The 60,948-nt window shown below is 35.0% G+C and overlaps 3 protein-coding genes across 3 annotated transcripts in view; 2 read left to right on the top strand and 1 right to left on the bottom strand.

Moving 5' to 3' along the window:
* The window catches only part of arl10 (ARF like GTPase 10), a 6,800-nt gene extending 581 nt beyond the window's left edge, over positions 1 to 6,219 (top strand). Inside the window, exons 2-4 of the mRNA XM_039676772.2 lie at positions 891 to 1,071; positions 1,542 to 1,717; positions 5,070 to 6,219. Of these exons, the coding sequence (XP_039532706.2) occupies positions 891 to 1,071; positions 1,542 to 1,717; positions 5,070 to 5,219 (507 nt within the window). The 3' untranslated portion in view covers positions 5,220 to 6,219. The remainder of the gene's footprint in view (positions 1 to 890; positions 1,072 to 1,541; positions 1,718 to 5,069) is intronic.
* Positions 6,220 to 10,015: 3,796 nt separating this feature from the next.
* nop16 (NOP16 nucleolar protein homolog (yeast)) lies at positions 10,016 to 12,155 on the bottom strand. Its single transcript, XM_039675637.2, has 5 exons — positions 11,948 to 12,155; positions 10,718 to 10,826; positions 10,578 to 10,632; positions 10,382 to 10,488; positions 10,016 to 10,295 (listed from the first exon to the last, which is right to left on the bottom strand). Exons 1-5 carry the CDS (start codon positions 12,052 to 12,054, stop codon positions 10,158 to 10,160), a joined length of 516 nt encoding a protein of 171 aa, XP_039531571.2. The 5' UTR covers positions 12,055 to 12,155; the 3' UTR covers positions 10,016 to 10,157.
* A 1,649-nt stretch (positions 12,156 to 13,804) lies between these two features.
* On the top strand, positions 13,805 to 60,736 carry grk6 (G protein-coupled receptor kinase 6). Its single transcript, XM_039676330.2, has 16 exons — positions 13,805 to 14,010; positions 19,305 to 19,400; positions 37,047 to 37,159; positions 41,612 to 41,689; positions 41,877 to 41,977; positions 42,944 to 43,036; positions 43,507 to 43,570; positions 46,280 to 46,420; positions 48,295 to 48,485; positions 48,567 to 48,604; positions 49,952 to 50,041; positions 50,127 to 50,335; positions 52,679 to 52,816; positions 53,206 to 53,343; positions 54,974 to 55,108; positions 57,329 to 60,736. Exons 1-16 carry the CDS (start codon positions 13,959 to 13,961, stop codon positions 57,377 to 57,379), a joined length of 1,728 nt encoding a protein of 575 aa, XP_039532264.1. The 5' UTR covers positions 13,805 to 13,958; the 3' UTR covers positions 57,380 to 60,736.
* Positions 60,737 to 60,948: the final 212 nt, after the last annotated feature.

Consider the following 60,948-nt stretch of genomic DNA (forward strand, 5'->3'; position numbering starts at 1 on the left):
TTTGAGTCAAACCTAAACAGTTAAGTATATGGATTATTCATCATGAATAGACAGTGCCACTAAAACATTATGACAATGTTTAATGTAAAGTGCTGCTTGGACATGAAAGGGAAAATTATATTATTATTATTGTTAAAAACGTTTTTTCCAGTGTTGTAGTCGAGACCACCTCACTCGAGTCCGAGTCGACACCGAGACCAGAGAGAGTCGAGTCCGAGTCAAGACCGAGTCCATAGAGAGTCGAGTCCGAGTCGAGTCCGAGATCAGAGACGGTCGAGTCCGAGTCGAGACCGAGACCAGTGAGGGTTGATTACCTAATTTACTTTTATTTACTTAGAGAAATCCTTTTTTTTTTTTTTACTGAATATGATCAGTTTAGGGTAAAAAGGCCACATAGTAGGTGGTGTTAAAAGTAATTTTATTACAATTTGTCATGCGCAGTTGCGCACTAGAAAATCACCAATCACTGGGCGTGTCAATCAATTTAAAGAAATATTTTATTAACATACATTAATAATCATGAAAAATATTTTTAATTGAACTCGAGTGGACTCGGGAATAATTCCGAGTCCTAAAAAAAAAATGTTCGAGTACGAGTCAATTCCGAGTCCAAATGGACACGAGTCCATGACAAGACCAAGACCATTAAAATATGGTCTCGAGACCGAGTCCGAGTCTCCAGTACTACAACACTGGTTTTTTCCTCTCTGCAACAGCAACAGAATAGCCAAAGTAGCAGAAACGTTGTCGGTCTGCCTGTTATTACACAACTAATACCCTAATTAATGATGGCAAAGGCTTTGACTATTTGCAGAAATTGCAAAATTAATCCCTGCTTTAAATCCAGCTCATTTCCCTGCCTGCTCTTCCATGATTGTGTGTATGTTTAGGAGGAAGAGGAGGAGCGCAGTGAGAAGCAGGTGCTTGTTCTCGGGTTGGACGGCGCCGGTAAGAGCAGTGTTCTGCAGGGTCTGAGTGGAGCGGGCCACAGGACGGGCCGCCGAAAGCCCACTCGCGGCTTCAACTTCATCAGCGTACACACACCTGCGTGCCAGCTGGACTTCCTGGAAAGTACGAATTGGTGCCGGATCACCCTTTCCTCCGGCGCACCTTTGTGAAAGATAGCATATTTTAGAGAGTACTTAAAGGGATAGTTCACTTTGAAATTAATTTTTGATATGTTTTATCTTCGCTCAAGGGCGTCCAAGATGTAGGTGTCTTTGTTTCCGCAGTAGTTTCAATTTTGATATTTATTTGTCGGTCATATAATGGAGGTCTATGGTCACCACCTCAAAGAGCAGCACAGAGAAGTCCAGATTAAACATGATTTAATGACTCGTGAATGTAAGTACACATTGATGGCCTGAGTAATAAATACTGTTGATTTTCTCACACAATGTGTACTTACATTCACGAGTCATTAAATCATGTTTAATTTGGACTTCTCTGTGCATGCTCTTTAATGCGTAAAGCCTGTTCTTCTGTGTTTATGGCAGTAATAAAACATTACCGTTTATCCCTCGATCACCTTGTCTCATCAGTTGGAGGTGGTAAAGACTTGCGGATGTACTGGGTGGATTACCTGAGGAAAACACACATCTTGGTGTACGTGGTGGACTCCTCCGATCGAGGCCGGCTCCCTGAGGCCAAAGACGAGCTCCATCGCTTACTGAAAGCAGACACTGATCTTCCAGTGGTGGTCTTGGGAAACAAGCAGGTGACCAAAATCCTCAGTTCATAGTTGAACTTTAACCCTGTTTAGTGTCGGAAAGGCTTCATATTGATTTCCACTGTGTTTTTCTGTTTTTTTGCCCCTCTAGTTAAAGGGATAGTTCACCCTATTTTGAAGAAATATGTTTTGCCCGTACAATAAAACAGCTCCAAAGCTGCACTGTCAAGTCAAGTATATTTATATAGCGCTGCGCTTTTCACAATCAAAGCAGCTTCACAGTATCAATCTAAACATGATAACAATGTTCGTTTCTTAGTGGAAAAACATCCACGTTTGGTAGAGCTGATCAAGGGGATTAATGATTGGTTAATTCATTTGAATATCCCCAACTGAGCAAGCCAAAGGCAACAGTGGCAAGGAACCGAAAAAACTCCATCAGGTGACCTAATGGTGTCCTAAAAACTCCATCAGGTGACCTAAAACTCCATCAGGTGACCCAATGGTGTCCTAAAAACTCCATCAGGTGACCCAATGGTGTCCTAAAACTCCATCAAGTGACCCAATGGTGTCCTAAAAACTCCATCAGGTGACCCAATGGTATCCTAAAACTTCATCAGGTGACCTAATGGTATCCTAAAACTCCATCAGGTGACCCAATGGTGTCCTAAAAACTCCATCAGGTGACCCAATGGTATCCTAAAACTTCATCAGGTGACCTAATGGTATCCTAAAACTCCATCAGGTGACCCAATGGTGTCCTAAAACTCCATCAGGTGACCTAATGGTGTCCTAAAAACTCCATCAGGTGACCCAATGGTATCCTAAAACTCCATCAAGTGACCCAATGGTATCCTAAAACTCCATCAGGTGACCCAATGGTATCCTAAAACTCCATCAGGTGACCCAATGGTGTCCTAAAACTCCATCAGGTGACCCAATGGTGTCCTAAAACTCCATCAGGTGTCCTAAAACTCCATCAGGTGACCCAATGGTGTCCTAAAAACTCCATCAGGTGACCCAATGGTGTCCTAAAACTCCATCAGGTGACCTAATGGTGTCCTAAAAACTCCATCAGGTGACCCAATGGTATCCTAAAACTCCATCAAGTGACCCAATGGTATCCTAAAACTCCATCAGGTGACCCAATGGTGTCCTAAAACTCCATCAGGTGACCCAATGGTGTCCTAAAACTCCATCAGGTGACCCAATGGTGTCCTAAAACTCCATCAGGTGACCCAATGGTGTCCTAAAACTCCATCAAGTGACCCTAAAACTCAATCAAGTGACCTAAATGTGTCATAAAACTCCATCAGGTGACCCAATGATATCCTAAAACTCCATCAGGTGACCCAATGGTGTCCTAAAACTCCATCAAGTGACCCAATGGTGTCCTAAAACTCCATCAAGTGACCCAATGGTGTCCTAAAACTCCATCAAGTGACCCTAAAACTCCATCAAGTGACCTAAATGTGTCATAAAACTCCATCAGGTGACCCAATGGTGTCCTAAAACTCCATCAGGTGACCCAATGGTGTCCTAAAACTCCATCAAGTGTCCCAATGGTGTCCTAAAACTCCATCAAGTGACCTAATGGTGTCCTAAAACTCCATCAAGTGACCTAAATGTGTCATAAAACTCCATCAGGTGACCCAATGGTGTCCTAAAACTCCATCAGGTGACCCAATGGTGTCCTAAAACTCCATCAAGTGACCCAATGGTGTCCTAAAACTCCATCAAGTGACCCAATGGTGTCCTAAAACTCCATCAGGTGACCCAATAATATCCTAAAACTCCATCAGGTGACCCAATGGTGTCCTAAACCCCATCAGGTGACCCAATGATATCCTAAAACTCCATCAGGTGACCCAATGGTGTCCTAAAACTCCATCAAGTGACCCAACGGTGTCCTAAAACTCCATCAAGTGACCTAATGGTGTCCTAAAACTCCATCAAGTGACCCAATGGTGTCCTAAAACTCCATCAGGTGTCCTAAAACTCCATCAGGTGACCCAATGGTGTCCTAAAAACTCCATCAGGTGACCCAATGGTGTCCTAAAACTCCATCAGGTGACCCAATGGTGTCCTAAAAACTCCATCAGGTGTCCTAAAACTCCATCAGGTGACCCAATGGTGTCCTAAAAACTCCATCAGGTGACCCAATGGTGTCCTAAAACTTCATCAGGTGACCTAATGGTGTCCTAAAAACTCCATCAGGTGACCCAATGGTATCCTAAAACTCCATCAAGTGACCCAATGGTATCCTAAAACTCCATCAGGTGACCCAATGGTGTCCTAAAACTCCATCAGGTGACCCAATGGTGTCCTAAAACTCCATCAGGTGACCCAATGGTGTCCTAAAACTCCATCAGGTGACCCAATGGTGTCCTAAAACTCCATCAAGTGACCCTAAAACTCAATCAAGTGACCTAAATGTGTCATAAAACTCCATCAGGTGACCCAATGATATCCTAAAACTCCATCAGGTGACCCAATGGTGTCCTAAAACTCCATCAAGTGACCCAATGGTGTCCTAAAACTCCATCAAGTGACCCTAAAACTCCATCAAGTGACCTAAATGTGTCATAAAACTCCATCAGGTGACCCAATGGTGTCCTAAAACTCCATCAGGTGACCCAATGGTGTCCTAAAACTCCATCAGGTGACCCAATGGTGTCCTAAAACTCCATCAAGTGACCCTAAAACTCCATCAAGTGACCCAATGGTGTCCTAAAACTCCATCAAGTGACCCTAAAACTCCATCAAGTGACCTAAATGTGTCATAAAACTCCATCAGGTGACCCAATGGTGTCCTAAAACTCCATCAGGTGACCCAATGGTGTCCTAAAACTCCATCAGTTGACCCAATGGTGTCCTAAAACTCCATCAAGTGACCCTAAAACTCCATCAAGTGACCTAAATGTGTCATAAAACTCCATCAGGTGACCCAATGGTGTCCTAAAACTCCATCAGGTGACCCAATGGTGTCCTAAAACTCCATCAAGTGACCCAATGGTGTCCTAAAACTCCATCAGGTGACCCAATGGTGTCCTAAAACTCCATCAGGTGACCCAATGGAGGGAAAAAAAAACCCTTGGGAGAACCCAGGTTCAGTCGGGGGCCAGTTCTCCTCTGGCGTTTATGAACTAGAGGCCGGATTTACAGGAACTGTACGGTAAAAATGTATATCAAATGTCTCTAAACAGACTTTAAACTGAACCTGTGATCAACACTGATGGCGTTCACATGCGATTCTATAGGACCAAAGTGTTTGTTTTGTTTTCCGCTTAAGTAAGGCATATTCACTTTTGGGTGAACTATACCTTTAATAGAGTAGTAAGCTCCCTGGTTTTTGTTTCACTGTGAATCTTGACTAAAATGCTTTTTATACCCTCGCTAGGATAAGCCTGATGCTGTTAGCGTGCCGGAGCTGCGCGACGCTCTTTCCCTGAGCTCTGTGGCGGATCAGAGGAAGCTCTTCCTGCTGGAAGCACAGTCGGGATCTGACGGCCTCCAACACTTCCAGGACCTGCTTCTGACACTGGTGTGACCGCTTGTGCGATTAAAGACTAGCAAAGGGATCTTTCATAACGAGGGAGCTTTCCATGTATGGCTTTCTTCCTCGAATCGTGCGAGACGTAAGGAACGTTTCCGTCAGGATAAAGCTACTTAAGGAGTTGAACAAACACTATTTTTTCGAAATGAGTCTAATGTGGGTATTATTGCTGCTAGTTACAGTGCACAATATGAGTATATTCAGTGTCACAAAGAGTGTTTTATCTTTGCATGTGGAGTCATATTTCCAATAACAATCTTATGTATTGCTGACAAGTTCTCCTGCTTGCAACAGGAAGTATTTAGCTGGGAAACGCTATATATATATACAGTACCGGTCAAAAATAAGTTTTGGAAACATTACTATTTTTAATGTTTTTTTAAAAAAGTCTCTTATGCTCATCAAGCCTGCATTTATCTGATCATAAATAACTAGATAAAAACTAGAATTTATCCTAATTTTAATATACTTTTAATTCCTGTGAATTTTCAGCATCATCACTCCAGTCTTCAGTGTCACATGATCCTACAGAAATCACTCTAATATGATGATTTGATGCTTAGTTATTAAGTTATGTTGTAAATTATTGGAAATCACTGCAATAATTATCCAATCATTGACTCTTAAGTATTAGCCTATGGAAATCCAAACACTGTTTTTTTGTTTTTGTTTGGCCATGATGTGTATATATGAATGAATGTGTATATATAAATATCTGTCTGCATATATGTATATATGTGTATATAATGAATTGTCTGATTTAAATACAAATTAATTTAAAAATAAGTTTATACTTCAGGACAAATTATTATTTATTTATTTTATTGATATGAGAATTTAGGGCATGTCTGTAATTACAGATAATTACGTCTGTAATTATCATGGCAATAATGCCACAATGGAAAAAAACATTGTTTAAAGAGAAATCTTTTTTTTTTTTTTTTGCTGAAATAGGGACATTCCAGTAGTGATTAAAACTAATCCTTGAACGCTTTTTTGCCCCCAGCGTTTCAGATTGTGCTGTTGATGGTGGATACCTCAGATAATTCTCTTTTCATAACTGTGATTCGAGATGTTGTGTTGAGTTTGCACAGCTGTTCAAAAGCAAGGCCTCTTCACTGTGAAATCAATACAGTCAGGTTATGCAAGTGGTTTGAATTAGCATCAACAAGAGCTAGTGGTATGAAAGAACAACTATATGAAAAGTCTCTTGAAATACAGCTCATTTACCCCATATTAATTGCAAATTACTTACGGAAACTCCTACCCTGAAGATACATGGACAAATAAAATGCCCCATGAATGTAATAAAAGTCAGTTTTGTAATGAAAATGCAGTGCAATTATAGTCCTGTGAGGATTTTGAGTCAAGATTTTTTATTTTAACTCATTCACAACCATGCTATGCAGCACGTGACATAAAATAAAGCGACAAGTGTCTCTCGGAGAAAACATGTACAAAATGTAACATTCAACGTCATTTTGGCAATGTACTGCATTAAATAATTGACATTATTTATCCTAATGTTGGTGTAATCAATTTTGCGGTCACATTCGCCATTTTTCAGTGAAATATTACAGGCAAAATCCTGTAATTTCAATAGAAATCTGTGTGATTGATTAAAGGACGAAACATTTCCCCATGCACATTTGACATTTCCAGGTTTCTCAGAAGCGGAAGTCGTCATAATAGTTGGGTAAACTTCTATAGCGGTGAATATGTATGGAGGCGTATTGCATTCACTTGAAGAAAAAAAAATCTACTCTGTTTTTCTGAATTAACGAGTTAATTTTTCATGAGAAAAAAATATTTTGCTCTGTTTTTCTGAATTAATGAGTTAATTTTTCATGGATTTTTTTTTTTGCTCTGTTTTTATGAATTAACTAATTAATTCAAAAAAACAGAGCAAAAAAATTTCTCATGAAAAATTAACTCATTAATTCAGAAAAACAGCAAAAACTTTTTTTCTCATGAAAAATGAACTCATTAATTCAGAAAAACAGAGCAAAAAAATTCTCATGAAAAATTAACTCGTTAATTCAGAAAAACAGAGCAATTTTTTTTCTCATGAAAAATCAACTCATTAATTCAGAAAAACAGCAAAAAAAAAATTTCTCATGAAAAATTAACTCGTTAATTCAGAAAAACAGAGTAGATTTTTCTTCAAGTGAATGCAATATGCCTCCGTAAATATGAGACTACATTAAATATATTTTCCACAATAGGGGAACTTTTAAAACGGGGGAAAATATATAGAGATTGGCAGTCAGACGAGAACGGCGTCAAAAAGCATTACAAACTAGTGGTATTTAGATTTTTTTGTAATTTGATGCAAAAGTAATATAATAGAAAGTATAGTGTTTCAAATGTACATACAGCAATGTACTTATATATTTAATGAAAATATTAAAAATACACTTTGCAGGATTTACAATGCTGGTGACAAGTTAAAACGCCGGCTTGTGAGCCAATTTCTGTGATAAAGTTTGTTCTCTTGAACATATGGAAACTACTTTATTGCCAAATGTTACAACTGTTTACACAAGATAAATCCATACCTTTGGATGGAAACATAGTTACTGAAGACTGGCGTAATAATGCTGAAAATTCAGCTTTGATCAAAGGAATAAGTGACATTTTACAATATATTAATTTAGGAAACAGTTATTTTAAAATGTAAAAATATTCCATAATATTGCTATTTTTTTACTGTATTTTCAATTGAATAAATGCAGCCTTGGTGAGCAGAAGACTTTTAACTCTTTCCCCGCCAAACACGGAATTTTCCGTGTTTAATGAAAAAACGCATCTGCGCCAAACACGGAATTTTCCGGGTATCCGTGTTTTAGGTGGTATACGGTAAGGAAGACCCGCGCGCATGTCCTGAATGATTGCGCAACTCTTTAATCAGAGAAACAGATCGCAATCGTCTCAAACAGTGGAGTAGTGAGAATGTATCAGACAGACAATGCAGAGGTATATGGCTGAAGTACTGGAGGTTAATGGACTCGGAGTCCGATCACTCTTTATTTGATAATTCTGAATCTGATCGGGACGAAGTAGTCAGTGAGAGAGATGCACATGTTCATGCTAGCCATGGACGTGCCGCAGATAGATCGTATAATATTATGACACTATAATATGTATGTGTGTGTGCAGGCATTTATGTGTGGCTGTCTAAATATGAAGGTGTAATTGTCAAATTATTTCTCTCTTTGTGCACATTTACCACATTGTAATATGTATTTGTGTGTGTGTGTGTGTGTGTGTGTGTGTGTGTGTGTGTGTGTGTGTGTGTGTGTGTGTGTGTGTGTGTGTAGGCCTGTTTATTGTAATTCCAATTATTCATTATTCACAGGTAGAACACAGAGAGGCAGAAGTTTTATTGCAAAAGTTACATTTCCCTTACATCCTGGGAAATTTGATATATTTTACATTTATTTTATGTTTTTAATTTATTTTGGAAAGTTTTATATATGAAGGAAACAACATCTGAATGTATTCTGCTTTTAAATGCACTTGTTTGATAAAAATACCTTTTTCTCAGTTTTTTGTCCAAAATGTTGTGTTTTTGACAAAACCTACCTCTGTTCAAGAGGCAATAAAAAAAGGACAGATGAAGATAAAATAAAAACGTTTTTTTTGCCTAAAAGCAGAGGCTCAGATCTTTATTTTTATATATATCATCTTCATATATTCATGGAAGAAAATATTCAGCGGGGGCATTCAAATTTAGCGAAAATCGTCAAAAACCCTGGCGGTGGCTGGCAACTTTTTTTTAAAACGCTGGCGGGGAAAGAGTTAAAAGACATTAAAAATACTATCCCGAAACTTTTTAATGGTAGTGTATGAACACAACAAAGCTCTTTAAAAAACCCTCTAAATTATTTCAATATGGCTGAACATACCCCAGATTTTTCCTTCATGTCGCACTGTCCCAGATTGTTGTTTTCAATCCTATGCATTTGCCAAAACACACAAGACATACCCATTAAAAAAGTCAGAATGAATTGTAATTTATGAGTTTATACATGTCTGCATTTCACTCCACAACATACAATTACAAATGCAAAGCTTATATACATCTACAAATACAAACAATTAAAGGTTTACATGTTCTTGAAGATGCCATAGTAGACAGTAACTGTTCCTTAGAGGTCTTCAACACCGCTTCCACAGTCCTGCAGAGTTTAGCTCTTTAAACAAGCACACCGAAACCAGCCAATCACACTCTTCAGGATCCCTTAAAGGGATAGTTCACTTTGAAATTAATTTTTGGTATGTTTCATCTTACCTCAAGGGCATCCAAAATGTAGGTGTCTTTGTTTCCGCAGTAGTTTCAATTTTGATATTTTTAGGTCAGTCATATAATGGAGGTCTATGGTCACCACCTCAAAGAGCAGCACAGAGAAGTCCAAATTAAACATGATTTAATGACTCGTAAATGTAAGTACACATTGATGGCCTAAGACACGAAACGAGCGGTTTGTGTGAGAAAACCAACAGTATTTATATCGTTTTTACCCACAAAGCACCTGCACCCTCAGATCACTTGTGAATACAAGAGGTAAAAACATTATAAATACTGTTGGTTTTCTCACACAAACCGCTCGTTTCGTGTCTTAGGCCATCAATGTGTACTTACATTAACGAGTCATTAAATTATGTTTAATCTGGACTTCTCTGTTCATGCTCTTTGAGGTGGTGACCATAGACCTCCATTATATGACTGACACACAAGAACGCTTTAACCTAAAAATATCAAAATTGAAACTACTGCGAAAAACAAAGACACCTACATCTTGGATGCCCTTGAGGTAAAATAAAACATACCAAAAATTAATTTCAAAGTGAACTATCCCTTTAAAAAAATAATAAAAATCACAAGCAGGTTGGATATAAACTTTGCAGGACAGTGTCTCCACACTGACATCACGTAGACTTCTGAGATTGCAGAGACGCAATGAACGCGGCATACTCGTCAGGATGACACCGTTTGAATAATTCCACTTTCCGCTTGATCTGCTTCGGCGTGTCCTGGTAGTAATTCTTCTCGTCCCGTGCCATCGCCTGAAACGTCAATAAAGCATAATCAGTAAAGAGTGTTACTTGTGCACAAAAAGGATCATGGATATATATATACGGCTCTCTTTGACCTTGTAATCCTCATTGTGTTCCTTCACCATGTGTTGAACATATTCAATCATGTCGGTGGAGCACGTGGTTCTGTCTTTCCCACGGAGACTGGCCTCGGCCTCCATTTCTGCAGGCGAGATTCAGAAACCAAATCATATCGGCAGTGCATGAACATATTACAACATCTCATTCTTAAGCGCTGGTTTCGAAACGTACCTTTAATGACATAGGGTTTCAACACAACTGCCTCCATTGGGTCACTTTTCATGTCCTGAAACATCAGATTAAAGCGATTGGTCGTCGCGATCAGGCGGTATTTGTAGAAACACACTGTAACCGTGATTCAAGCTACTTGCCTTTTTAGGTTTGATAGGAAGCATGCCCTTGGTCCCAGCTGACAGCCCCATGTCTTGAAGATTTTGCTTCACTGTTTTGTGTTCATCCCAAGCTTTGCGTATCTGAGGACTTGTTAGATAACCCGTTTCATTTTTATAACATTGTAGAGTAAAAGTCAACGACAGATGTTTCAAATGACAGCACCCTTGTGAAAAGACTAACCCTTGAGCATCCTGAAGGACATTTATGTCTTTTTCCTGTTTTTTTTTAATTGGAATTTTAATTTCGTCCTCCTTTAATAAATCTATTTTACACTAGGTACACAATAGTTGCATTCAGAACCTTAAATGAGTAGTTAACTTAAAAAACAAAAAAAAAAAACACTTTTGCTGATAATTTACTCACCCCCATATAGATATCAACTTTTGTTTCGATGTATGGCTTTGATTTTTAAACAGCTATAAAGAGTTCAGATGCAAAAGTGCCATTTGAAATTTCCTTGTATGATCATTTTTATCAAGCCTGTATTTTTAAGTTCAGTAATTTCACTCAAATGACAATTAATAGGTCATCTTCATTGTCATTTAAGTGAAATTACTGAACTTTAATATACAAGCTTGATAAAAATGATCATTCTAGAAGAAAATTTCTCTTCATATCTTCATATATTTGTTATTAAATATATATTTCATATAAAATTCAACAATAATATGCCACAGGTTCTCTTTAAAATGAAGTCTGTGCTCAAAAAAATGACCATTTTTTGAGGACCTCGGAGTAACTGTTTTAAATTGACCCACAAAGGATTAAAAAATAAAATTCTTAAAGAATTCAGCTAAATGACTGCAATGTTTTCGGACAATTAATCTCAAGTTAACTGTAATTAAATTAAAATGTGTTAACTCAATTAAATGCAACAAAACATGCAAAAATACATCTTTATGTAATAATTACTTGTACTGAACTATGGCTAAAGTGTACCATACAGCTAAATGTACTGACATGCATCAATGGTTAACTACTGTTTTAGTTTAATGTCACTTCTATTGAAACTTTTGTGTCATGTATTTAATGTCAGTGCCATTGTTTTGTCTCGTTTTTTTTATTTCTAAGGCATGTTTATAAAAGCTACCTACATGTCCTAAATATAACTAAAGCCTAATATAAGCCCTTTATGTGAAACCAGGCCAATAACTTAAAAAACAACAACATTTTAACAAGATAGCCATTTAGCATGTCCCTGAACATACCATTCAATTAGCGGTTTATCCTTTCTTCTTAGCTTCCTTTTCAGGTTCTTCTTGTTTTTATTGTAATCGAACGTGTTACGTTTACTATTTTTCTTGAGTTTACCCATAATTGTAAATTAAAACACCAGTCAACAACTGTCTTTACACTGCAACACGCGTGTTTGAGGAACGCGGAAGTAACCACTTCTTCTCCAAAGGGGAAACGCATCGAGATGGTTCCATAGCGCCACCTGCCGTCAAAGATGGAGACACGAGCTTTGCTTCATATAGAGTGATTGTGTTATCAAATTTTTCATTCTGTTATCGCGAATAGAGAAGAGTGAGGATATGGAAGACTCTATTACTATTATTATATTGTTATTATAATAATTATTATTATATTAGAAAAAAATCGCTTTTAAATAATTAGGTATAGCCTAACCGATTACCTCTAGATGGAGATATAAACTAAGCTTTGCAAAACGCACAAGTACGAGTGCATTTCGTCTGCAGTTTATGTAAATACAAGTTTAGAGCTGCATATATTCTGTTGTTGTGGCACCCCGCATGTCTGAAAAAAAAAGTGATGTCATCAAAGAAAAGACAACGATCAGCTTATATATTCAGCAATATGGTTATAATAAGAATAATAATAAAAAGCATCGAATAATAATAAGCAGATATATATGGGGATACGGAAACATATTATAGTATCTGACAAAAGACAAGTACGAACATGCAAAAGTCTGATTTAAAAAGAACGAAACGTACTATGGCGAAGATTTGGTCATGAATATTAAGCAGATCACGTGGTTTTTATAGACCTTTTACTACATAAAGCAAACGTACAAACATTATTAGGACAACAATAATGAGTATTAAAACAAATACAAATACACACATATATATATATATATATATATATATATATATATATATATATATATATATATATATATCAAATTAAAAATTGTACACAACTGTTCAATCATCATTTAAAAATGATTTCTTAAGGACCACGTGACACTAAAAACTGAAAATTCAGTAATGATGCTGAAAATTCAGCTTTGATCACAGGAATAAATTACATTTTAAAACAATATTACGGTTTTTGCTGTATTTTGGAATTAAATAAATGAAGCCTTGGCGAGCAGAAGCGACATTATTATAAATAATAATAATAATAATAATAATATATATATATATATATATTATTATTATTATTATTATTATTATTATGAATAATAATATATATATATATATATATATATATATATATATATATATATATATATATATATATATATATATATATTACACACAGTGGTGGCCAAAAAGTATTATTTATAATAATTCTAAAAAAGTATGTCAGCATAATCTTATAAATATTCAAGAGTTAAGCTTGGACTATTATTTATCTAAGCCTTCAAATATCGTCTAGTCTATCTATCATTTGTTATTACACTAGTCTGTACATCTGACTGAAAATATGTCAGTTCTTCTTATATGTTAAATCAATCACATACCGCGGTAAAGTAATGCTCTTCTTATAAGATCTTCTTCTTTTGTTTTCCACAGGACCGTTCAAGCAGGACGCTCCGGGATTGTTAATTTATTCGTAAACCAATGCTCATGTACCCTCTCATCTTTTTATTTGTAATTTTTTTTTAATTTTCTTGTTGAGGAATGTGATTTATTTGTTTATTATATGAGATGTGACACTAATAAATAAATATAAAAATGTAAAATAAAAAAGACGCTCCGGGTCGGTTACTAAGCAACGTCAGCATGTCTCATTAATATTCATGAGCTCAGCCTTTGCCGTAGTAGGCTCAACGATCGACGCCAGTCCGAAGCTTCTGGGCGGGGAATCAGAGGAGCGAAACGGCAGAGCTGAGAGTCACTCAGGGTTAATAATATTCCGCCGTGGGGGGGAGCGGGGGAGGACACACATACACATACACACACATACACACATAGCCAACCCGGCGACGAGGTTGGGCCTGCGGTGCCTGCCTGCAACCCAGGAAACATGGAGCTCGAGAATATCGTGGCCAACACTGTTCTGTTGAAGGCGAGAGAAGGTAAGACATGACAGCCCGTCTGATCATTGTCACTTTTGACAGCTCAGTTCCTCAAACGCCGTGCTATCTGGCTCAAAAAGATGGGGGATTCCCCCAAAGGAAGTTAGGCCAAAAAAGACAAGAGCAATGCAAAGAATGCATGCGTTATGATGCTTATTTATATACGAGTTACACATTGATTATGGTGTATTGCTCGCCGCCTGCTATACAGTATGTGTTGTGTTCCTAACCTTGAGCAGAAAAAGATGTAACGTTACCTGTCAATCAAAAAAAAACAAAAAAAAAACATCTCCGTTTCTGTCAAATATTTTACGACATTTCTAGTGAACAATCGGTTTCCGAATAAAGGAGAAGCGATAAATACTGTTGTGTTATAACAACAGTCATTAGACAGTCATTGTGTGTGTGCGCTCGAGATAAGCGCCTGAATTAACTGAACCTCTGAATTAAACGACCCTCAATATAGTTTTACAATATAGTGATCCGTCTACCTACTTGATAGTGGAAAATGGTGTCTAGTAGGCACTTTCACTAGTTTATCATTTCGTTCTGCAGGTGTATTTCTCAAACATGAGGGAATCCTGCTGTGTTTTGTGTTGAACACTTGCACCACGAAAACGAACAATGGGATATTGAAAATATCGTTGTGATTGTAGATAATTTCATTCTGTAAACTGATGCATACAATCAGTGTACATTTTTCTAGGTTTACATTCATTACAAAATAGAAAAATAAGTTTTTAGTGTGGCCCCCTTGCTAAACATACCAGGCAATGTATTACAAATTACAGGACATTTTAAAATGTTGAAAGCCGTCTTATTACAATCCATAGATGGTTTCAGAGTTGTCACTGCTGTATGATTGCTTAATAAGGAATTGTTTCCTTATTTTTTTTAAGATTATATTTAGCACTAGTTTATCTAAGTAAGTTAGGCAGAGCTCTATATTTATGTTGTACTACATACATTTTTATTTTCATTTTGGGGCTCAAAATTGGCTTTGCAGTAGTGTAATATGGGTCGTATTTAATATTAATGATTTATCTGTGCACATCATTGATTAAAAAAAAATAATAGTGTGCCCGTAATCCTTAATCAAATTAACTTTCCCTCCCTCTTCTCTGATGACACATTTACCGAGCGTGGGACAACCCGTCACTCACATGAGATCAACCAATAACAAACCAAAACATTTCAATCAATTCTTGTTTCACTTGGATATACATCACAATTGGGAAGAAAGGAATATCGCAAATTCTGTTTCATGGCAATTTTAAAGTTTAAAGGGTTCGGCAGCCTAATATTAATAAAACTACAAAATACAGCTTTAACAAAGATTAAAGTTTAAACTATATTTCATTTCTACAGTGAACAAAGTGTTATTTTACATTGATTTTTTAGGCTAAACTATTAATTTCTATACCTGTGTTGTTCATATCTGTTTGTAATGAGCTTTAAGGAATAAATGAAAAGCGAAGGGCCGATCCGCACCCTAAACATATATTTAACTTCTTGTTTACTCCCTTATAGTCTCTTCAGTCTGGTGGTCATGTGCTGGTTTGATTCTTAAAGTTAAGCATTTCTTTTTTACAATGGAGGTGTTTCATTTCAAAGCAGGGAACCCACAGGCTCGTTCCACTTTTTCTCAGAGGATCCGTCACACTGAAAGCACAAGGAAGATGTTTTATATGCTATGTTCTATACTTTGATTTATATCGTGAATAGTGTGATTAAAGCAGGGTTCGTGCTGGAGGCAAGTTTTGCACACAGTGAATGAAACCTCTTCACCTCTGCACTGCTGCTGCATAAACTGTGGATTTCACAAGCCATTTGCATCTTGGCAACTTCCCACAATGATAATGACAGAGGTTTGCTTCTGTGTCCGTGCCATCGTAATCTCACCACTGAAAGCCATTTGTTTGAAATGCAAATTGCACACTTTGACGTTAAAGCAAAATGCTGTTCTACTGAACTTTCTATTCATTAAAGAATCCTGGGAAAAATGTTTCACTGTTTCCACAAAGATATTAAGCAGCACGATGTTGTTTCCATTGATTATAATATGAAATGTTTTTTGAGCAACAAATCATATTAGCATATTAGAATGATTTCTGCAGCTTTGCCATTACATTTTAAAATGTATTAAAATTAGGGCCGTCAAACGATTAATCGCGATTAATCGCATCCAAAATAAAAGTTTGTGTTTACATAATATATGTGGGTGCACTGTGTATAATTTTTTTATATATATAAATGCACACACATGCTTGTATATATTTAAGAAATATTTTCATGTATATACTGTAAAATATCAATATTTTATATATAAATAATATTTTGTTTCTTAAATATACATGCATGTGTGTGTATTTATATATATATATATATATATACAAAATTATTATACACAGTGCACCCACATATATTATGTAAGCACAAACTTTTATTTTGGATGCGATTAATCATGATTAATCCTTTGACAGCCTAATTAAAATTGTTTTAAATTATAACATATTTCACAATATTGCTATTTTCCTGTATTTCTGATCAAATAAATGCAGCTGTGGTGAGAATAAGAGACTTCTTTCAAAAACATTAAAAAAGAAAATCTTTCCGGCCACAAACTTTTGAACATTGTATAATTTTTTGCTAACGTTTTACAATAAGGTTTATTTGTTAACATTAGTTAACATGAACAACACTTCTTCAGCATTTATTAATGTTAGTTGATATTAATTTCAACATTATTAATACAAATAAAATCAAAGGTTGCAGTTGTTAGCATTAGTTAATGCACCATGAACTAACATGAACAGCTGCATTTTTACTAACATTAACAAAGATGAATAAATTCTGTAACACATGTATTGTACATTGTTAGTTAATACATTAGAAAATTATTTTTTTACATTAATGTCTGTGTAATAAAGAATGACTGTCCGCAAACCTGCGGTCATCATCATCACCGCAATCATTTTAGCAAAAAGTTTAAATTTGTTATCATGCACTCTTGGAAGAAATGGTTCTATATAGAACCCAGAGGAACCCTTTTTTTTAAAAGTGTATAGAACCTTTTAGGGGTTCCAAATACGTAGCGCTGATAGAACCTTTTAAGGTTCTGTATAGAACCTTTTCTTCTAAGAGTGTGGGACATCTCTACCGGCACAGAGGCAGTTTAATGGTCAAAAATCATGTAATTTGATGATTTTTACATCATGAATATTTGTTTGAACTGCATTCTGCCTGACTTTGCACCTCAGCTTATAATTAATACGTAAAGTCTGGTCTTTCACAGCAGGTTTTGATGATGTAAGATAATGAGGTTTCTCAGAGTCTCTTATGTGAGAAAGGCTTTGTTGTAACATACAGTCGTGTTTTGAACTCTTATCAGATCGCAGTCACAAGCTTCTCCCGTACATTTGTAATCATTTTATCTTCTGCCCTCCCATCCCATCCATCCCATTAGCGTCGAATCTATTCTTCAAATTCTCCCATAACCTAGCAACAATGCAAACACCTGGCCGTAGCTTTCACGAGAGTCCTCTCCACTCCCGTCGAGCGTGTGCCGCGCGCAGCATCGCTTCCTGACCTTTCTCCGCGCTGTCTGTTGACAAGCTCGCCGGGCCGGCACCTGGGCCAGTCATTCCAACCGGGGAGCCCGAGCTGCCCCGATGACGTCAGCGAGGACGAGTGCGGGCCAGCGGGACATTCTCGCGGCATCGGCGTGATTCTTTTCCTGAAATCAATCCAGGGACGTGTTAGATGCGAGCTGAACGGGACGCCTGTTCATGATAGGCCGGAATACTTCAAATTGAGTTTGATACTAATTTAAAGGGGGTCCTATTTTTCTTTGTTTACATGTTCAACTTTCTTTAGTGTGTAATGTTGCTGTTAAGGTTACAAAGCACAAAGTCACTCCAAAGCAAGTTATTCTCTAGGCTATAGACCTTATTCAGAGCAGCGCCATGACAGGTATGAAAGTGAGGCTGTGAGGGATAGATTTACCGTGTTTCCAATGGCATCCGCTGTAAAAAGCTGAATAAAGCGGCTAGATTACTTACAATTTCTCACAGCTTACATTGTCGGGAGTTTTTTGATATATATTTTTCCAGTGTTTCATGAGCAGAACAATCCGAAAACACATTAAATAACAGTACAGCCCATTGAAGAGATGCAAGTATATCCCTCACAGCCTCGCTTTCATTCTCATTAAAAATCAAAGATGGCGCTGCCGTGAATAAGGCGTATATCTCTCATTAAGCACTGTTTCTGAACTCTCTTAAATATTGTAGTCTTAAAGGGATAGTTCACTTTGAAATACATTTTTGGTATGTTTTATCTTCCCTCAAGGGCATCCAAGATGTAGGTGTCTTTGTTTCCGAAGTAGTTTCAATTTTGATATTTTTAGGTCAAAGCGTTCTTGTCTGTCAGTCATATAATGGAGGTCTATGGTCACCACCTCAAAGAGCAGCACAGAGAAGTCCAGATTAAACATGATTTAATGACTCGTAAATGTAAGTACACATTGATGGCCTAAGACACGAAACGAGCGGTTTGTGTGAGAAAACGAACAGTATTTATATCGTTTTTACCTTGTGTAACCACAGGGCGCGGACGCTTCGGTCTGATCTCTCAAGCGGTTGTGAAAAAAAAAGTTGTCTGTTGATATATCGGAATCGTCTTCCACTGTATAATTAAATATGTTTAGATCTTCACAGTGAAAGGTAACAGTGAGTGACGTACACGGTATTATATCCGGACCGGAATTGAGATTTGATTTGTTTGGTTTAGATTTGATCATGTATATTACTGTACATAATTATTCTATAAATATTAGGGGTGTAACGATATTTGAACCGAACGGAAAAACCGCGATACTGAACTCGCGGTTCTCTCATTGCGAACCGAACGCGCCCCCTGCTATCCCGGTGTAAACTCGTAATTGTGAGATAAAAAGTCAGAATTGTGTGATTAAAAGACTTTATTTTTAATCTCAGAATTACGAATTTATATCTCGCACTTGTGAGATGAAAAGTCGCAATTATTATTTTTTTTTTTTTTATTTAGTGGCGGAAACAAGCTTCCATAGAACATCCATGAAACAGTTTGAAGAAGTCTTATTTTTCAAGCTTTCAAAAGTGCCCTAATTGAAGAACTATTATTCACATAATAGGATAACATATACGTATTCTGTCTTCTAAGGCCCACCTGTGTTAAGATAGTAATCTAATAGCATTTTAGAGCCTGAATGCAGTTCCTGCCTCTAATTTGATCTTTGCTTGATTCCTTTGCAGGAGGGGGTGGGAACAGAAAAGGCAAGAGCAAGAAATGGAAACAGATGCTTCAGTTCCCTCATATAAGCCTGTGTGAGGAGTTACGTCAGACTATAGGTACACACAACTCACGTTTATATCAAATATGTCCAGTCACATTCATGTCATATAAACTGTTCACTCGTATAGAGAAAGTTCTCTGTCATTTTATTGTGGCGTCTTAAAACTATATGAAATGTGATTTCAGATAGAAATATGGGAATATGCAAGGAAAATACCAATCTTAAATTGTTGTGGTTCGCCTGGTGAACTATACAATGAGTGAAAAAATGACATGGATTTATATTGATGGAATGTCTTAAATAGACTAAAGTCTTAATTATCACTCTTAAATTTGGGGACAGAAAAACAGGAATCACCAAATGGCCTGATGTGATGATTAACCTTAATTAATTAGATACAAATGCGCGTTTGACAGGCTTGCGGTTTCAGAGCATTTCCCAATTATTGAGAACCTCACATTTATGCCAAGTGATGGCTTATGAATGTTGATGAATTATGACAGTGCTGTATATACTGTAACATAACTTTATGCTGTCTATACTGTAAAATATTGTGAATGGTTATGAGTGCACATTTTATCTCCCTCCTCTTTTTGAATAAGCAGCTAAAATTAAAAGCATAGACATTTCCAAATAAAAATCCCAGGTGTATTTCGGGCTTGTTTATAATGAAAAGTTCCTCATTATGCCATAATAAATAAATAATCTTTTGGTTATTATTTGTATTTTGGTCACAAAATTATTGGCATTAAAATTCTGTATTATTTGGTCTGAAATAAAATTATTAAAAATAAATATTTTTTAAATGCTGCAATTTAGATTTAAACTGTACTTAAATACTTAAATTGTAGCATTTAAAATGATTTAAAAATAATAATTTTTTTGGATGTGCAGTATGAAAAAAGGGAACCAGTGTTATTATTAAAATGGTTTAGTGAACATGCACCCTCATAATGCGATTAAACTATCTCATGTAAACGCAATATTTCGATCAAACTAATGCGATTTAAGGTCACAATCGTAGTAACCAGATTCACATTAAACTATGTGGCGTACACCCATTTTAATCGCAATAAACCGGCATGTAAACACCTTAGGCCTCGTCCACACTAGCACTTTTTTGTTTGAAAACGTATATTTTTCTCTCTTCTGTCCACAATGAGACGGCGTTTTTATTAATGAAAACGAAGCTATTTGAAAACGCGTTGTGGAATACGTTTACACGACAGCAATATGTATTAAAAGGAGAAGCTTTTCCTTTGAGTTTTCCGCGTGCAGACGATACCATTGTCAAAGCAATCCCCATTCACACGGGTCTGTGAAAATAACTAAATGCACTGTATTCTGCTGCCAGGCCATTAGATGGCGATGAAACACTATAGACTCAACGTGTAATACGCATGAGCATGAGATTCGCGTTTTTGTTGTTTACACAGACCCGGACCGTTTTCAAAAACTTGCACGTTGAATCCCGTTTTCTAAAGTTTGTGTTTTCAGCCACCCGAAAACGCTGTTGTCGTGTATAAAAAGTTTTACGTTTTTAGTTGAAAACGGTTTTGTTTTAAACAGCCACCTAAAACAGTGGCGTTTTTTTAACGTTTGAAAGCAAAGCTTTTTGAAAACGCTTTCCAAAGTGGATAAATTTGAAAACTGGACTAGGCTTATAATCCATTCAGTATTTAAATTAGGGATGCATTGGCCACATTATCGGTATCGGCCGATATATGATCATTTTCAATGTTATCGATATCGGCCCGACAAGAACATAAAGCCGATATCTAAAAGCCGATAAATAATGTATTATTTCCATGAGCTGAGGCACTTTAGATGTGAACTGTTCAACATAATGCTTTTAAATTGCTTGAAATACGATTGAAATCGCTTTAAAAAAGGAAAATCCAGTTAAAGTGAAAAATGTGCAGCGCAAGTCTGTCATATCGGCTACACAACAGTAAAATAAGAACATCATAATTGTGTTTTTATCTTGGCTTTTAATGAAGAAAATCAAAAATTGTCTAAAAATTTGGATTTTGATTTATCGGCCAAAATATCGGTTATCGGCTTTCAAATATAAAGAATTATCGGTTATCGGTATCGGCCAAAATTGTCATATCGGTGCATCCCTAATTTAAATAAAACTTTTTTTTTGCTGCATTGCGGTAACGGTTATTTTTTAGGGGTGTAACGAGACCCTCACGTCAGGATTCGAGACATATCATAAAGCTGACACAGTAATTTTTTATTTTGGACGAAATATATCCGCAATATATATTGTTGCATTTTTGCATTGCAATATATTGTGACGCGTCACATTATTACACCCCTATTATTTATTATTCGAATTGGCTGCCATGCTAAATCACGAAGGTAGCCGCTTTAATAACAATAAGCATTTATGCTGGGATGTGAACGTTGTTGCTAGATGACACGTAACTTGAAACCATACTAGTTTTGACATACTATTCAAAACGTGTTTTTAAGGAGGAAGCGCATCTAACCTTACCCTGGAGTCGGTTCACCCTCCGCCTATGCAAACGAGGTGTCGCACATGTGCAGAGACTAACGCATGCGTAGATTCACACACAAAAACACACTCATATTTTGTTGTCTGTTTGTCTCCTTCTGTGGTCAATACATTAGTCCAGCTGTTTTTCAGTCTTTGTTAAGGTCATGCATATGCAATATTGTATAAAATTGTGTAATTATAAATGTAAACCGGGATGTTGAGAATGTAGGTTGGCTACAGTGTTTCATGCGTCAGTCGACAGGGTAAGTGTGCGGCTGTTGTTGAGGAGAGGAAACTGTGGCCAGGCCAAAAAGAGGAAGTTACTGTCATTTTTTTGACTTTAGTCACTTAATTCTTCTCAAGATGAGAAAAAAAAATCTGTAAATTGTGCATGTCTTTGATTTTGCACCGGGAAAGTAAAATTCCGTACATTTTGAGTTGAATTGTTTAGACTTTTTTATTTACAGTATGTGTGCCGCCATGTGACCCAAATTTTGCTGAATCAGTTTCCTTTAGATGTTTTTAGCAAATCTACTGTTGCAATGTGTATCCTCGCAACTCGGTTCATTTTAAAAGGAAATATACAATACAGCAGAGTTCAAAAACTTTCATGAGTGTTAAAGTCCCATTGTATACATCCCTTAAAACTCATCTTTAACCACCCAAATGCCTTTTAAATGTTTTTTACTGTCAAAAAAAATTTATTCATGCCTTAAAATAGCTGTAAATGTAACGCCTTCACATACACTCCATGTGCGCGTGTTGCGGTATTTTCAATATTTGTATCAGCGTCTTTTATAAAGTAATATACAGAAGTTTCAGCATTGCGATTATATGTGTTTAAATGATATAGATGCGTATTTGCTTACTAATAATACTTTCTTTAACAGTTCAATCTAATAGAGTGCCGAAGTTATGACGTCACTGTAGGCCAAAACGCAGAAGTGAGTTAGCATTTTTAACCTAAAGTCTATGGGTTTCTTGAATGCTAAATCGCCTGAAATAAGGTCTGTGGTGAACAAAGCCTCTAAATATTTTCATGTATTGATATTTGACATAAAACACACCAGTTATAACCTGCTTGTGGTTTTTTAAACTTTATATACGCTTCAAAATTTATAAATTTTGGATTAACGTGTAAAGATTATCTTGATAGACAAAACGTGTAAGGGTCCCAACTGTTTGTTGAATCTTATTTTTGGCGATTTTCCAAAAGTCTATGGGGAAAATGCATAGCTTTCTAATAATGTTTCATAATATATAATATAATATTTCAGCTAATAATGTGTTAACAAACCATGTTCCTGATTCTCAGAATCAGACAGTCACCACGGTCTCTAAACCATCCTTAGAAATGCTTTGAGTTTGAACAACTCAGAATATCAGTGGAGAAAGGCATATAGTTCATCATAATATACATTATAAACATAATTCACATGCTATTATGGCTAAAAGTACCTGATTTTTCATATCAACAGACAAAAAATATACCGGGATATCCTGGCTTTTCTTGAGACTCCCCTGCTTCACAGCATAGTGAATGATGATACGCTAAAGCCCGCACCCCTCGTGACTGGATTGGTTGCAACTAGGTAGCCTAGTTTGTGACGTAACGTAAGAAACAGGGTTTTTGAGACTTACTACACAACACATTGCTTATGGGGTGCACAAACTACAAGACATTTGCTCAAGAGGCAGTTCCGGTTTTTCCACATAAATTCATGCAAGAATTACAACATAAAAAGCATTGATACTGATGGCATAGAAAAGCATAATTCCCTGTTCGAGGACGTGAACCTCTCCGAATACATCACAATGTAATTATGTGAACGTGGAAACTGATCCAGGGGTTTGGCCGCAGATCTGAATCTGTCTGCTACTGCACAATCCAGCAGAGAGTCTTGTAGTGTGAGCCTCCCGTAAGATGAAGCAATAGCACTTTAGAATAATGTTTTCTTGCAGAAACTTGGTGTTACACAATCACTCTTAACTTCCTGACTGTTGCTGATTTGATCTTAAGTGTGTGCAATGCCATGCAGGGAAACGTGCCATTTCCTTCTGTTCAAACAACAATGCTTCTTGTATCTACATAACATGACTAAAAATGCTCAGAAAGGTAGATTTTCGAAAATGTAAATGTTGCATGACTGTGTGTGATGATTCAAGGATGGTGTGTGTGATTTATAGTAAGGATGGCTGAATTTGATCATTATTATTATTATTACTTAGTATATTTAGGACTGATACCTATGCTAATTAACCCTCTGATGGTCCTCGGTCACTTCTGACCGAATAATTTTCTGTTTTGAATTATTAAAAATCACGGCTTCATCTGAATGTTACGAAACTAGGTGACATATCTGGCATTAGGTATGTGAACACACAAAAAAATTGAGGTCATGATCCGAGCATGCTAAGAGGTCGTAAAAAAAATTAGTCACACTCGTGGTCTTTGGTCTAAAATGACCGACCCATAGGAAATGAATGGGAAATTTACAACAACAAAAAAAAAGTACAATCTACAAATCGTCTACGATTCTTGAAAGAAGTATACCGCAGTAAAGGGGTGACACTCTACAACATCTAGAGTACAAAAAATGTACACCCACCCACACACACAAACACACTTTTATACACATACACACTAAAAAATTCAGACTACAAAAAATCTGTTTTGAATTTTCAAAAATCACAGCTTCATCTGAAAGTTCCGAAACTAGGTGACATATCTGGCATTAGGTATGTGAACACACAAAAAATTTTAGTTCATGATCTGAGCATAAGTGGTCGTAAAAAAATTTGTCATGATTTTGGTCTTTGGTCAAAAATGACCCCCAAAGGAAATGAATGGGAAATTGACAAAAACACAAAAATTCACAATTTTTGTGTTTTTTTTTTTTTACAAATTTTTTAATAAGAAATAGTTTTTGAGATTGTTTCAATTATATATTCAAATCCACCAAAAAAAAAAAAAAATGTGTTCATAAACAGCTGGGGAATTCACATGCCTCTCCATAGAGAGCTGTACATGCCATCTAGTGGTTACACCATGAGTCTACGCTTTTTCTCTAGACTGTAACCAAATTGCTAATTTTCTTCAAAAAATATTTTTTTCTGAAGGCCTAGACTCTATATTAAACAAAAATACTACATTAATATTTTTAAAAAAATTATATACATATATACTGTATATATATATCCATTGAAAAAATAGAGCATAAATATTAATACATTCAATCAAATTGTCTCAAAATACTAAATTAAAAAGAATAAATATTATAGAACAAAAATAAATTGCATTGGTTTTACTGGGATGGAAGAAGTTTCATTTTTAGGCCTCCGGTCACTTCTGACCGGGAAGGTCCAGGACGTGACTCATAAAGGAAGACCATTAGAGGGTTAAGTTATGGTCAATATCATATAAATGGCATGAGCCATTTAATTTAAATTGTTTTAAATGCTACAATTTAGGCATGAGGCATCATAGCATCACAGTGAAATTTTGAAAAATTCAAAGCAGTATTATTATAAAACAGATTTACTAGTGTCATAAATGATTACTGTTTTTAAAGATTAAAGGAATAGCCTAGTTTACTTAAAAATTAACTTTTCCATCAACTGTTTGGTCACCGACATTCTTCATCATATCTGCTTTTGTGTTCAGCAGAAGAAATAAACTCATACAGTTTGATACAACTTCAGGGTGAGGAAATGATGGAGTTTTCATTTTTAATTGAACTATTCCTTTAAGTAAATGTTAAATATTGCATTCAAAATTGAATATCCAATACTAGGGGTGGGACAATATATCGTGCCACAATATATCGTAATACAAAACTGCAACAATACGTATTGTGGATACTTCCCCCAAAATAAAAATTACTGTGTGAGAAAAAAATTCAAGTTTACAGAGTTTTAGAGTCAGTACTACATTAAACTACTATATATAATGTTGATTATAATTCATAATAATGCAATGGGGGAATATTTGGGTCCTGATAATGCCAAATGTCTGATTTTACCTGTAAAAAATGGCCGACATTATTTTAAATATATCTAGTCAGTGACCGAGTGCACGCATATTCATCTAAAATAATTTTCAGCTCCAGAATCATGAATATTGTTATTCTGGTGTCCCCATTGTCCTTGGTTTACAACAAGCCTATTAATTTAAACCCACAATGTAATATCAAATTTAGCATTTTAATCAACAGTACATTTTTTGTTAATCTTTTACCATGTGACTTAGAGTATCGCAATAATATTGTATCATGAGTTCAGTATCGTGATATGTATCGAATCGTGACATGAGGACATCGTTACACCCCTAAAAAAATAATAAAAAAAATAAAAAAAATTCAATTTTTTTTCGAATAATTAAAAAAAAAAAAATAATTTGTGCCTTGATTCTCTATGATTGCTATAGGTGTTTCCAAAAGGCCTGTGTCAAAGAGTTCAGTATTCTGGCCCCTACGTCTGCTCAGTTTTCTGCTTTAAAGGAAGTTAAAGGCATAAGATCATGCATAAAAATACAGTATAATACAGTATATGCACATTTCGTCTCAACAAGCTATGATTGGAGTTACATATCATTCATGTTTGTAGCACAAACAGTGTGGGATGAGTTACGTGTTGAATTTACTATAGGGTTAAGAGTTAGTTCACATCCTAAGCCTGTGTGTGTGTGTGTTAGCCTGGGTTCTCAGTTTGTAAACAGCACTGTTACTGTACAGTAGACACACACACACAGACGTATAATTGAGGAGTGGGGTTTGGATTAAAAGTACCTATTAGTTTAAATCCAATCATATAATTTCCTCTGAGTTGGAGCCTAATTTATCCTAATGTCACCAGATTCTGCAAATGAGATGCGGTTTAGATGGAGTACTCGGGGAAAACATTTCCTCTTGATGTTGAAGAAAAGCTTTCTCTGTTTCCCATTAGCCCGCTATATTAGCACAGTACCTGATATAACTAGAGTTCATTGGTGAAACATGAATATTAATCAGCTCGAGTCGGGCAGGAAGTGAAACACTTGGTGTGTGTGCATTTAATGCCTGTGTCTTTCTCACTTACTTCCTGTTTCCTTTGTTATAATTACTGTCTCAAAGCATTCCCCGAAACAGCTTCAGGTTTCTTTAGCTAATGGAGATCTAATCGAATCTGAAAACCGTATTCTTATTAGTATTAATATGTCCGATGCCATTTCACTTTGGTGAATAATCCCATGTTTTTCGCCTCAACTTTGGTGCCTTTTAAGCGTTACGAGACTCACGCTGGCTTCATCTTAGGTGTCTGAAAAAGGAACTTGAGTGCAAAACCACAAACGATGGGCTGAACAATATAAACATTGAAACGAATGTCTAAAAGAGACATAAAGGACAGCTTTGGGCATCTCTGATTATTTTAAACCGTCCAAGCCTGGGGTGTTCCCATCCCATTTAATGTGCTCCATTCAATAATGCCTCTCTTCATCATTTTAACTTGTGAACACGTCATATCTTGCCACATTGCTTCTAGGGAGGCTTAAGATCAGTGCTTCTGATTTTTCTCCACGTTGTCAGCCGTATTATATCAAAATGTTCCTTACGGACAAGTCTGTCCCTAAATAATGAAGCTTTCTCTTACAGGTTTTATGTTTGATAATTTGCCTCACAGTGAATTTTTCCAAAGAACATTATGTACATTTCATAAGTGTCAAAACAACCTAATAAACAATTAATTGTATTAGCACGAAGAGCCTTAAAGATGAATCCGAATTTAAGCCATTTGCTTTCTTCAGTGTTTTGAAGAATTAAAAATAAATAAATAAATATATATATATATATATATATATATATATATATATAAAGAGCTTGTGGTGACTCTGAAATGACTTTATTTTTCATGATGATGTCCTCTAGGCCAAAATAATAGGGTTAAAAACCATGTTAACAAATTGCCAGATTGCAACTTCACTATTCATTACTAGTATAAAAGGCATGTTAACCTTTATATGGAACTTTTTTAACCTTATTAATTGCATGACATCTTTTATGTAAAATGTATACATCTATTTGTTCATTTAGAAACAACACACTGGGGCTGGTATGAATTAAATTAAGTCATTATCTTTATTAAGTTATAATTATTATCAATTTTTGCACATTTAGATGTATTGATTGACACAGACTGTTTAATGCAGCTCAGAATTTACTCTGTAATGACAATTGCATAAATAATAGAATGAGATTTGTTTTAAAAATAAAAAAGTATACTTTTTTTTTTAATCACTCAAATGATTTGTTCAATATGGCTGATTTAGTGACTTTACGAATAGGTAATTGAATCATTCTCATTCATTCAAATCATTTTGAAATGCTCTCAAGGATGACCTTGATTTAGATTTTATGACTCAATTACTGGGATTAAATTTTCAAATGCAAACTGGTAATCATGTCTGTCTCCATTCAACGCTCATTTTCATGATCCAAACAAAAACAAGTACTTTTTGTTTGTTTGTTTCTCATGGAAATATATCATTATGGAAGTAAAATGGGTTGACTATAATTGTTGGATACTTCTGAAATATTTTAAAATGGCGACCGTGACAAGATGCATGGATATATAATGCAGATAGATAAAACGGTTCAGAGGACATATTTCACATCTTTACGCAAGACAGTGCTTCCAAGCTTGTTCAGTCTTGTCTGATTGTTCTGTTTTGACTCATTGATAATCTCCTGAAAAAGGTCATTCGGGAAAGCTTTGGGAATTTTTCGCCTTGTTGTTGTGTGACATCGCCTCAGGGAATTGAGAAAACATGTCTGGGTTGACTTTAGTCAAAGGTCAAGTTTGAATTGTTTGTATGAGAATGTGTATATATATTTTATTGCCATTGATTCATAAGCCTAGAAGTGTTTACATGGCACTCCAGGCCAGACAACAGCAGATGTTCAGACGTTTTCTCTGTTCGCTTGGGCTGGCACCTCAAGAAGCTCTCAGCTTCAGTCTTTAAAGCAGTTTATTTACCTTAACTGAATAGCTTCAGAGTTATTGCAATGGTTATAGGACTATTTTCGGCTTGAATGTTGAGTGTAACTAATTACTAAGTAATTAGTTACTGTAATTTAATTACTTTTCCCTTGAAAATGTAAAGTAAGGGATTACTCTTAATTCATCTGTAATTTGATTACAGTTACTTCTGATGTAATCGAGGTAAATACTGTGTATAGATCAATCCGATCTCACAGCGATTCGTATGCATTTTATGAGGTGTCTAAATATTACGACCGCACTCGTACAAATTCCTATGAATTATTGTAAAATATGTATGAAATGTCATGAGATCAGACATAAAACAATAGTGGGTTTAACATCAAAATGCATTGTCTGATGCTAAAAAGTATGTTTTTATAATGTAACCTTCTCCACCTTGGTCTGTTTAATGATAATTCATGCAATTTTATAGTAGAAGAATTAAAACGGATTCATGTCTATCCTTGTATTATTCATCTGGTTGAGATTGATATGGGATTTTGAAAGTAATTATAGTAATTAAAAGTAATTAAATACTTTTTAGAGAGAGTAATTAGTACAGTAATCTAATTACACTGTTGAAGAGGTAATTAGTAACTAGTAATTAATTACTTTTTTAGAGTAACTTACCCACTTACACTGGTCTCGCACAAATTTTTGTCCTGCCAAAAGCCCAAATGCGTGATCTTTTTTAAAACGGTGTAGCAAACAATCACGCCGGTTGTTATTTTTGCAGAAAATAGGACGATGAAAATAACTTTAAAATTATAGTGACATGTTTGCTAATGAAATAAACAAATTAAAAGCCATATGTGTGTGGTGTGGCTTTTGTGTTCATGGTTAAGTGCTATTATAATTTGCATTCCCGCTGAAAAAGTGTTCTAGCACAAAAATCTTGCCTATAAATAGTGTTGCGCGCCGTCTTATCAAATCCAAATGATCATTTTGCTTGGGAACTAATGTGGCCGGAACCAAAGTTTACAGGACTGCGTTCTCTGGGATTCTCTCAAACGGAGCACTTCTACATTCCGATTGTTTGCCGCTGAACCTACCCTATCTCACGACCAATTCGTACGAATTCGAATTCGTACGAGTGATTCAAAAGTGACTAATTCATACGACCTCACTTGTACGAATTTGTACGATTTGTCTAAACCCACGTGACGTTATGTTTAGGGGCGGGGTCAGGGGTAGGTCATTCGTACGAATTCATACGAATTGGCTAATTCGTAAAATATGTACGATTTAGCAAAATCACTCAAACGAATTGTTACGAATTAGCCACCTCGTAAAATTCGTACGAATTCCCGTGAGATCGGGTTGGCTGAACCGCGTCATTGCTTATTACTAGGGCTGGGTAATAAATATCGATTTCTCGATATTAATCGATTCTCATTTTTACAAACCGATATCGATTCTTAAATCTCAAGAATCGATTAGTCATCCTGTTTCATTTGAATGAATGGAAACATTGTATCGCAGCTGCGCGCATCCAAAAAAAAAAAATCGCAATAATCTTTGTCCTTTGTTACTATTGATATGAAACAAAGTCTCAATTTTCAAATTACGTCCATTTTCTTTAGAAACTCAAAAACATAAATAGCGTTTTGTCGCTGTGGCGTGAGATCGCTCTGGAGAAGCAGCAGCGCTGATCTCTCTTCCGGCTTAATAATACCAGTCACAGCGCCAAATAAACATGAATGAGCATCTGAAAGTGTGTTAAAATATAGAGTACAACTTATCGAAATCCGGATCATGTCACATTGATTCTCTCAATCAGCGTTTCAACCGTGGAAAGACGTCAGTTAAACAGCTTGTAATCAATGTATCGTCATATTTACCTCAGAAAACGCACATAAACTCGTTAGTCCACACTCGTTGGTGTTCTTCAATATTTAATGCATATTTGAATAAATCTGGCAAGTTTTTATGACAGACACCATTTAAATGTTTATATTTCATATAATCTTCTTATTATAAAAATAAATAAAAAGTGTAATTTAAGTGTTTGTATAGCTACAAAACAGTTAATTATTACCTTCATATTAGGCTAATGAAGCCTAGTAGGCTACAACTAGACTATATATAGACCATAGTTTACAGCATTTAAGAGATTTGATTCCCTTGAGAAAAATTGCCATTTATTGTAACTGATATCCAAAATAATCGATATTGAATCGAAATCAAATCGAATTGCAAGCTTGTGAATCGAAATCGAATCGAATTGTGAAATTTGTCTCAATACCCAGCCCTACTTATTACCATGAAGTTCGACTGATTTCAACTCGTCTCGCCGTCCGAAAACGCACCGCGCCGCTTTCGCCGGAGCTCACATTGAAAATGAATGACTTCCGGCCACTTTGACGCTCTCGCCGGCGGCATATCTCTCCCTCGCGCATATTACTCAAATTAATTGACAGGAAAGTAACAGGTCGGAAGACCACACTTTCACGTGGAGCATTTGGAGATTTTTAGAGACTCAATGAATAACATCTCAACACTAAATTATAAAGGCCCCGTCTCCATTATGGGCCCATGGTTTCCATGTCAGGCTCCAGTGGGCTTCTGTCTATATGGCTTCCGTGAGCCTCCACTGCAACCGTTAATGAGCCTTCAATTCAGGTTTATGACATTGACTATATTTCCCTGGCTGTATAATATTTGGCTTTATCACAGAATTGCCCCCACTAGCTAAACAATGACAAATGAAAGTCTAATATCACTCAGTGCTCTTGGAGATTTTAGCATGACGTTGACCTTGTTGAACTAGCAAACAAACTCCATCCTGAAGTCAGCATGAAATCAAATTGTTTTCATTGATTTGGACTCATGTAAACTTGTATTTTTAAGTAAGGTTGTTAGCATACCACAGCAAAGACTACTAGCCTTACATATGCAACATTTAACCAAGATAAAATAAACAGATTACAAGCAATAGCACAAATAATTACAATAGAGCATAGATGTAAATGAAATAAACAATGGTTAATGTTTTTCAGGTTGGTCTAACAGTAGTATTCAAGTATGAAAAACTACAGAAATTGAATTTATAGTATTCGCTATACAAAATATTCTTACAAAAGTTATTCAACTACTTCCATTTTAAAGCTACAAAGGTTGTTCAGGCATAATCAGGGAGTCTTTTTGTTGTTGTTGTTGATTAGCATGAAAATTAGACGGCAGCATAAATATTAGGCTCCTGTCACTTTAAGACCGAATTCATGAATCTAATACTGAGACATCCATAACCGACTTAAGACAGACCGACTGTGTTATTTGCCGTAAGATGTTAGATCGACTGTGTTATATTTTTCCCTGATAGTTCAGGTTTAATTATGTCATAATTTAGCCTTACATCACAATTTTTGGTTTCAGTAACATGCGGCGACGAACTGTGTATTACTAATACACTAAATTGGATCAATTTCGATCCCATTTTTTACTTTAAATAGAAGCTCACTGTGATTATCTCCCATCTCGTAACTCATTTGACCATTCACTAACAGGTCACTAAACCCCTCTTAGAATCAACAATGTGACAAGAAGGGCAATCTCTCCATCTTTTCTGATGACTAAGTACACTCAAAGGAAGCCTTGTGACTGTATGAATGAAACCATGTTGCTGCTCATTTAATCATTTCCATAGAATGGGCATTGGGGGTCAAACCTGGTTGGTTTTTAATAGTGTTGTATAAGTGAACTACACCCCGCATAGGGAAGGAAGGGAAGATAAAGCGGCCCCATTTCATAATCAATTATTAACAACATATAATCACTCACAGTCTAATGGCTACAACTGAGAGAGAAGCTCATCACAAAAGCTTGAAGTCAATCAGAAACCCACTGAACAAAATTATTATCTACGTTTACATGCAACTAGGGCTGCAACTAACGATTATTTTGATAATTGATTAATCAGACGATTATTTTTTCGATTAATCGATTAATCGGATAAAAAATTTATTTCATTTTTTTGTTTATTATAACTAAATAAAACCCTAAAACCCTAAAAACCACACTCTTTTGTGTGTTAAATAATCTACTTAATACAGACAACTTCATTATAAAGAAAAACAAATAAAAAATATATATATATGACCATAACCTATGACAAAAATGCTATTGTAAACTAGATTAGTGGATAACTCAGAAAAACTTAGCCAAAAAATATCACAAGTGCACAATAATTTTATAAAATCTGAACATTTAGTGAAAAAAACATTCCTTAGTGGGGAACAAATAAGAGACAATAAGTGTAGCACTAACTCTGGTAAAACGTTGCACATTGCTCTTTGTATTGTTGTTATACATTCATGAAAAACACTGTGCACACTACTGTGCACGTGAAGAACAATTATAGTGCGCCGAGTCTACTCTAGTGTTGTGATCTAACAGACACTCAGTAGAAAGTGATTAAGTTACAGCAATAAAAGTCTAGCAAGATAGTCATTATATTACGAAACCATAGACCTTTATCTACGGATCAATTATAATAATAACATTGAATCATCTTGGAAAGAGTTTCATCATGTTAACTGTTGTAACCGAACGCGACGAGCTGTTTGAACACCGAATAGAGAATGACTGACAGCCGCAGTGGAGGGAAAAGCTATGGTTAACTTTAAGTAATTTAATTACTTAACTATACACTTCTATCTCACATTATACTATAGTATGGCTTCATAAAGTATACACGATTAACGTAGGTCACCTATTTTGGTTTGGTTTCAAAACGGCGAATTTGCCGAAAGGTGAATGATTTTCGTGTATGCTGCATATTGATAGCGGTTTCCTGATGCCCGCAAATTAGTTCAAACTCACGGAATCAAGAGCGCGCGTGCGAGACAGAAGATAATGTGCTCCAAACCGTCCGTGTTGCGCGCGCGAGACAGAAGATAATGTGCTCCGTTCAAACAGTCGGTGTTGCGCGTGCGAGACAGGGTAGAGCGGCGAGGGAGAGAGACTGCCTGTGTGTGTGCCTCATGAAGCGCATGTAAGAAGCGCATGTAGCATGTAAACAATCCCCGTGACGTAATCAGACCAACTAATCGATAATGACATTCGTTGACAACGATTTTCATAATCGATTTTATCGATTAGTTGTTGCAGCCCTACATGCAACCAAAAAACCCGTTTGTAATCGGATTGACAACTCAATCGGACTCAAGCCTTCATGTAAACACCTTAAAGGGACACTTAAGCTTTGTATAAGTAAAAACCTGTAGTATTTTCGAATTACCGCGCTTTCCACCCTCATATCCCCCCGAGACGAGAGATTTATGTATTTTTTTGTCTGGAAAAAATCCTCAGATAACGCAAAAATCGTCATTTAGGGTCACGTTCTGTCCAGAGGCTAAAGACTACAGTCAGTAGTAGGGTCTGTCCCGCATGTCCTCAACCTGCCCATAGAGGGCGATCTCACTCACAGAATGAACACATAGTGTCGGCCATCTTTTTTTGTAAAACTGAACTGTTTAAAGGAGCATTTCACCCATTTCAACATTAATCTTTATTGAAAATGGTTCATATATGTAGTCGAAATGTTAAATAGTTTTTGAATTTGGTCCCCTCTTGACCGAGATAATAACCGAAGGGTGCATTTCTATGAAAGACTACATCACCCACAATGCACCACATAGCACAGCTCGGCAAGCCACACCCACTAATCTGGAACTGCGCACACATCAGAGAAATCATTCTTTCGTCAACGAGGCTAACGTTATCTGCCACCAGAGTTTGAAATTCATTTCACGCAAAATTTCTAGTTTTTTCTCTGTAATTTCAATAAAATGTGACTTCCTGCTTATTATGACGCAAAATGACTATTTTTACGTCATAATAAGCAGGAAGTAAAACACTTAAATCCTTATTTTTCCCATCACAGGGGAAAATAACGGAATAAACCATGACCATTCAAAAATATGACTGCGTTTCTAAAGATATAAAGCTTAATGCAAATGGGTGAAGTGACCCTTTAACTCTGAGGGAGTTGTAAAATGAGCCTATTTCCCAAAAAAAGGGTCCGAAATGTCTCTTTTTGTTCTACACAAAATGATAAAGAAAGAAAGAAACACATGAGTTTGCTGACGAGGGGTTAGTAAATGAGAATCAACAGCGTCTCCACAGTGTATGGTGGCGGCAAATATAAATCAGAAGACAAATATTTCTCTAAAGAGATCTCATCTACTCTAATTAAAACAAGCGTGTATCAAGAGCAATACTGCTGATTGTTATCAGCACTCTGCAGGAGCGTGGTGCTTTGTGGCAGGAGCTGTAAGCTCTCCGTGTATTTATGCGGCATTGCTATCAATACCAGCCTCCTACACACACTCCCGTTTGCCTTTACTGTACCTGAGCAGCAAATGCAAATCTCAGCCACTGGCCAGATAGCCTTCCCACTCTGTTCACTTCAATGCATTCACTCTTCATAATCACACTCGCTTCAGTTCAACCACTCCAGAGACGGGGTCTAGAGCAGCTGTTACTGTGGTTTAATATCTGCCTCGCCTTACGTTACTGTAAGGCTCAATTATGGGCATGTTAGGCTGTACTGGCTTTATCTCAGATTGAAAGAGCACCATGTCAATTTGGGCAATCAATCGGCCCACATTAGCCTGTTTTGAGTTTATTGGCTGGTAATTGTGAATTTCTGTTTGTTTGGTTTCATTTCAGAAATAAAAAGAGCACTTATTCCAGCACCCCACAAACAAACTACATGAATTAAATTATCTACATCATATACATTATGTATATAATATGACCCATGGCCACCCTGATCTCTAGACAGTTCTATGGTGGTCCATAAAATAAATATTAATTTTAAATGAAAACATGAAATGAAAGGGAATTATTAACAGGTTTTTTTTTTTTTGTTATAATAAAAAATAAAATAAATGTTACATTAAATAAAATTAAATTTTAAATATAAATTCAAATGTAATATAATTTACAATAAAATGTTAAACTAAATAAAAATAAAAATATTACATTTTATTGATGAAAAAAATGTATTCAATTAAAATATATTTTTTAAAATTCATATTAAATTACACTCAGGACTGCAGACTAACATTTGAGAGCATTAGCACCGGTGCCGCTAAGATCCAAAGATGGGGGCACTAGCACTAGCATTTTTAATCATAAAGGTAATTAATCATGATTTAACTATTGTTTTACATTAATAAGTGCAGTAACTAATAATATTACGTCTATTTCTCGGAAATGCACATTTGCCAGTAAAGCACTGAACAATAAGCTATAACATGTAAAAAAAAACAACACATTTTTATACAGAAAACTTTGTTAAATTTATATTTTATCACATTAAAAATAACATTTAATGTTACATTTTTAAATAATTTCCATGAAACTGTGTTGACTGTCTTTGTTCTGAAAAGTTATATACTATAAAAATAAAGTTAAAAAAAGAAACATTTGAAGTACTTGAATTTCACTCTTAATAGGTTGTACAAACCCTGATTATTGCCACAATGCCATGATTACAGTTAGCGTAACTACATTAAATCCATGGCGAGTTGGTGATTTGTGGACTGAAACGTCTTTCATAACTCGATGTTTCTCCTGGTTTCCAGATCAACTCTGATATGGTTAATAACAGAGAAGTCTGTTCCTCATTAGATCTTGCAGTAATGTTATTAATACTGCTGTAAATCCAAACACTTTCTCACTTGATCACCCAGCGCTGTGTAGTAACGGTGTCATGTGATCCGGATCGGTCCACGAGCTTATTAAATAATAAAGTATGCAAATAATAAAACTGGTACAGGCACTTAAAGTCTCAATGATTACTCAATTACTCGATTTTCAGAGTGAAACCTGTGTGTCATGCTCTTCTAGATATCGACCGATAGTCTGGATGCAAGTACTGTGCATTTTCTCGGAATTTACCAATCCTGGTGTGCGCCTTTGATATTTTGAAGATGTTGTCGATGATATTATCCATTTTGTTGTGGTCAACTAATGGTTTCGTCTCTTCAGTTTCCTTTCCAAAGTGAAAAGAAGAGAGGAAAGTGCTATTGATTTTTATTGTATTCATTGATTGTCCCAAATGATATTTACTCGTTTTCTCTCTCTCTCTCTCTCTCTGTGTGGTGTGTGCTTAACCCCACCTTTTCAAAGCCCTTAGTCACTGTGTTTCGTGTTGGTCTCTATTCACAGAGAAAGACTACAACAGCCTTTGCGAGAGGCAACCAATCGGCTGCTTTCTCTTCCGTCAGTTCTGTGACACCAGGCCGGAGTTGAGGCGCTGTGTCAAGTTTTTGGACGCTGTGGTGAGAAGCAGAGCGCTAATTATTCTTCACTTCAAAGACAAAATGTGTTTGTTTCCCTTTCATCTGCAAACCAACCTAACTTACGTACAGTGAAATGTACAGCAACTCCAGGAATAACGTTTGTCCCGATCGTTCCCCTAATATACTGAGGTCAGTGTGGTGTTTAGTAGGGCTGGGTATCGATTCACATTTCAATTTCGATTCGATTTCGATTCGCAAGCTCTCAGTTCGATTCGATTTCGATTCTCGATTCGATTTTCGATTCTCGATTCCTGATTTGATTCTCGATTCAACTATAATGAAGATGTAATAAAAATCCTATATTTATAATTTATAAAAAAGAACAGTGGACATAAGTTTACTAGTGGTTAATTAATACAAGAAAATTAAGAGCCATAAACCTATATATAAAACACTTTTTATTTTAGGTACACTAAATGCATACAAAGATTTTGATGCAATATGCAAAAAAGAGTCGCACAGAACAGTCGCACAGCTTGATCAAACAGTATCATGTTATTTTATGTTTAAGATAGATAAATATATAAATATTTAGACATTTTTTACATTGATCTTACCTAAATGTTAATGTATTTTTTTTGTTAAGAGTTTATGTATGGATGCTTGATTTCAATCTTTGAATTAAATTGAAAAAAGTAGCACAAATAAATTAAGAGACATTTTGGGGTAGTTTTTTGGGTCAGAAATACTACAGAAACTGAATAAAGTAATCCAATGTAAAATAACACTGGATAGTCTTTTTAGTCCAGACTGAATTAAATACAAAGGCTATTAATTCTGATTACTTACAATTAATACTATATTCTGTTGTTATGACAACAGAATTAATGACTGACACAAATGGCTGCGTTCACTTTAAGAACTAGTGCGCGAATCCATTACTGTTTCTTTCTGTCACACGCGTTTAATGCTAATTTAAGACATTACCGACTGTCTTTACGAGGTTACTCACCAAGACCAGAGTTTTGACATAATGTCGCGTGTTTTAACTGTTAAAGCGATATAATCCAGGGATAAAACTTTTGTTTCTGGCGAGCTGTTTGTGAGGCGGATTTAGGCTGTAACGTTACTGTGCACGCAATGAAAGAAATCTCTGAGAGTGCGCGAGCACGGATTGGTTTAACATTGCTTGAGCAAATGAATGATAAATGTTAGTTACGTTCATAGGTTACGATGCAATGCTGGCCCGATTGTGCAAGTGAATATTCCGCCATGTCCCGACTCCTAAACGCGTGTGTGTATCGACAGCTGCAGCGCTTAGCGCTTGCCTAGTGCAGAGAGACGAGAAGATGCAGCACCAAGTCCACACCCCAACAATACATTAACGACACACATAATCATAATCGAAGATAAAAACATTTATAAATATTAGCACTTTTGCACTAAAAATAGACCTGCCCGAAAGTTCACAAAATATTTTTAAACTTCAGATTTGATAGTTAAAATTTAGTATGTTAACGAATTCCAATAATTCGTGAATACGGCGCACGTTCACGCATAGCATAATTTCTAGCCATGAATTACAACTACATTATTATTTTTATTTTTTGTACTGTAATGTTGTGGGATATTCGGACTCCCTTCCCAGGTTTGGCTCCAGTATATTGCAACAAAATGCAAAAAGAGACTAATTGGCCATATTCATAAAAAAAATTATTCAAGTTTGTTGACAAATACTACTTGTGCTAGAATAATAAAAAGGACTTTTTTTCAGTAATTTTTTATTTAACGCCTTCGCGTTGAGAATGGGGGTTAAAATGCACTAGTCAAACTTAAATGGTTTTACTTCAAGAATTCTTTGTAATATATATATCCAAGTTTGGTCTTGTATTAAAGGAAACACTCGGTAGATTATAAAACACTTAAAAATTAAAGTATGAAAAAGTTATGGAAGTTTAAATTTACATTAAATCAAATATACTGTACTATATATTTATTTTATTTTGCTTTTTAAATAATTTTTTACTCTAAAATTACTATAAAATCAAAGCCATAAATCTAACCAAGTTATGTTCCAAATTTGAAGTTGATATCACAAAAATTGAAGTTCCCATGAGATTTTGTTTAGGCGCAGTACCAAAAATAGCCACCGGGTGCCATTGAATTCCATTGAATTTAGTTGTATACATTCTGCCTTAAGATTTAAGATCCGTTTTTATAAAGCTGGGCTTGGAGATATAATTACATTGCAACAGAGTACCAGACCTTCCCCATAGCATTTAAAACTACTGATTTGAGATCAGTTCTGCAATCCAAAATCCTGCGTTATTGGGGAAATCTTCTCTTCATAAATATTTTGCTGTGACATGCCGTTTCAGATATGGAATGCAGACTATTACTAAGCTTCAACATAAACATCAGAACATACATGTGCACACCCGCATGAAAAACTTGCTAGTGTTTGCTCCACAAAGACCTTGATACTGCATGTTCAGTAGAGAAACTGTTATTTTGTAAATAAACAGACCAGTAAATCTAAAACCAGATTGTACACATTTCTGAAGTAAATCTGAATTCTCTGCCAGCGGTCCAAATCAAAAAATGGCCCCCTTCTTCAATATTTACATGATTCTCAGAGACTGAGGCCTCAGGAAGTTGCATGTAGGAAATGATCAAGACAAGTAAATGATTGGGATGCATTTTAGTAAAGTGGAAAGGCCTTGTAAAAATGTCCCCTCATATGCAGAAGATTACGCTGCAATTTAATCTTTGATATGGTACTGTATTTGTCATGATGATTTGGGATAAAATCCTCAGAAATAACTATTTTACAGCTTTTCTTAGGTTTACAAATTTAAAATGTACAATATTGGCTCTTTTTGTTTTGTTTTTATTGTTGTTAGTTTGTTTTGTGTTGTGTTTTTTTCTGGGGTTTTATTTAGTTTGTTGCTTTGTTTGGGTTTTTGTGTTGTTTTTTGTCGAGTTTTGGGTTTGTTTTTTGTTTTTTATAGATTTTTTTTTTGGGGGGGGGGGTGTTGTGTTGTTTTGTCTTTGGTTTTATTGTGTTTTTTGTTTTGTTTGGGCTTTTGTTTTGTCTTGGGTTTTATTTAGTTTGTTGCTTTGTTTTGGATTGTGTGTTGTTTTTTGTCGAGCTTTGGGTTTGTTTTTGTTTTTTATTTTAGTTTTTTTGGGGGGGGTTATTGTGTTTTTGGTTTTGTTTGGGATTTTGATTAGGGTTTTATTTAGTTTGTTGCTTTGTTTTGGATTGTGTGTTGTTTTTTGTCGAGTTTTGGGTTTGTTTTGTTTTTTATTGTTGTTTTTTTGGAGGGGGGGTTATTGTGCTTTTTGCTTTATTTGGGATTTTGTTTTGGGTTTTATTTAGTTTGTTGCTTTGGATTTTGTGTTGTTTTTTGTCGAGTTTTGGGTTTGTTTGTTTTTTTATTGTTGTTGTTTTTTTTGGGGGGGGGTTGTACTTTTTTTGTCTTGGGTTTTATTTAGTTTGTTGCTTTGTTTTGGATTGTGTTGTTTTTTGTCGAGCTTTGGGTTTGTTTTTGTTTTTTATTTTTGTTTTTTTGGGGGGGGGTTATTGTGTTTTTGGTTTTGTTTGGGATTTTGATTAGGGTTTTATTTAGTTTGTTGCTTTGTTTTGGATTTTGTGTTGTTTTTTTGTCGAGTTTTGTTTTAGGTTTGTTTTTATTTTTTATTGTTTTTTTGGGGGGGGGGTATTGTGCTGTTTGTTTTGTTTGGGATTTTGTTTTGGGTTTTATTTAGTTTGTTGCTTTGTTTTGGATTTTGTGTTTTTTTTTGTCGAGTTTTGTTTTGGGTTTGTTTTTGTTTTTTTATTGTTGTTTTTTGGGGGGGGGTTGTTTTGTCTTTGGTTTTATTGTGTTTTTTTGTTTTGTTTGGGCTTTTGTTTTGTCTTGGGTTTTATTTAGTTTGTTGCTTTGTTTTAGATTGTGTTGTTTTTTGTCAAGCTTTGGGTTTGTTTTTGTTTTTTATTTTTGTTTTTTTTGGGGGGGGGTTATTGTGCTTTTGGTTTTGTTTGGGATTTTGTTTAGGGTTTTATTTAGTTTGTTGCTTTCTTTTGGATTTTGTGTTGTTTTTTTGTCGAGTTTTGTTTTAGGTTTGTTTTTGTTTTTTATTTTTTTTATTTTTTTTTTTGGGGGGGGGGTGTTTTGTGTTTTTGTCTTGGGTTTTATTGTGTTTTTTGTTTTGTTTGGGCTTTTGTTTTATCTTGGGTTTTATTTAGTTTGTTGCTTTGTTTTAGATTTAGTTTTCTTTGTTGTCTTGGGTTTTGTTTATTGCTTTCTTTTGTGTTTTCAAATCCATGCTTCTGTAAATTACAAAGTAAAACCGAACTGAAATTGAACCTGTATTGAGTAATGATAATGCAAAATCATACGTGTATAAATAATAAATATAGATATTAAAAAATATGACATGTGACATGCCAGTTACTTGTTATATGTTAATGTTTCTCCATAATTTCAGGTGGAGTATGAAGTAGCACCAGATGAGAAGAGGAAGGAATGTGGACAGGAACTTCTAGACACGTACCTCAACCCAAAGGTATGGAGAACAGTAGCACAGGGAACACCTCCAAATATATTCATTTAATGTATGGCGTTTATCACGATTTCAAAGTGTGTGTTTTGTCTTTTAGTTGATTTTAATGACAAGTGAATTTACCCTTTGTTTATTGTATAATTCATGCATCTAAAAGGACAGTTTCACGCACTGATTGTTCCATTTGCAGTCAGAGGACTACATCCCTGAGGTAACAGAGGAGATGGTGACTAAGTGTGCAGAACGCTTGCAACAGGAGGCATGTAAAGAGCTCTTCATGGAGTGTACCAAGTGAGGAAACACTTATTATCCCATTAGGCAGCACTGGTTGATGCAACTACACTGACACTGTCTGACAAACACAAGGCGTCTGAGCAACACATTTCTGAGTTCATATTAAAGGGATAGTTCACTTTGAAATTAATTTTTGGTATGTTTTATCTTCCCTCAAGGGCATCCAAGATGTAGGTGTCTTTGTTTCTACAGTAGTTTCAATTTTGATATTTTTAGGTCAAAGCGTTCTTGTCTGTCAGTCATATAATAGAGGTCTATGGTCACCACCTCAAAGAGCAGCACAGAGAAGTCCAAATTAAACATGATTTAATGACTCGTAAATTTAAGTACACATTGATGGCCTAAGACACGAAACGAGTGGTTTGTGTGAGAAAACGAACAGTATTTATATCGTTTTTACCTCTTGTAATTACTATAATTGTAATTCCAAGTGATCTGAGGGCGCAGGCGCTTCGGTCTGGATTTTGTGTTGCCGCTCAAGGCCATCAATGTGTACTTACATTTACGAGTCATTAAATCATGTTTAATTTGGACTTCTCAGTGCATGCTCTTTGAGGTGGTGACCATAGACCTCCATTATATGACTGACAGACAAAATATCAAAATTGAAACTACTGTGGAAACAAAGACACCTACATCTCGGATGCCCTTGAGGAATTTAAAACATACCAAAAATTAATTTCAAACTGAACTATCCCTTTAATTTCAGACCCTGATTATTGATGTTGAAGTTTTCCTACCTATTTGGTAAAAGTGAAGACGAGCCTTTTTTTCTCTGTATTCTCTAGTCAGGTAGCACTGATTTATAATGAAAACGTCTTTCTGCTGCAAAATGGACTTTCATTTATCGAAAGTCCGTTTTGCCAGCGGGAATGCACCCCTGTAATGAAATCAGGATGCGCGAGCGAGAGCGTTTCTTCACTGTGCCGTCGAGTAACTCTTTCTCTCAATGTTCTCTTGTAGACTGATCCATGACTACCTGAGCGTGGCCCCCTTCGCAGACTACCTCGATAGTATGTACTACAGTCGCTTCTTACAGTGGAAATGGCTGGAGAGGTATAAACAGCACCTCGGCACGTTTCGAACTTTTGTTTATAATGTTAAAATGTGAGAAATTATATATAGCTAAGAAGTTTTTCTTCAGCGCCAAGTAGAGTCTAATTATTCCTTTGAGTGCCATGATTTATTTATGAAGCTAAGCTTATAGAAGCCAGATGTGAACTCTGAACTTGCTATTTATTTACTTTTAGTCATAAAAATGTCCTCTGACTGAAAGTCTAAGGCAGGCCTGGACTGTTCCCATCAAGACATTTTACAGAGAAGAATATGATATGCCAGAACACTGTCATGTGCCTGGTACACTCTATTAGATTAATGCCGTGCGTTTTAACACTGTCTCTAGAGATATAAGTTTTGTTGTAAAGGCAACAGGACTGTAAAAGTATGTTATGATTAAATAAAACTGGGTCACGTTCGTTCTTCTGAAACGTAACTGTTGTTTATTATTCTCTTCCTCTCCTTGACAGACAGCCAATCACAAAAAACACATTCCGTCAGTATAGGGTTTTGGGAAAGGGAGGCTTTGGTGAGGTGAGTCTGAAATTTTGCTGTTTATTGCAGAAATATATATCAGGGTGTTATTAATTATTATCTGGAATGCCACTAAATCAAACGCTATCGGTCCATTCCAAGGTTCATAACGCTAATATCCTATTTTTGTTACACGATCAGACATAAATCCTTCAGATGATCATACACACTGCCAGTTAATGTTGGCAGATATAGAGAAAGCAAGTCTCTAATTCTGATGTCAGATATCTAATCACATTGAGTGTTTGTATTGCCCTCCGCTGCCCTGAGGAAGCTTCTTTTGGATAAATCCCTACGAGGAACGTCTAAAAAAGCTTCTTTTTTTAATTGTAACATTAGTTTTGTTTATTGAAATATTTTTCAACATGTTAGTAAATGTTGTATTGACTACTATTTTTTTTAATATGGTACTTTTTTAATACTTATTATAGTACTTTATATTGAGAACTGCTACAAAAACTTGAAGAAAATTAAGATTTTAAAGGGAAAAATCTGCTTAAATTACCTTGTTAAAGCCCTACATATGAAATAATACTCATTTATTTTTAATTGAACCTTTGGACTATATATAAAACAAGTTTAAATATGTCATTTTTGTTAGTATTATATTTGATACCTTATAGGCTTTTATGGCTCATATAGTATGATTTTATATAGTATAGTAGAGAATATAATCTATAGTATAATATTTGACAGAATTTAAAAAAAGCTATTTTTTGCATTCTAACATTAGTTTTATTTATTGAAATATTTTTCAACATGGTAGTAAATGTTGTATTGACTTTTTATACTTATTATAGTACTTTATATTGAGAATTGCTACAAAAACTTTAAGAAAGATTTTAAGGTAAAAATCTGCTTAAATAACCTTGTTAAAGCCTTACATATGAAATAACTCATTTCTTTTTAATTGAACAGTTTATTGAACCTTTAGACAAAATATATGCAGTATATATTAAAAAAACAAGTTTAAATATGTAATTTTGTTAGTATCATATTTGATACCATAGGCTTTTATGGCTCATATAGTATGATATTATATAGTATAATAGAGAATATAATCTATAGTAGATTATAGTACAGAAGTAATATTTGGCGAAATAAAAAAAGCTATTTTTTGCATTGTAACATTAGTTTTATTTATTGAAATATTTTTAACATGGTAGTAAATGTTGTATTGACTTATGCTTTTTTAATATGGAACTTTTTTATACTTATTATAGTACTTTATACTGAGAACTGCTACAAAAACTTTAAGAAAATTAAGATTTTAAGAGAAAAATCAGCTTAAATTACCTTGTTAAAGCCAAGTTAAAGCCTTGTTAAACCTTGTTAAATTACCTTGTTAAAGCCATGCATATGAAATAATACTCATTTCTTTTTAATTGAACAGTTTATTGAACCTTTAGAGTATATATATATATATATATATATAAAACAAGTTTAAATATGTAATTTTTGTTAGTATCATATTTGATACCTTATAGGCTTTTATGGCTCATAAAGTATGATATTATATAGCATAGTAGAGAATATAATCTTTAGTAGATTATAGATCAGAAGTAATATTTGACAGAATTAAAAAAAAGCTATTTTTTGCATTCTAACATTAGTTTTATTTATTGAAATATTTTTCAACATGGTAGTAAATGTTGTATTGACTTTTTATACTTATTATAGTACTTTATATTGAGAATTGCTACAAAAACTTTAAGAAAGATTTTAAGGGAAAAGTCTGCTTAAATTACCTTGTTAAAGCCTTACATGTGAAATAATAGTCATTTATTTGAAATTTATATTAAACAGTTTATTGAACCTTTAGACAAAATATATACAGTATATATAAAAAACAAGTTTAAAAATGTAATTTTTGTTAGTATCATATTTGATACCATAGGCTTTTATGGCTCATATAGTATGATATTATATAGTATAGTAGAGAATATAATCTATAGTAGATTATAGTACAGAATTTGGAGCTCATACTTGGTCCAAACTGAGCAAAAATACACAATTTCCAGCAATTGCTGATATTTATATGCGCTAAAAGTAGGTCTTTATAACAATATAGCAGACTGCTTAAATATCACTTGTCACTTAAGATCTTTTTTTTTAAAGATGATATTTAAATGCTTATATCATGATCAAAGCTCTGTAGTTTTAATTGTTCCTCAGAAGCCTGATGCATCATATTTTAACATGATTTTTCTAAAAAAAAAATAAATAAAAAAAAAAATAAAATAAATAAATAAAAAAAAGTTGCTTCATTCTAATAAGTGTTAATCTTGAAATATTACTAACGATGGAAAAGTACTTTGTAAAAATTTCTCAGCAAAAACACACGTGTACCACGACCTGAAGGGGGCGTTTTTAGAATTATACTAAAACCTTGCTAAAAATCTATATATATTTTTTTTTTCAGCAAAGTTTTGATCATTTAGAGGCCTTATAAATTTGCATATTAAACAGAATACGGTACATTTATTTGAGATTCACCCTCTTAATGCAAACCATAACACAAACCAAAGATCACTTTAATGTAACGTCTACTCCTCTATCCCTCAAATAGCAGGAAATATCTCTCTGGTTAGAACAAAGTGGCTTATTGTGTTGCTCTTAAACCTCATCATTAACGTAATGCACATAAAAGAGAAAGTTGCTAATAAATGGGCCTCTCACTTCTCCCGCTGTGGGTTTTTCGCCCCCAAGGTCTGTGCATGCCAGGTGCGGGCCACAGGGAAGATGTACGCCTGCAAAAAGCTGGAGAAGAAACGCATCAAAAAGAGGAAAGGAGAGTCCATGGCACTGAACGAGAAGCAGATTCTGGAGAAAGTCAACAGTCGGTTTGTTGTAAGCATCTGTTGTGCTTGTTTAACCCTCTGGGGTTGTTCGGCCCAAATGGACCCGAAGAATTTAAATACATTTTTTTTCAAATCACAGCGTCCTCGGAATGGTCCGAAATTTGGTGACTTTGTTGGTATTTGGTATTTGAACACCCAAAAAAATTGGGGACAGGATGCGAGTAGTCTAAGTGGTTGTAAAAAAAAAAAATAGTCACACTTGGGGTGTTCGGGTCCAAATGGACCCGCATGGAAAATGAATGGGAAATTGGCAAAAATACTGCGTTTTTTTGTGCGTACAATCTACAAATCAGCCACGATCTTGAAAAAAGCACACAACAGTGAAGGGGTGAATCTATAAAACATCAAGAGTGCAAAACACACACACAAACACACACACACAAACACACCTTTATACACAAACACACCAAAAAATTCAGATTGCATTTTTAAAATGCTCAGTTTGTCCACCAGATGGCATCCATCTCATTTCAAAAATTGCTTTTATGAGGCCTAGGCTTGACTCTAAAATGAAATACAGCTTTAAAAAAAAAAAAAGAAAGAAAAATAATATTTTTTCTATTATGTTCAATGGGGGGAAATTTTGTCATAATTATTGCATTAATACTAATTATAAATGTTTTTTTTTATTTTTGAAATTTTCTCAAAACACCAAAAAAAGAAAAGAAAAAAAAATATTATAAAAAACGAGTAAAAAAAAAACAAAAAAAAAAAATCATGATTTTTTTTTTTTTAAATATGAATTCCGCCCTTTGGGTCCACTTGGACCTGAACACCCCGAGTGTGACTCTGAAACGAACAACCCCAGAGGGTTAAATGTGTCACCTCCTCGTTTTCCACACACAAAAACACAACAACATGAAGTTGCTGTAGTTCCAATTTCTGTTTTTGGGCCGATTAGCTCACAGACGTCCTGCTTTCGGGAGTTATTGAGATCCGATGTCGAAAAATTATAGTTACACTGTTGTCTCTATTTAAAGGAGTAGTTCACTTTAAGAAAAAAACTTTTGCTGATAATTTACTCACTGTCATCCAAGATGTCCATGTCTTTCTTTCTTCAGACGAAAAGAAATTAAGGTTTTTGATGAAAACATTTCAGGATTTTCTCCATATAATGGACTTCAATGGGGTCCAAAAGACAGTTTCAGTGCAAACTGTTCAAAGGGCTTTAAATGATTCCAGACGATGAATAAGGGTCTTATAGGACCTTTCAAGTCATGACTCGAAAAAAGATTTGTTCATTTTGATAACAGGAGAGTCACGAACGCGCATCACAGAACAGAGCAAGGCGAGCATTTGTGCTTATAAAACTTAAACTTTGTTATTTAATTATTAAATGAGCGCTCGTTTCGCTTGATAAGACCCTTATTCATCGTCTGGTGTCGTTTAAAGCCCTTTGAACAGTTTGCACTGAAACTGTCTTTTGGACCCCATTGAAGTCCATTATATGGAGAAAATCCTGGAATGTTTTCATCAAAAACCCTTTAATTTCTTTTCATCTTTTCAAGACATGGACATCTTGGATGACACGGGGGTGAGTAAATTATCAGCAAAAGTTTTTTTTTTTAAAAAGTGAACTACACCTTTAATGTTTACATTCAGAATCCTTCATTTTATTAAACAACAGAAACCGGATAAAAATGTTTTTTTGATGCGGATTCTCAGCGTCTGATGGTAACCCCTAGTTTAATGAAATGGTTTGTGTATCTAAAGGCCTGACCTCGGCAAGCTATTTTGAGCTGTTTTGTTTGGCTATTATTCGTAATTTCTTCCTACATTTTTAGTTACTTTCCCACGCAGGCTGTATCAAACATGGGAATTGTGTTTTGTTAATGAAATGTACCGTTCTGTTTTCCCATGGAGGTGAGTCTGGCGTACGCGTACGAGACGAAAGACGCCCTGTGTTTGGTGCTCACGCTGATGAACGGAGGAGACCTGAAGTTTCACATCTACCACATGGGAGACGCAGGTTTCGATGAGAAGAGGGCCGTGTTTTACGCTGCCGAGATCTGCTGCGGGTTAGAGGACCTCCATCGGGAGAGGATCGTGTACAGGTGAAAAGATTCAGACTGAATTTTGGTTTGCAAAAAATCTATATTTTAATTAACATGCTTTCTTTGTTCATCTTCTATCAGGGATTTGAAGCCAGAAAATATACTATTGGACGATCATGGTAAGTCGGCTACTGATGTTTTCTTTGTGATTGCTCAGCAAATTCAACGCTTGGTGTTATGGGAATTAGTGCCCATGACAAATGTGGAACATCACAGTCTGAACTGCAGTACTTATGTTTGCCACAAGAGGGAGTACAGTGTGTGATATTGTTTTCCTGGCTTAAAATTTAACATCCATGTTTATAACATACTGTCAGCCGTATATTTTCTTTTTTTATCAAATGAATTCACATGACATGCTGCAGGGGTCCCAAATAGGGATTGGCAATGATTAATCGCGATTAATCGCATCTAAAATAAAAGTTTGTGTTTACATAATATATGTGTGTGTAGCGTGTATAATTATTTTGTATATATAAATACCCATACATGCATGTATATATTTAAGAAATATTTGCATGTATATACATTTATACATAATTAATATTATATAAATATTTGATATATTAATAACACATTTTTCTCAAGAAATATTTGCATGTATATACTTTATATATATTTATACATAATTAATATTATATATAAATATTTGATATATTAATAACACATTTTTCTTAAATAAATACGTGCATGTGTGGGTATTTATATATACAAATTAATTATACACACTACACAGACATATATTATGTAAACACAAACTTTTATTTTGGATGCGATTAATCACGATTAATCGTTGCCCATCCCTAATCCCAAACTTATGGAAAAACTGTAAATATCAGTGAATCTAAAAAAAAAATTCTCATGGAAATATATACATTTATTATATTATATACATTTTGATTAATAGAGATTAATTGCATCTAGCATAAAAGATTTGTTTACATAATATACAGTATGTGTGTATATGTTATTATTATGTATGTATATATATATATAAATATGTGTGTGAGTGTTTGTGTATATATACAGAAACATATGTATGTGTCTGTGTGAATATACACACACACATACATGCTTATATAATCTATATAAATATAATAATATATATATATATACACACACACACACACACGTAAAAAAAAATGATAAATGCGATTAATCGATTCAACAGCTCAATGATACAAAATGACCACCCGCCTAATATGCAATGCACACACACTCGAGGCATCCATGGAAAAGTCAATGAAGTTAATGTGAGAACCCTTACTTTAATTGAAATCAAATGAAGAGAATTAAAGTATTAAATAGTAGCCAACTAGTTGAGTTGTAATGAGTTATTAGTATTGAAAAACAATATATTGTAAAAGCTTTTGAAGATATCTTGTGGCACAAACCACTGACAGACATCGTTTTGCTTATGAAAGCACTAATACAAGTTATAACAGAGCTGTGATGTTTCTTCTCAGGTCATATCCGTATATCAGACCTGGGCCTGGCTGTGCATGTACCCGATGGTCAGACAATCAAAGGCCGGGTGGGAACTGTGGGATACATGGGTATGTCTTTGCCTTATTAACCTCTAAACAATATCAGAAGCAACCCATGTGACCTGCATATATGTGTGTGTGTGTGTCCCATCAGCCCCTGAGGTGGTGAAGAACGAGCGATACACATTCAGCCCAGACTGGTGGGCTCTCGGCTGTCTCCTGTACGAGATGATCGAGGGTCAGTCGCCCTTTCAGCAGCGCAAGAAGAAAATCAAGCGAGAGGAAGTGGAGCGGCTAGTCAAAGAGGTGGAGGAGGAATATTCCAGCAAGTTCTCAGAGGACGCCAAATCACTCTGTAAAAAGGTTCGTATATCCAACTACATATTAACTATCCAATCCAGGGATGCCTTGATAACACTCTTTACAGAAGGAGGCCTATATCGATACTAGGGCTGGGTAATAAATATCGATTTCTCGATATTAATCGATTCTCATTTTTACGAACCGATATCGATTCTTAAATCTCAAGAATCGATTAGTCATCCTGTTTCATTTGAATGAATGGGACATTGTATCGCGGCTGCGCGCATCCAAAAAAAAAAATCGCAATAATCTTTGTCCTTTGTTACTATTGATATGAAACAAAGTCAATTTTCAAATTATGTCCATTTTCTTTAGAAATTCAAAAACATAAATAGCGTTTTGTCGCTGTGGCGTGAGATCTCTCTGGAGAAGCAGCAGCGCTGATCTCTCTTCCGGCTTAATAATACCAGTCACAGCGCCAAATAAACATGAGCGAGCATCTGAAAGTGTGTTAAAGATACAGTACAACTTATCCAAATCCGTATCATGTCACATTGATTCGCTCAATCAGCGTTTCAACCGTGGAAAGACATCAGTTAAACAGCTTGTAATCAATGTATCGTCATATTTACCTCAGAAAACCCACATAAACTCGTTAGTCAGCTAGAAAAATAACTCTAGAGAGGAGCATTTTGCTAAATATATACACTATATTACATATGCATTATAATCTTAAAGTTCTTCAATATTTAATGCATATTTGAATAAATGGCAAGTTTTTTATGACATCCACCATTTAAATGTTTATATTTCATATAATCTTTCTCTTATAAAAATAAATAAAAGTGTAATTTAAGTGATTCATTCATTATTACCTTCATATTTGAATAAATTTGGCAAGTTTTTATGACAGCCACCATTTAAATGTTTATATTTCAAATAATCTTCTTATTATAAAAATAAATTAAAAGTGTAATTAAAAGTGTAATTTAAGTGATTCATTCATTATTACCTTTCTATTAGGCTAATGAAGCCTAGTAGGCTACAACTAGTCTCCCATAGTTTACATCATTAGTTAAGAGATTTAATTCCCTTGAGAAAAATTGCCATTTATTGTAACTGATATCCAAAATAATCGATATTGAATCGTAATCGAATCGAATGCTTGTGAATCGAAATCGAATCGAATTGTGAAATTTGTCTCAATACCCAGCCCTAATCGATACTGTCAATTTTGGCACTCACTGATACCAATGCATGTATTTTCATTGCATTGTAATTTTTTTAAACATTGGGAAACCAAAAGAATATGAATCATTATGTTCAGTATCTGTACTTCCCTAATCCAGTCCAATTATTAATTATAATTAATGTTATAGAAATTTAGTAATCCGAATAAAAGTTGCTTCCTTAAATATTTAAGTTAATTGTACTTAAAATCTTAAGTAATTTCACCTGGCTTTAAAAATGTCTTTAAAATGTCTTTAAAAAGTAAAGCTTATTTTTAACTTATAACTTAAAATTCTGTCGTCATTTACTCACCCTCATGTCGTTTCTTTCTTCTGCAGAATGTTGGTAATGTCAGTAAATTGACTTGCATTGTACATTTTGTCCATACAGTGGACGTTAATTGGGAAGCGAAACTGTTTGGTTGGTTTTATAACAACATGAGGGTGAATCGTATCCCTTTAAGGACAGATTACATATAGCAGGGTTTCCACGAAGTCATAAAACGTCTTAAATTTAATAATAAGAATTTTAGGCCATAAAAAGTCAGGAGTTAGGAGCAAAAATCTGCCTTTAAACTTGAAAGAAATAATTATAATAATTATAGATATTGACTGATATATTATCGTGATAAATGAAACTTATAAAAAAGTCATGTCAAAGTTCAAAGGTATTTTTCGTAATTCGTGTATCTCATATATTTATTTAAATCATAATGGTCATAAAAAGTCAGGAGTTAGGAGCAAAAAAACTGCCTTTAAACTTGAAAGAAATAATTATAATAATTATAGATATTGACTGATATATTATCGTGATCAATGAAACTTATTAAAAAGTCATTTCAAAGTTCAAAGGTATTTTTCGTAATTCGTGTAGGTCATATTTATTTAAATCATAATGGTCATAAAAAGGTCTTTAAAAGTCTTAAATTTGACTGACTAAACTCTGCAGAAACCCTGATATAGTTGATACTTGATGTTGTTGTAAGAAGCTTAAATGTATATTTTTTTTTTATATTTAATTGTATATTAATTATTTTATTTAATTTGCTATATATTATATAGTCAAGTCAAGTCACATTTATTTATATAGCGCTTTTCACAATACAGATTGTATCAAAGCAGCTTCACACTGATAAATATTTATATACATAAATATTTTCTTTTTTTGTTTTAGCTGCTACTCAAAGACCCTTGTGAGAGGCTTGGCTGTCAGGGGGGCGGAGCCTCAGAGGTCAAGGCCTACCGTATTTTCCATTCCATCAATTTCAAGCGGCTTGCGGCCGGCATGCTCGAAGCTCCCTTTATTCCGGATGTAAGTATTTTCTGAGACTGACACTTTTTTTAAAAACTGTTATTGGCAATATCAGTCATAACAACTATCGTTTAAATGAATAGTTCAGCCAAAACCCAATTGAGAGTTTCACCCAAAGTTCATCCATGTCAATTTCTTTTTGGCTTGGAACTCAAAAGGAGACATTTTGACTCATGTACCAGTCTGTGAATGGAGCTTTCTAGCTTCAAAAAGCACACAAAAGAACCATGAAAGTATCATAAAATATATCCATATTGCTTTGTTTTATTTTTATTATTCATACATCTGCTTTGAGGAAAGAAAAGAACACAATTTTTGTGTTTTGCGAATGATTTGTTGATAAAATCAGACAATGAGACGACGTAGCGTGATGTGTTTGTGTGTTTCAGCCTCAGGCCATCTACTGTAAGGACGTGTTGGACATCGAGCAGTTCTCCACAGTGAAGGGAGTGGAGCTGGAACCCAAAGACGACTCCTTTTACTGCAAAGTATCCACTGGAAGTATTCCCATCCCCTGGCAAAACGAGGTCAGGTCACTACCCAGAATAACCTCGATAAATATTTTACTCCGAACCCTGATCGCTGCTTTATGACCAGCATGCAATAAAAAGGAAATTAACGTTGACTTTGATAGTATGCACAAACAGACTGCAATCAACACAAATCGGGGATATTTTCTCTTTAGAATAAACAAGTGATGTCAAATTGTTTTTCAAAATTATATCAAATTGACTTCCTATTAAATTTTTTAATGGTTTTATATTTTTTTATGTAGAATCAACTTTTAAGACAAGTTTGAAGTATTTATAAATTAACTATAGAAACATAATATATTTGTTTACATAATATATTTGTGTGTGCTGTATATAATTATTTTGTATATATAAATACACACACATGCATGTATATATTTAAGAAAAAGTGTTATTCATATAAAAAATATTTATATTTATATAATATAGATTATGTATTTATAAATATATACAGAATTTAAGCGCAAATAATTATTAAATATATACATGCATGCATAGGTATTTATATATACAAAATAATTATATACAGCACACACAAATATATTATGTAAACACAGACATTTATTTTGGATGCGATTAATCGCAATTAACTTTTGCACAGCCCTACTTTTTTTATGAATAAAGGTATCTGTCATTTTTATTTTAGTATTTCTTATTTATAGTTTAGTTGTTTTTTTACAAATATTTCTAAATAGTTTTGGTAACAATAAGGTTCTGTTTGTTGGCATTCCTTAACTACATGATCTTAAAGGACTAGTTCAAAATATTCAAAATATCTTCTTTTGTGTTCAACAGAAGAAAGAAATTCATACAGGTTAAGAACAACTAAGGGTTTTGGAGTTTTCATTTTTAACTATTGCTTAAACGCCATGTTGTAAAGCCTGTAAATACGTCATTTCAATATGTAAAAATCGTTCACGTCCTCATAGAGTTCCTAATTTGACGACTTGTAAGCTGGGAATTTTCAGAGAGATCCTACTTGTGCCACCTGACCGCTGCAAATTCATTCTTTCTTTTTTATTTATTCACTTCAAACATGTATAGGAAACAAAAAAAGAAAAAAAATTAATGACAAAAACCTAATAACAACAAATACTCCTCAAAACAGAAAGCAAAAAACAACGTAAAGTGGGAAATCAAAAACAATATTAATTGTTTAAGTTGTAATACGATTCATTTAGGCTTTGATATGCAGTTAACATGAACTAACTATGATAAATACTTCCAAAGCATTTGTTAATTATTTAGTTTATTTTCAGCATTTACTAATACATTATTCAAATCAAAAGTTATGTCTGTTTATATTATTTAGTGATAGCTAACTAAAAATCAACTAGCATGTATTGCTCAGTTGATGCACTAATGTTGAAGACTAATGGGATCTTATAGTAAAGATTTACCACATATTTTAGTTTGTCAATTTTCATTTTTCATAAGATAATACATTTTATCTTAGTATTATTTATATAATATCATAGGGTTTTGTTTATTATTAACAGTTTGAATTAGGTTTCATCTTTATATTTTATGTTTTTATTTTATTTATATTCCCAAATATTCCTAAATTTTAATTTAAAAAATATGTCTTAAATCCTGTGTGTTGTCATTTGATTGATCCATTCAGATGATCGAGACGGAGTGCTTTAAAGAACTCAACATCTTGAACTTGGATGGCACTGTGCCCCCTGACCTGGACTGGAGAGGTCAACCCTCGCCCCCACCCAAACAGGGCTTACTGCAGAGACTCTTCGGCCGCCAGGTGACATCATCACCTTCTCTATCATCTAAACACACATTATTGTTTGTTCCATTAGTGAAGGCCAAAGTGCTTTCCGTGTCCTGTGTTATGTTTGATCGGGGTTACATAATCAGATATCAGTGTGCAGGTTTCCCTCTCACTGCTGTATACTGTAATTAGTTAAGTATGAAATGATTCATGTAATATAGACGGATTAGATTTGGCTCTCGTCACTCTTTAATGGATACGCAAACTAAATGTAAAGCCATGTTAACATATTCAGCACAACAAAACAAAATTACAGACGCAGCGATCGCAACGTTCTTGGCCGATCCCGCTTTCCGCTTTATTTTTTGTAAGTGTAACCTGCCCATACTGGTTTTTTTCTTTTTCCTTCCAACATGTACTTTTCATTTATCATAAAAATCCACGAGTATAAAAGAAGAGCAAATGGACAAATTGCAAACAAAAGCACAAATATTTGCAATAGAATAAAGAGAGATATGAAATAAACACTGCTTTAAAGGGTACATATCATGCTTTTAAATCATTCATTTTAAATCATACCATTGTGGTCTATATAAAGCATAACTGCAATGCTTGGGTCTGAATTCCTCATTATTATAGTATAGCTCCACAAGCCCCTTCTCTGATGTGCGTCTGTGAGCGACCCGTTTCAAAGCGGCCCCTTTAAATAAACAGGAGATGCGTCACACCCCGCCCGCTCTCCAGGTCGATGAGTTCACGGTCGGTTCAACTCCCCACGTTCGGCCATTATTGTAGTTTGATTAGAGATATACGATTATATACGATACCTTCAAAGAACATTTTTATTCACACGTTAATAAAATGTCAACAAGAGAAGACTTGTCCATCAAGCCTTAGATATTCGAGCCAGAGCGAGCGAGTCGATAAAGACGACGACGAACCTGCACAACAACCTCTTCTTCATATGGATGTATTGGTATGCGAGTTAACTGTTTTGTGTTATTAGTGAAAGTCGACTATTTCTCTTGTTAAAACAAGCACACTGACAAGATAAATGACTACGGTCTAATCTTACCACAAAAAATCTGTATTGATAATATGATGCATTTAGAAAAGCAGCTAAATGAGCATTGATGAAACTCAAGAACAATAATACTGCAGACGTGTAACGTTACTTCAAAACAAAAACAAAGAAAGACAAAGGTACTGCTAAACCACGACCACCATGTGTTTTAAGAAAGTAAAGTACTTTATTTTTATTAACGATATTTACAGCTTATCGAAATGCTCTGTTCGTCGTCTCCAAAGATAGAAGGAATTGACCTCTCATTCAGACGAAGTCGATCGGCAAACCCTTCTGTATAACGTTACTGGCGGAGGCTGTTGAAGTGGGAATCCTTGAAGTGATTCAGGTCACTAACAACCGAACATTTTGACTTGCCCTCTCGTAACGTCTGCATCATTGAGCTCGGAATACAAAATCGGAGCGAGAAATAATAACGGCGGATTGCTCGAAGTGTTGGGCCGGTAGTCGATGTCCTTATTCATCAGTTCCGCTGCAAATACGGTGACGCACTTGCTCAAAAAACGTCATAGAGAACAGAAAAATCTGAACAGGTTGAAAAATATGACCAAAACAGAATATAAAGATATAAACGAAGCACCTGAAGAGAATAATTTCATCTTTTCTGTACTTATAAACACTCCAAATATACAACAAAATGCATTTAAGGGCTAAAAAAGTGGATTTTGCATGATATGTCCCCTTTAAGGTTTCCAGGTGGGTCTAACAGTACAGTAGGTTACTATTTCGTTAAGAAATACTACAGAAATGAAAGTAATCAAATGTAAAATAACTCTGGATCGTCTTCAGTGTAAAAAGAGGCGGCTTTATTTGCGCGCCGCTCATTTAGATCAGTGGTGCACGCGCGCTTTTGGTGCGAAACCTGTGCAAATGAGTCAAATGATGTGCAATACAAGCACTATGTGCGTTAGAGGAGGCGGGTGTGTGTCAATTCGGAGAAAAGAGAGTGTGAACACGCAACTGACGTTATTGTTGGTCAATCTTGGTTGAAACATTGCAAAATGGGTGGAAATTTCTTTCAAATCCATTATTTACTATTAGTTAATGGTAGACTGAGGCGGGTAACATTGAGGATGAAGTGTTTTCATTGTTGATAGCATTTGATTGGACAAGATTTGTATATCTGATTAGGTTTTTAATCCCAGTGTATGTGTGTGCTGCCCCCGCAGGACTGCTGTGGAAACTGCAGCGACAGTGAGGAGGAGCCTACGCGGCTGTGAAGGCGTGGCCTGCCTAGGGCTCCTCCCCTACACCACTGAGGCTCTCATTTGTTTACAGTTTTTGCACATTTGTATTTTTAAGATAGCTCTATATAAACATTGGAATGTATATTTTCACTATATAGCCATGCAGTGTATCTTATTTAAAGTCATTGAATTGAAAAGGACAGAAAAAGGGTCCCAATTATTGTCCTTGATCACGTGTGAAGTATGGAAAGGACCGATCGTTCAACACTGCTCGAGTCTTGTACATTTGGTTGGTATGTCGTCTCGCAGCCTCTTTGCGCTTTTCTTTTCTGTTTATTGAGTTCACACATGTACAGTATGCACTCTGACTATTTGTTTTAGACGCGGGGAGCAAAGGAAATTTGCTTTTGCAGATATTTTTATATTTATATTTTGAATTTTATTTTCTTATGGTAATCTCGACAATCAAACGGCACCATTTGTATAAAACCGTGATAAATGTGCATTAATGGATTTTAAAAAAAAAAGCAAAAACAGGAAAGGACTTTAAAGCAGAGGGAAATTTTAAGATCATTAATTCGCTACCAGTTACTTAGCTAGAGATACCTAGTAAACCAAATAGGCGTGCATATATACGTACAATAACATGTTGTAAATACACGACACTCATCTGTAATGTCTTCAGCGCGTCTTCCTGCTGATAATTAGGAAGAACATCCTGATTATAGTCCATAATGAGGCATTATTTTCCATTTCGCATTGCAATTTGTCAAATTCCAGCTCTGAAGACCGAACGACTTTAATACTCAAACCGACTCTCAGTTCGTCATACTAATAGAACATGTTATTTAATGTTTTTATAAGTAGATTTGCGCAATTGTATACAATTTGAATTGCTGCTTTTTTACATGTAGGTCATTTGCCAAAAAGAAATCCCCTGCGATCTCAATAAGCTCTGTGTGTTTTCAGTTGCTCGGAAATATGATGTCTTGGGAACTTTTGTTGTAAATTGAATCTCTTGATGCACTTAAGACCAAACAACTTCAAGTGTTTGTCCTCCATCTTCATTGAAGGTGCCTTTTTGAAGTTTTAAGGTACTCTTGTCATTAGGGCTGATTATTCACATGTCTCCATTATAATATTATCGAGTTGGCTTAGCATTTTGTTGCGCACACTTTCTCTTTTCTTCGCTGTTGTTTTACATCGAATATATTACCGTGCCCTGTGGATGTTCAAACTTTTTCTAAACTTGTGAAATCTTATTTTGGAGTCTCGCAAAAGGCTTTGGGACTTTATATTGAAGCCTAGCGGTCTGTAAAACATAAGATATTTTGGAGCAAGTCTTCAAAACACACATGGCGGATCTCATTTCTCATCCTCCTGCAGTTTACTTTAATTCTCTTGGATAAACTCAAATACATTCCAGTCTCTACTGTACTGTACAGTTGTAAAAATTGATTCAGTTTGTTTTGTTGTTGTTTATTTAGCAATAATGGATTTGATGAGTATAACTATTATGTAAATGTGTATAAAATGACATTTCAAATCTAGAGCGAGACAAAACTTAGTTTGACTCAATGTTTTCCTGAGCCAGGCTTTTAACACTGTGAAGTGATCATTTCTGTCACAGTTGGAATTATTTTGTTGTTGTTTTTTTGCGAATTTATAACTATGTATGTATGTGTGCTTTAACCTGCACTGCATGTCCCATAATCCTTCTCAGAACCACTATTGGATGCCATTTTTTGCCCTAAATGAGTGAAATGTTACATTTTAGGCAAGATTTCAGTGTTTTTCTTTTCCAAGAGGAGCCTTACTGATTATAATATTGTCCATTATTAGTAATTCCAATCCTTTCAATATCATACATTTCATGTTTTTACCTCAAGGCAGAGTGAATCTCAATTTCATACACAACAAGACTGAGAAAAGACACTGTCAAAGTGGAAACGGCACACACGTCAGTGTTATTAATCAATGCATTTTAGTTGTAAACAATAAACACAGACCCCATTATATGAACTCTGTCATATTAGTGTTTTTGAAGAGTATAAGATTATTGTATGCCTCAAAGTGCACGGTGCCATTTTAAGCATTGTTTTAATTAGCAAACAACATGCAGCCATTGACGGCTATAGAGTCAAATTAGTCACTGTATAATGTGCTCATTTGCTCTCATTATTGAAATTGTGTCTAGTTTTGCTGATAGTGACTTAAAGCAGATTTTAACATATCTGTATTATTTTAAAGCGGCACCATTTCTTTAATTTTGTCTAATATGTATGTAGAAGTCCATTGCCCTTTCATTTAAAGGGATAGTTCACTCAGAAATTAAACAAATTGATTACTCACCCTCATGTCGTTCCAAACCCGTAAGACTGAAATGCACAATTGAAGATATTTTAAATGAAATCTGAGAGATTTCCGTCCCAAGCAACTACACTTTGACCCTCCAAAAAGTTCGTAGAGATTGTAAATCTACCAAAGAGACACGATCACGTTATATAATGAACAGATTTAATGTAGGCTTATGTTCACATATAAACATCGAAGCTCAGGCGTACTTGCTTGATGCGCAAGATCAAACCTGATTGGTTCTTGAGGAAGCTCAAACGTGCCTCACAACAAGAATGAACCTGATTGGTTCTTGCACATCAAACGAACATGCTTGAGCTTCTGAAATAGCCTAAATTTTATCTGTTTAGCATATAAAGTGATCGTGCCTCTTCATAAAATTGGAACAAATCATTCAATACATATGAATTAGTTTTACAATCTCTTCATTAACTTTTTGAAATAGTTGGACTGTTAAAGAAGGGACAGAAATTTCTCGGATTTCATTAAATGAAGAACGAAAGCCTTACAGGCTTGGAAAGACAGAATTAAATTTTTGGGTGAATTATCCCTTTAAGGCCGGAAGAATGTGTTTGGTTGTCTTGTACCCGTTTATCCCTGTTCTTTACGCCTTATTGTTATGTGATACAAAAAAAAGGTTCCTGGATTGCACATTGAAAACTCAATAGTTAATTCTCACTCAGGTTACTGCCATTGTTATGTATGTTTTTATTTGCTTAATATATATATATATATATATACAGCCTTACTGATATAATAATGTCAAGTTACTGGTTTATAGCTGTCCAGAAAAGACATGCCATTGGGAATGTTTATAGAGTTTTCTGTAAAGTTGATGACGACAGTGAAGGAATCTGTTGTTTCTTGTCGAAGCACTGATGCTCATTCTCGGTTTAGTTTCAGCGGTGTGTCTCCGCCTGTATATTACGCACGGCCTCTCGTGCAGGTCTTCTGTGTAACAAACCCAATTTTGTTTCCTGTTTTCCTTTTTATCTGCATTAGTATTCAACTTCAATAAATTTTTATTTGGTTAAATGTTGTGTAGCTCTTAAACTCACTTATATTTGAATGCAAAAATCTATCAAAATTGACAATTCTTATTTTTTAATGGAGTATTGCAGTGTTTGTTATTTGTGCACATCATTATTTTTAAATTCATGTGCCCTCGTTATCTTTAATCAGAATAACTATTTTGCCACGGCATCTCTTCGCTGATGATTTGTTTGGCACGAGGGCGGGACAACCTG

This window comes from Pimephales promelas, chromosome 19, assembly GCF_988280905.1.
Source record: "Pimephales promelas chromosome 19, fPimPro1.hap1.1, whole genome shotgun sequence".
NCBI classification, from domain to species: Eukaryota; Metazoa; Chordata; class Actinopteri; order Cypriniformes; family Leuciscidae; genus Pimephales; species Pimephales promelas.

Excerpts from the sequence above, each read along its gene's own strand:
- nop16 (XM_039675637.2), bottom strand. The coding sequence starts at position 12,054 with ATGGGTAAACTCAAGAAAAATAGTAAACGTAACACGTTCGATTACAAT. Across the intron at positions 10,827-11,947 it reads GATAAACCGCTAATTGAATG|TCCTCAGATACGCAAAGCTT; the intron begins GTATGTTCAGGG and ends TTATCTAACAAG. Across the intron at positions 10,489-10,577 it reads GAAACCCTATGTCATTAAAG|AAATGGAGGCCGAGGCCAGT; the intron begins GTACGTTTCGAA and ends TCTCGCCTGCAG.
- grk6 (XM_039676330.2), top strand. The coding sequence starts at position 13,959 with ATGGAGCTCGAGAATATCGTGGCCAACACTGTTCTGTTGAAGGCGAGA. Across the intron at positions 37,160-41,611 it reads TCAAGTTTTTGGACGCTGTG|GTGGAGTATGAAGTAGCACC; the intron begins GTGAGAAGCAGA and ends CCATAATTTCAG. Across the intron at positions 55,109-57,328 it reads AGAGACTCTTCGGCCGCCAG|GACTGCTGTGGAAACTGCAG; the intron begins GTGACATCATCA and ends CTGCCCCCGCAG.